Genomic DNA, 60,948 nt, shown 5'->3' with positions numbered 1-60,948 from the left:
ATTACATTTATTGATTTCCTTATGTTGAACAAATCTTGCATCCCTGGGATGAATCCCACTTGATCGTGGTGCACAATCTTTTTGATAGGTTTTTGTATTCGATTTGCCAGAATTTTATTGAGAATTTTTGCATCTATGTTCATTAGAGATATTGGTCTGAAGTTTTCTTTTTTGATCTGTCTTTTCCTGGTTTGGAATCAGGGTGATATTGGCTTCATAGAATGAGTTTGGAAGTGCTGCCTCTTTTTCTATTTCCTGAAATAAATTGAAGAGTATTGATATTAGTTTTTCTTTAAAAGTCTTGTAGAATTCGGCTGTGTATCAATCTGCTCCTGGGCTTTTCTTGGTTGGTAGACTTTTGATGGTCTCTGCTATTTCGTCACTTGAAATTGATCTGTTTAAATTGTGTATATCATCCTGATTCAATTTGGGAAAATTATATGACTCTAGAAATTTGTCCATGCCTTTGATATTTTCTATTTTATTGGAGTATAAGTTTTCAAAATAATTTCTAATTATCTTCTGTATTTCTGTAATGTCTGTTGTGATATTTCCTTTTTCATCATGTATGTTGGTGATTTGAGTTTTCTCTCCCCTTCTTTTCATTAGCATGGCTAAGGGTCTGTCAACTTTATTTATTTTTTCAAAGAACCAACTTTTTGTTCTGTCAGTTTTTTCAGTTTTTTTTTTGTTTTGTTTCAGTTTCATTGATTTCAGCTCTGATTTTAATTATTTCCTGTCTTCTACTGCTTTTGGTGTTGATTTGTTCTTCTTTTTCTAGGGCATTGAGATGTAATGTTAAGTCATTTATTTGTTGACTTTTTCTTCTTTTAAGGAATGAAGTCCATGCAATGAACTTTCCTTTTAGAACACTTCATAGTGTCACAGAGATTTCGATATGTTGTGTCTGTGTTCTCATTAACCTCTAAATTTTTTTTAATCTTCTCCTTGATGTCTTCTGCAACCATTGTTCATTCAGTAGCATATTATTTGGTCTCCAGGTATTGGAGTGGATTTTATTTCTTATTTTATCATTGATTTCTAATTTCATTCCATTATGATCTGATAGAATGCAGGGTTGTATCCCTACTTTTTTATATTTGCTAAGAGTTGCTTTGTGGCAGAGTATATGGTCTATTTTAGAGAAGGATCCATGTGCTGCTGAGAAGAAAGTATATTCTCTCATTGAAGTATGAAATAGTCTATATACGTCAGTTAAGTCTAAATTGCTGATTGTATTATTGAGTTCTATAGTTTTTGTTCAGCTTTTGTTTCGAAGAATCTAATGATGAAAGAGATGTGTTAAAGTCACCCAAAATTATTGTGTTGTGGTCTGTTTGATCTTGAACTTGAGAAGAGTTTGTTTGATGAACGTAGAAGCTCCATTGTTTGGGGCATACATATTTATTATTGTTAAGTCTTGTTGGTGTATGGTTCCCTTGAGCAGTATGTAATGTCCTTCTTTATCCTTTTTGATTGACTTTGGTTTGAAGTCTACTTTATTTGGTAGGAGGATGGAAAACCCTGCTTGCTTCTGCAGTCCTTGTGAGTAGTATGATTTTTCCCAACCCTTCACCTTCAGTCTGTGGATGTCTTTTTCTATGAGATGGAGGCAGCATATTGTTGGGTCTTTTTTTTTTTTTTTTTTTTTAAATCTAATCTGGTGAGTTTAGGCCATTAACATTCAGGGTTATTATTGAGACATGATTTGTATTCCCAGCCATTTTTGTTTATTTTTGGTATTTAATGTGACTTGGTTTCTCCTCTGATTAGATTTTCCTTTAGTGTAATCCCTCCTGCTGATTTTCATCATTGTTTTTCATTTTCTCTTCTTGGAATATTTTGCTGAGGATGTTCTGTAGTGCAGGCTTTCTAGTTGTAAATTTTCTTAACTTTTGTTTATCATGGAAGGTTTTTATTTCATCATCAAATCTAATGCTGAGTTTTGCTGGGAATAAGATTCTTGGTTGGTGTCCATTTTCTTTCGGAGCTTGGTATATGTTGTTCCACGATCTCCTGGCTTTGAGGGTCTGGGTTGAAAAATCTGCTGACATACCAATTGGTCTCCCCCTATATGTGATCTGATTCCTCTCTTGTGGCTTTTAAGATTCTATCCGTATTCTGTATGCTAGGCATTTCAATTATAATGTGCCTTGGTATAGATCTGTTGTGATTTTGTACATTTGATGTCCTGTAAGCCTCTTGTATTTGGTTTTAGAATTCATTCTTCATGTTTGGGAAATTTTCTGATATTATCTCATTGAAGAGATTGTGCATTCCTTTGGTTTGAAATTCTGTGCCTTCCTTTATCCCAATAACTCTTAGATTTGGTCTTTTGATGCTGTCCCATAATTCTTATATGTTATGTTCATGGTTTGTAACTATCTTCACTGTGTTATCAACTTTATTTTCCAGCTTGTATACTTTGTCTTCATTGTCTGACGTTCTTTCTTCCAAATAATATAGTCTGTTTGTTATGCTTTCTATTGAGTTTTTTATTTGATTTATTGTATCCTTCATTTCAAGGATTTCTGATTGTTTTTTTCCAGAGTCTCTCTCTCTCTCTTGAAGTAATCTTTTGCTACCTGTATTTGCTCTCTTATCTCATTGTTGGAGTGATCAATTTTTGCCTGTATTGCTCATTTAGTTCATTCTTTAATTCACAGATCATTTTAATTATGAACCTTCTGAACTCCTCCTCTGACATTTTATCAACTTTGCTGTCCATGGGTTCTGTTATTATAGTGTCCTGGTTTGTTTGGGGCACTTTCCTCCCTTGTTTTTTCATGTTGTCTATGTATCTTCCTTTCTTACAGTGTGGATCTGAGATATTACAGTTTTTCCCCTATATTCTTGAAATATCTGTACAGATTGTCTGTACCTCAGCTTGAGGTTGGGCTTCCAGACCCTGCTGGTGTCCCTCAATGTATGCTACTCCATCCTGGACCTGGGCCCTGTGCAAGTCTGCATGAATGGATCTGGGTCGCTGGGCTTGACCTCTCTTGGTAGTCTGTTGGTCGGAAGGGGTGGTCCTGCACTCGGGGCTAGACTCTGATGGGTGTCTGCCCTGCTGGGGGAGGGGTGGACTGGGCCTTCTATGAGCCTGGGACCTGCACAGGCAGGTGTGGGTGGATCTGGGCCGCAGGGCTTGACCTCCCTTGGTAGTCTCAAAATTAATTTTAATATACCCAAAATATAATTTCTGCATGGGATTGATATTAAAAATTAATGAGTTTGTTTACTTTTTTATAAAGTAATTACATTCCTTTTTGGTACTTTGAGATCCAACCTATATTTTATATTTAGCATATTTTAATTCAGACTATTCATATTTCAAATCTCAGTGACTATGTATGGTTAGTAGGTATTGCATTGGATAATATGGGTATATATAGAAGTTGAGTGGCTATTGGAGTGATCAGTGATAATAATCAACTCTCTCCTAGCTCCTCTTTTTTTTTTTTTTGCCCTGCTTTGTGCTACTGGAGCAGGACTCTATGAACTCCTCCTTCACTAGCTGGCAGAAGGTTGGACTTCATCAAGAGGCCACTGGAGAGCCACTGCAGAGCAATCGCAGCAAACTGAGCCTTTATTTCTGGGTTCTGTGTCTCCATTATTATTCACTGTAGGAGCCCCCTAGCCCAAGCAGAGGAGCTCCAGCTACATCTCAAGTTATATCCTCCCTTCCTGCCACAGAGGCACAGCTCCAGTGGGTTGTTTTGCTGGCAACTTTGCCACTCTGGAAGACTGCATGTTCCTGTGGAAACCACACCTTCATAAGAATGTGACTTTCACTATGGGAGTGGAGTAGGGAAGGAAGAGAGCCTCTGTTGAGTTTCTAGTTCGTTTCTTTTTTTTTTACCTTTCCTTAGCCTAGAGGTAGTAGCTGCCTTTTTTTTTTTTTTTTTTTAAGCACCTGCTACTTCTGTACTCACTTCAAGTCCTCTTTTATCCCTTAAAATAGTTAACCAGCTTCTACTGGTTAGCAAGTACTATATTTTCTGTTCAAGTAGCTGTTATGGTTTGTCTCCTCATTGCACCCTCACTAATAAGACTCTGAATTTAATACTAAGCCATTTTTAGATGGAGTGGCTTTATACACGCGCGCACACACACACACACACACGCGCGTGTGTGTGTGTGTGTGTGTATATATATATATATATATATATATATATATATATATATATATATATATATGTACACACACATGCTGCTAGGAGAAGTATTTTGGAGTATAGATTTTCAAAGTAGCTTCTGATTTTTATCTATTTCAGTCGTGTCCATGATGATATTTCCTTTTTCATCTCAAATTTCAGTAATTGTGTTTTCTCTCTCTTTTTCTTCATTAGCTTGGCTAAGGGTTCATCAATTTTGTTTATTTTTTCAAAGAATGAACTTTTTGTTTTGTCGATTTTTTTTTTGAAAATTTTTTGTTTCAATTTCATTATTTCCAACTCTGATTTTAATTATTTCCTGTCTTCTACTGCTTCAGATAACTTTTTTAAAAAATATTTTTTAGTTGTTGATGGACCTTTATTTTTTATTTATTTGTATGTGGTGCTGAGAATCAAACCCAGTGCCTCACGCATGCTAGGAAAGTGCGCTACCACTGAGCCATGACCCCAGCCCCTTCAGATAACTTTTGATGATCAAGAATACTGGAAATAATAATGTTATCTACTTAAAATTTTTCTGTTAGAACCAAGGATGACAGGAAGGCAAGGAGCAAAATAAGTGAGCTATAATATTGTTCACTAATTATTTATAGTTTATTGAATATTTAAGAACTTCAAGAATCCATGCTTAGGGGCTCAATAAATTTATACTTTATTTCAGAACTTTAAGAAAACATGCTTATGGGCTCAATAAAGGATAGAATAAATCTATCCTTTTAGAATAGTGGCTGGTTTCTGTGGGGGAAAATGTTTGGCTTAAATATATTTATTCTATAAACTACCAGAAGATGTCACTGTTTCCCAAGTAATAGTTGTAGTCATTTTTTATAGGTGTGTTTTTTGAAAAGAAAATATTGATAAGGATATCTGACTTGTGGTATTGAATCAGTAAAAGGTTAGGATTGCAAGAGAAATACTTCTGGAAGGTTTTTTGTTTTGTCTTGATTTTTGACACCCTAAATATTTTGTGTGCTGTGCATGTTGAAATGATCAGGATACTCAGGGTTCCTTTTAGGTGTACTTTCAAGAAGAGTGAAAGTGGTAGAAAATCTTCCAAAATATCCTCTGATTTTGATTTTTCCCAATATTTCAGTTTTCATTGATTTAGAACAGTTGTAGTACACAGTATGATACGACTGCATTTACTAAATTACCAAATTTTCTAATATATTTTTATCTTAGATAATATGTAAGTATCCTTGGATTTTCTTTTCTGTTTTCCAATTCATGGTATATAAAGCAAACCTAAAGTGTTCTGTGCTATAAAAATACTGGATGAAGGGAGCAAATATTTCTCCATTGTCCTCACAAGGGGAGAATTCAGACTGCATTGGAACCAATATATACTCAGAGTGCACAGGTTACACATGTTGATGAAAAACAATTCCATCATCTTTACAGCTAGAAAAATGTTCTTAAAAATTGACAGTTGATTTTTTTCTTGCATCTCTGCCTGACAACTCAAAACATCAGTGGTCATCTTCATACATTTAACTTCCAATAGTGAAGTCCTCCCAATCCAGTTCCATATGGAGTTAAAAGACTTAAAGAACAGTGAAGAATGAAGCTAAAAGTGCTTTGTAAGTATAAGGGAGTCATGTTCTAAGTAAATTCTTGCCTTCTATGATATGTATGAATGGTTCCATCCTGGGTATTTTGGTTATTTGATCTTTTTTCTCCCCCACCCCCTTCTTTCTTGCAAGGAGTCTTGCTGTGTGGCTCAGGCTGGCTTGAATTTCTGGGCTCCAGCAATCCTCTTCAGCATCCTGTGTTTAAAAATAAGTAAATAAATAAATAAATAAGTTGGATGGAATGGCATAAAGGTTTCTAGTATTCTCCCTTTAGAAGGGGTTTCTTACCCAGTCTGGGGTTAAAAGTGGCAATCTTGTAAGATCTAGTACATCAGTATTTTATGTTACTTTCTTTCTCTTCACTCTATTGCCAGTTTGCCTTAAAATACAGTGGAACATTTTAATGAAAGCAAACATATTAGTATGTAATCTCGAAAACCAGCACGCTATTTTATTTTAAAAATTTCCAAAGTAGCTAGAACAAATTTACCTATAGTTAGGTGCTCAGTAAAGTTTTTAGAGATATTAGGATTGTGAGTATAGCTTTCCTGAGTTATGTTAAAGTCACTCAATACTACCCCAGTAGGTTCACAGGATCTCAATGTACTATTATCATGGTGGAACAAACCAAGGTATGGGCTTTAGGACATCCCAATTCTCCAAATTCTCCTGGCCTTGTGACCTTGGGCAAAATTTGAATTGTGGTTTCTTTATCTGCTTATTTGTTTCACAAGGTTGTTAGACTCTGTATATGTTTAACTATTAATAAAAGACTGTCAAAATTGGGAGTTCATGAAAAAGTCAAGCTCTATATACAATTTGGCTTGTAGTAATAATAGTTATCAACAATATACAAATTTTAAAGAATTGGGAAAAGTCCTAGATAAGAGAGAAAACATCCCAGGGTGTTATGGAAGAATGAGTAGGAGGGGTATGGAGTTGGGGAAGGGAATGGAGTTGGCTGGAAAAACTTGCCACAGAATTCAGGAGAGAAGGAACCCTAAGATGATTAGTCCTGTTATTTTTTTTTAATAAAGTTTCTTATCCAAACATGAATAATTTGGTTCAACTTAGCTCTGATGCTGTTTAAGATTCTCCATCTAACATTTTTGTTGGATTTGATGAGATTATTTTATCAAATAAATATCTTCAGGTTGATATTTGTTGGTTTGCTTCTTTAAGCTAGGTTGGAACAACTTGGCTTGTGGCCAGCTTTTGTTTTCTACTTGTTTTACTCTTGAAGACTAGCATTCTACCTATCATTGAGCTGAACAGCCAGGCTCACCTTTGTAGTGTTAGGGAGAGGATTCACGTTTTTAAAAAATTGCAATAGCCATGATTCAATATTTGTGAGGAGCAAACACTGTCTTAGGGGGATTTCTTTAAAATTTTTTTTCTTTTAGTTGTCAATGGACTTTTATTTATTTATATGCAGTGCTGAGAATTGAACCCAGTACCCAGGCAAGCACTCTACCACTGAGCCACAACCCCAGCCCCTTAGGGCAGTTTTTTATAAGGGCAGAAGTTAAGCTGAGTCTAGACAGATTGAAGGCCATTAGAAACACCTGCCACACCTTGTTTAACTTTGGTTGTTTCATTCTTACTCTGACAGACCCAAGACTTCTGCATCTCTAATCCATAAAGTGAGTGTAGCCATCTCACCATTATACTTCCAGGGTCCTTTAAGATTAACTAGCAGTCTTTCAATTCCAAAATTAAATGACTTGATCAGTGTAGTGCAAGTGCCTACCCCTGGTTCATTCAACAGTGGTAAGCGGGATGGTAAACATAATATATGCAGAATTTTGGGAGGTCTGTCATCGTAAAAGGGAAGGGAATGGAGACACTGAAAATCCCCTGACATCAGAAGATGTCTTAGTATATGTTCCTTTTTAATTTTTTTGGTACTGGGGATTTAACCCAGGGGCGCTTAATCACTGAACCACATCCCCAGCCCTTTTTAACTTTTTATTTTGAGACAGGGTCTCGCTAAATTGCTTAGGGTTTCGCTAAATTGCTCAGGCTGGCCTCAAACTCAGGATTCTCTTGCCTCAGCCTTCCAAGTCACTGGGATTATAGTCAAGTGTCCCTATGCCTGGCTTAGTATATGTTCTTTAAGGGAAATATATCGCTTTCTTTCTTCCTTCCTTCCTTTCTTTTGGTATAGAATGTAGGGAAGCCATGAAATATATAGCAGTGGCTGGACTTTTTTCTAATGTATATGAAGTCTTCACATTCTTAGTGGGAACCAAGTTTTTTGTTTCAGAGTCCTCAGTAAATTCTTCACTACACATAACTTCCTCCATCTTGCTACATTTGATATTTGAGATGAAGCACACATGTTTCTGCAACAACTGGATTATACATTCGAGGTCATCACTTCAGCCTTGTTCTCTGGAGTGTTTTCAACCTACCAAGCAAGGTTCCCAGATGCCATGCTGTCTTATGCATGTCTGTTTCTCATGTTTTTCTTTTGTTTGTTTCACTCTTTCTTATCCCAAAAGCTTACACTCCTACCTCCTCATCTTGGAAGAACCTCTTCCACTCCCTTCTGCATGCTAAGTTGGCATCCTTGCTTATACTCCCATAGCCACCTATATCATAATATCACCACAGGGGTACCCACTGCACTCCCATCGATTCATTTATTTTCTGTTTTACTTTTTTATTGCAATTCACCCTGTAACATCATTGCCTAAAAAGGGCATTTAGTAGAACCTCAAGAAAAGAGCCAGGAGTAGTGGTGTATTATACACACCTGTAATCCCTGTGACTAGGGAGGCTGAGGCAGGAGGATTGCAAGTTCCAGGCCAGCCTGGGCAACTTGGACCCTGTCTCAGAATGAAAAAATAAAAAGATCTGAGGATGTAGCTCTGTGGTAAAATGTCCTTTGTATTCAATCCCTAGTACCTAATGGGGGGGGGGAAAGAAATGGATCAATGAATGAAATGAGCCTTGGTTCTGTAAAGTTTGATTGTATTTGTCAACTTTCCATTACTATAACAAATATGTAATATAACCAGCTTTTAAAGAAATAAGGTTTATTTTGCTCATAGTTTTCCAGGTTTTTATCCGTAATCAATTGGCCCAGTAGCTATGGGCCTGTGGGAACATGTAGAGGGGCAGAGCTACTGGCCTCATGGCTGGGAAATGAAAGAAAAGAGGAAATGAACAGGGTTCCACAATCCCCTTCAAGGGCATCCCTCTGGTCACCTGAAGATCTCCCATTTAGCTCCCACATCCTAAAGGCTCCAGCATCTTCTAATAGCACCAGTTGGGAAGCAATCCTTTACCACATGGACCTTTGGGGGAACATTCCAGATCCAAACCATAACACTGACTTTATATTTTCTGGTCTTTCATCAGCAGCTGTAGTGTAAAAGTTGAGTATAGATTCTGATGTCAGACTTCTTAGGTCCATATCCCATCTCTGTTAGGTTTCTTAGCTTATGAGCTTACTTAACCTCTCTAGGTCCCAGTTTTCTTATCTGTAGATGATAAAATGATGGCACTTGTTGTACCTAGAAAGTGCTCCAAAAATCTTAGTGATTATTATCAACCATCTATCACCAAGAAACTGTAGCTCTAGGTATGTTTCATGAGCAATATATTCTGTAGAAATGCTTAGTTCTCTCAGCAACCATTCACCTTTAGAGATGGATGAGGTTGTTGCCTAGCAATGCTTCTATTATGTGTGGTAGGAGATAAGGAACCTAAGTGTATCTGGGAATTGAGGAATGGGTTAGAAGCTCCATCAGTGGATGTTTTCTAAGCAAGAGGGTGTGTTTATTGTATTTTATTGTGATTGTATCTGCTTTTTACAAATGTGTGAGCTTGTTGGAGATAAGTAAAGACTTGGTGGAATGATTGACATGTGGTTTCCTAAGGTCTTAAAGAGTTATGTTGGCAAGATTGGTGACCAAAAAAGCATCATTTTAAGAGCACAAGGCTTGACGGGATATTTTGTGTAGACACTGACAAATTGTTCCTAAAATTTTTATGCAAAATGCAAAAGATCTAGAATAGCCAAAGCAGTTTTTTAAAAAGAGCAAAGTTAGAGGACTTTTCATTTTCTAATTTTAAAAATTACTATGAAGCTATAGTCAAGATGGCATAATACTGTCATAATAATAGACATAGAGATCAATGGAACAGAACTGAAAGTCCAAAAATAAATCTTTATATTTTTGTTCAATTGATTTTTGACAAAGATGCCAAGGCAATTCATTGGAGAAAGAATAGCATTTTTAACAATGATAGGACAATTGGATGTCTTCATGATGAACTTAGACAGTCTTTTATCTTACACCATGCATAAAAATGAACTGAAAATGAATTATAGGCAAATATAGGTTCTAAAACAATAAAAGTTAGGAGAAAACTTTTGAGGCATCAGGTTAGATAAAGAGTTTTTAATTATAACAATAAAAACACAGTTCATCAAGGAAGAAATGAGTAAATTTGACATAAAAGTTTTGCACTTAAAAACAGAAGAAAATGAGAAGACAAACAGCAGACTGAGAGAAAATATTTGCAAAACACAAATCTGATGAATTATATCCAGAATATATAATCACATACCTCAATAATGAGCAGAGAAAAACCCATTTAAAATGTTCAAAATATTTTAATAAAAATTTCATCAACAAATTTGGATGGTTAGTAAGCATATGGAAATACAGTCAAAGTAGTCATCAGGCAAATGCAAATTAAAACCATAGTGAGATGTCATTATCACACCCACTAGGGTATACTAAAAATGACAGAAAACAAATATCAAAGATGTGGAGAAATGGGAACCTTCATACATGCTGGTGGAAATGCAAAATAGTGCAGCCACTTTGGCAAATAATTTGGCAGTTTCTTAAAAAGTTAAATATATATTTACAATATTTTCCAGAAATTCCAATCCTAGCTATTTACTCGAAGAGAAATGAAAGCATATGTCCCCATTAAAAACTTGGATGCAAATGTTCACCACAGCTTTTTTTTTTAATTCATTTAGTTATCAGAGAAGCCAGCTACAAGAGACCATATATTACGTAGTAGTATTTATATGAAATGGCCAGAAAAGGCAAATCTATCGAGACAGAAAGTAGATTAGTGGTTGCCTGGGGCAAGTTAAGGGGTAGTAAATGGAATGGATGGTGAATATACAATATCTTATTAGGGTGATAGAAATGTTCTCAAAGTGCTTCATGGTTATGACTGTACAGCTTGGTAAATTTATGAAGAATTATTTGAATTGTCTGCTCGAAATAATTATATGAAATGCAAAATATACTTCAGTAAAGTGATGGTAGGTAAGAAGGAGGGAGGAGAGAGGGAGGGAGGAAGAGAGAAAGAAAGAAAGAAAAAAAGAAAACAAGGAGTTTTAGATCTGAAACCTGGCTTGCTACTTCCTGGTTGTGTGATCTCCGACAAGTCTGATTTCTCTTTGCCTCAGTTTCTTGTCAATTAATTTGAGGGAAATAAAAAGTTATGGACTACAAATCAACCTTAAGAAGGTTGTGTTAATACTTTAATATTGGACCATGGAAAGAGCTCAGTAGGCACAGCACATGATTCTCATTGGGGCGGGGGTGGAGCATTGGAGCTTCTTAGATAAAAGGCTGTTTCTTCCTGGCAGGATCATTGATGGAGCCTTCACTCTACAGCCCATATATGTGGGAGCAACCTGATATTTCAACTCCAGTCCAGTAGCTATTTATATAGGTTACCAGCCAGGTCTTGCCAGAGCCAAGGACAGGAGATTTGCAGGTGCAGGGGAGGGACACCTCACCTTGTCTATGAGGCTTTGAAGAGGAAGCTATATTTCTGTGAGACTTGAAAATCTCTAGAGGCTACCCAGTCGGAGGGGGAAGAGGGTTCACCAAGGCAGGGGTATAGCTTAAGAAACCTGACGGGCAACAGGGAACTTGCTAAGTTCAATGAAGTTGTGCTACTGAGAGCAGAGGGACAAGAAAAAAGGCTTAGGGTTCCATGGAGGGGCCTTAGGTGCTATGAGAAGGGTTTATTTATAAGGAGGACAATGAGGAGCCAATGCTTAATTCTAAGCAGATCTCAGATCTCTCAATCACATGGTCTAATGGCATCTTTGTGCCACACCTTGAGAGAATCTGCTCTGTTGAGGAGCAAATAAATGTCCCCTAGATGGTTGTGGCTTGGGGTTTGCATTCACCCTACTCAAGTGCCAGTGCTCCTCCAGGGACCACATCCATGCTAGTGCCCGGCTGAGAACAGTTTCATAGCTCCCACAAGGAGAATAAAAGTCATGAAGTGGTGGCTGGGAGCCTGTCTGCAATGCCAGACTTCAGAAAAGCAGAGGACTTTTAAATGTTTCATAAACTTCACTGTGGGTGCCTGCTCTGGCTGAGAGCCCATTAATAAGCCCGGGTGGCGGAGGGGCAGGTGTCGTGCTGGTTACTATAGCATTACCTGGGGAAGGATCACTCGGAGAGAGCCACAGCCAAGCTGGAGAGAAGCAGGAGGGGCCGGAGCCCAACCACAGATGCTGCTGCCCGTCTGGGGACCCCTTGTAGGCTGGAGCCCACGTTAGCTTCTCCAGCTGCAGCCAGGGAGGGAGAGAGGCTGCGCTCAGTTTGAGTGGCTGCCTGAGACAGCGGCCACAGGCTGCTGCTGAGCTTGTAGCTTTTGCAAGGGGCTGAATTCCCAGCTAGAAACCCCTGGGCCTCCTTTTTTTTTTTTTTAAGTTGTGGAGGGAGAGGAGAGGGTTGTCTCTGCTCGGAGAATCTGGGTTGGGTTTCATCTTCTTTTTGATTTTAAGTAGTTCCCTCTATGAGAACTGACTTCCAGGTGTTCATCAAGTGAAACTAGTGCTCCGTACGCTAGAAATGAGAAAGGATGACAATTTCTGAGACTGACTATTAACGGCTCATAGGTGCCCCCCAATTCAAAATGCCTTTTAAAGTATTTGATACCTTCAAAGAAAAAATTTTGAAACCTGGAAAGGAAGGAGTGAAGAATGCTGTGGGAGATTCGCTGGGGATTTTACAAAGGTAAAGTTTGAATGTAAACTTTAGGTTTATTTCTGAGTAGCATCACACTGAGTAAACCACATTTTAATGAGGAGGAGGTGGGTCAGATTTGATGGCTTCTGGACCCCTCTTCTAGAATCAATATTCTGTGGCAGAAAGGGAGTGTGAGAGATGCATGAAAAGTATTGGGTTGAATTAGGAAATATCAAGACAAGAATTGTTTATCCAGCAGGATTAGCACTTACTGGTAATGGTAATGTTACATATGGTATGTTTGGCATTGAATCAGGGAGACAATATTTCATGTTAATTCAGTGGTAATAACAATTGTAAATTATGCTTTGAGCTGAAATACATTGTTTTCCACTATACATGAAAATTAAATATTTGTAATTTTGTTAGCTTGTTATAGAAAATATGTAAAGTGGTTCCTGATTGTATAGTTTTCAAAGAGAAAGACAGTTACACAGTAGTTTGAAGAAGGTCACTTAAAAGATTAATATTCATTAAAGCAGAAGATCTTACATGTAGCAGTGGGAAATGTTCAGTACTATCATATAATTGAACGAGATTTTAGTCCACACCCAAAGTAAATATTTTTAAAGGAAAATATATTATTATTGGCATGAGCATTTTCCATAAGTGGGTGAATTGATATGACATTTTAATTTGTTAAATTTTATAGATGTAGTAAATGTCATCTCAGGTTTTATAGATGAATTAGTCAGTAGTCCTTATGTGTAAAGTAGAATGACTCCTTCATCTCTCTGATATAAGTATATGTGAGAAGTACCCTTTATAAGCTTTTTATGTGTTTGAGTAATTATTTCTAATCCTGGTGAAGGAAAATGTCACTGGGCATTTCCTTTTAACTTTTCTATGTTCTCTCTTAAATTTAAAAACTTTTACATTTAAAAAGGATTATTTCTCAGCAACCTATTTCTGAGATTGTATGTTTTGTGTTTTATAACATACATGCTCCTGTTGGAGTTAAATATTTCACTGTATCACTCTTGATGAGCTTTGGTAAGAAGAGAATGACGTTGGGTTCATTAGACTTTAGTAATTAAAAACAAAAAGACTTTGATCAGCTACGCAGCATTATCACATAGAGGTGAAAACCTCGCTCAGTGACTGTACCACAAACCAATCAAATATAGAAGATGATTATAATAACATTTTTTAAAAGAGTGCTTTATCCTTCTGTTGAACACTCCCCAGGTAACATCTTATTGTGTGGCTTTCACTTGATTAGAAATGCAAAAAGAAGGCACAATGGCTTAATTGGCTTATTCAAACAATGACAAAGGAATCTGGCAGAGTCAGGAATAAAAACCATGATTTGCCAGACAAACCCCTAAAACAAAAAAATTTAGTAATTTTCTTTTGAAACTGCAGTTTAATTGCTTTTTTGAAGTTTAATTACTTTTTAAAATAGAAGATTTACCTAAGCACTGGTTTTACTATGTTTGATTAGATAATTTACACAAAGATGTCTGTTTACCAAATAGATTTGCTTAGGGGATATAACAAAATTAGTAATTTCCAAGTTGTGTGACCTCAGCCCAAAATCGAGCTATGTGTCTAGGTTCTTTGAGCAGTTTCCTCTGAATTGCATCACAGGACAATAAAAGAAGTGACTAGCAAAATGCTGAGGCAGAGAAGGCACTGAACACTAAATGAAGGCTAGATATTGTCGTTGCTGTAGTAATTATGGAATGACTTTAGAGAAAAACAAAGCTGAACCAGAATCTTTTCTTTTAGTAATCTCTAGGTAGAAATTATCAGCTGAGGAAGGAAAAATAGACATTACTTGACCAGCCATCCAAGTTGATCCTCAGTTCTAGTGGTATTTTAGCAGACCACCACCATTCGCTGTACCCTGCATTTGGTGTGAATTTTAAGTCTTTAAGATAATTACATGCAAAGTGCCCTGCCAAGTGGGATTTTCCACTTTACCTCTTTGATTTTCACATAAGACCAGTTGACAGAATCCAATGTTCAAAACAAACAAATCACCACCACCACCAACAACAACAACATCAGCAACAACAAAAAAAAAACCCACAAAGAACTGTTTCCTGATTTGTATGGGGTGATCACAGTCAGGCATTGTTAGCTTTCCTGAAGAAAAGTCATTGATAAGAAGCAATTGAACAAGCAATCAGCTAAAGGCCCAGTAATAGTTCAGAAGTATAGGATAATATTCCAAAGTGTAGTATTAGAATACATAGATGACACAGAAGGCATTGAACCTGGAAATGAATGCCCATAAATGGACTTGCAGATTTGTTCAACTTCAATGACAATATGGATAAATTTTGATTGCTTATGTGTGAAAAATAATAATGGCAAAAACATAGCATGATACAGACACTGTAATCCATTTAATTCTGTTAAAAACCCCACGAAGATAGGACTATTATAATTTTATAGATGAGGAAACCAAGATACAGAGAGGTTAAGTAACTTGTGCAAGGTCACGGGGCTTGTAAACTGCAGAGCTGGGTTTCAAACCAGATGTTCTATGCCCATATTTTTTTTAGTTTATTTTTCACTGACAAATAATAATTGCATATATTTATGGAATAGAGTGATAATTTCATACAATGTTAAATGATGAAATCAGGGCAATTAGCATTTCCATCTCCTTAAACATTTATAATGTCTTTGTATTGGAGTCTTTGAATTCCTCTCTTCTAGCTCTTAAAAACATACATACATACATATATATAAATATATATATATATATATTGTGTGTGTGTGTGTGTGTGGTGTTGTTGTTGTTGTAGATGGACACAATACCTTCATTTTATTTATTTATTTTTGTATGGTGCTGAGGATCAAACCCAGTGCCTCACACGTGCTAGGCAAGCACTGTACCACTGAGCCATAACCCCAGCCCTCTCACCTCTAGTTCTTTATAAATATGTACTAAGTTGTTGTAAACTGTGACCCTCTACTATGCTGTAGAATACTAGAACTAATTCCTCCTATCTAATGTATTTTAGTACTGATTATCCAACTATTTCCCCTTTCCCTTTCCTTCCTAGCTTCTAGTGACTATTGTTCTCCCCTGTACTTCTGTGAAATCAATTTTAAGCTTCTGCATATGAGTGATATCATGTAGCATTTGTCTTTTGGTGCCTGGTTCGTTTATTTATAATGCCTTCCAGTTCCATCCACATTGCTGCAAATATCTATGCCTGTATTCTTCATTTCCATCATACTACCTCTCTAATCAAGTGTCTTTCCTCTTTCCATTTTGAGATTAAGTTACTTGTTTAGGTTCAGGGAGTTACTTGGACTGCATTATAGCAGCCACTGCTAAACCTGGTGGGCTTTTCTTCTAATTGAAGAAATATTACAATTGAAGCCTTTCCTCAAGGAAGGCCAAGATGGAGTCTGATCTCTTTAAAGTATGATCGTCTTCCCTTTAAAGAGATGGAGCTAGTCCCCACATTGTGTTGGCCCTCCGCATTCAGCAGTTGTGTGTTAAAACCTCCCCCATGGTTTCCCACTTCACTCTCAAGCCAGTGTCCTTTTATCTGGTCTGTAGGACTTTGAGAAGTCTCTGACTTCATCTTTGACAGTCTTTTCCTGCTTCACTCCACTTTGTACTCATGTTTCCTCACTCTTATTGAAACTCCCCACACCCATGTCTGATTGGGAAGGTTAAGTAACTGTGTATAGCCTTCATCTCTGACACCATGGTTACTTCATTGCTGAGTCTACTACTGTCGACACTGGGTGGTTAAGGACAGAATTGGCTAACCTCAACTGGCCAAGTCAGCCTGTCCAAGTCACCCTGTATCGTGTAGTACCTCTTTCAAGTGGACACTGTGTGGCCTATGTTGCTGTGCAACCTAAAGATCTCACACTTTATGTCCATTCTTACTGGTTGATCCACATGTTTCTTCCCCAGAACTCCTTCTCAGTCTTCCAATATTGCCCTTTATAGACTCTGTCGTGCCAGCTAAGCCATCACCACTGCCTACGAATCCACACCTATAATTATCTTGTAATGTTTCCCTTTCCATACAAAATAGATGGTCAGGTGACTGCTCAAAACTCTGCCTGTTGGAAAGATGTCTCTTTATGGCTTTCTTTAAAGGCTACCCCTGAGTGGGGTTTTCATGCAGCAGCAGTCCATTTTAACTGGTTCTGACTTAACAAACTGACCATCTGTGAATCACACTCAGTTTTTTTTTCTTTTCACTTCGTCATTTGTTCAAAGGTGTGAACTGATGGAGAGTCATTGGTACAGAGTCATTGGTGCAAGAGTTAAAGGTCACCTGGGAGTCTATACCCTCTGACATAGGCTTTATGATGCTCTATTGCCCTGCTTGTGTTTGACCCCAGATGTAATGTGCATTATGACTTGGTAGGTTTGACGGTACCCAGCTCATATTAGGTAGTTTTGGCAACATGATCTTTTGATAGTCTATGGTCAGATGTTCCATCTTTACCAGGGTTCAGTAACGTGCCAGGAGTTATGTTTTGTATGTTGGGTATTGCTCTACTATAGATGGCATGGCCTTGTTCCAGAATTTATGCTATGTTTCTTCTATTAGGTTTTACCAGAAACCTCAAGTGGTGTTTTTTCCTATACAGATTCCTGTGTACCAGAAGTATGCTAGATAGCATGGCCCTAGTGGCAAGATTGCTCTTACTTCGGCCTGGACATGCTGAGAAACACTTTCTTTTCTTTTCTTTTTTTTTTTTTTTTGGTACCGGGGATTGAACTCAGGGACACTTGACCACTAAGCCACATCCCAACCCTATTTTATATTTTATTTAGAGACAGGGTCTCACTGAGTTGCTTAGTACCTCGCTATTGTTGAGACTGACTTTGAACTTGTGATCCTCCTGCCTCAGCCTCCTGAGCTGCTGGGATTATAGGCTTGTGTCACTGTGCCCAGCCAGGAACACTTTCTTGCTTTTGGATCTCATTAATAAAAACTAGCATCCTTTAATGTCATGGAACAAATGGGTTACAATATTATTTCTAAATGTTGGAAATAATTAGTTATTTCTAAATTTACTGCTTCCCAAACTCAAGTATACCAAGTATCGTGCTTCCATCTTAGTGGTGGAAAGTACAAAGTGCAGTGACTTTTCCTTTACTTTATTTCTTAAAAAATTTTTTATATATATATTTTAGTTATAGATGGACATAATACCTTTATTTATTTTTATGTGGTGCTGAGGATTGAACCCAGTGCCTCACACATGCTAGGCAAGGGTTCTACCTCTGGGCCACAACCCTAGACCCAACTTTTCCTTTACTTTGGAGGAAATGACCCAAACCATTAGGCTTCCCTCTGGAACTTGTTTTTTTACTGAGACATCAAGAGACTTGTTACTTTTTGCTTATGAGGTCTAAACAACATGTTGGTCACAATAGATCAGTGTGATGTTCTGCAAAAGGTCCAGAAGATCTCTCTGACTATAATAGAGAACAAGACCATGAATATATATAAGCAATATTCATAATAATGCTGGTGTAAACTTCTGATTCTCTTTTATAATGAATATGAAAAGAATGCACTACACTAGATCTAGAGAGGCAAGCTATGTACCGAAGTTTGTGGTAGTCCACTATCATCTGCCATGATCAATTTTTTTTTTTTTTTGGTAGGAGACAGACTGGTGAATTAAATGGAAATATAATGAGGACTACCACTTCTTGCAACCTTTAAGCTTCTAAAACTTTCTAGCTAATCTCTGTCATTCTGTATAATGTGACCCTGTTTTTGATTTATCATCTCACACAGGGATGGCAGTTTCAAGGATTTCCCTTTGGCTTTTTGTACTACAACAGCTCTTATTAAGTTAAGGAACCAGTATAAGTTTTTTTCCCCCCAAAATGCTACGTGCCTCCATTCTAATTATGTATGTGTAAATTATACCTGGGGAAATGACCCCTGGGTAGGTCCTTGGACTAAGTGAACACGCTTTGATATAGACTTGGGCCAGGCCCATTTATTGCTTAAATCTTATGAACCCCATTCTAACAAGAGGGACATGATGGTGCTGTGGACCCTGGATTACCAACATCAACTTGCCCCTTTACCCAACAGTCTTAAAAAAAAAATCAAGGTATTCCTTTTTATCCACTATATGTTTTCCAATGGCTATAGATTTCTTTGGGGAAAGGGCTGAGAGAACCCTTCTATATGCCCTTCTGTGGATTACAGTTTCCTTTGTCGTGGAGACCCAGTTTCTTCAATCAATGGATTCTGGTCTAGAACCTCAACAAGAGAGTATGACTTTTCATTGGTATAACCAACCTTAGCCTATATCTCCTACTTCAATTCTTGAAACTTTTCTCATTATATATAAGCAATATCCTTGCTGGCTGCTCATTTATTTTGTCCTAAGAGCATCATGTCATCTGTGAGATTCCACTGGATCAGGATCCCAATTGTCACTGCACATCTGCTGCCCTTGCCTAGGATAGTGAAGTGCCTCTACTGGCCTCTAGTGTTCCAGGATCCTATCAACTCAGTTGCCACTAGTTTTACCATGAAACCCATCTTGCGGAAGACAGCAGCCTCTGATCTTCCCAGTGTGGCTGGTGCCCCATCACCGCAGCATTCCTTATTATCTTAGTAAAGGGAGTATCAAGCTGAGTAGATCATGACCTGATTTCACTGTGTCCCCACTTCAGGTGTTCACTCAGAAGGGGAAGTCACTGACAGTCAAATCTACTTTGAGATGTGGTCATCTCATTTTCACAGGAAACCCTCAAGTTATTTTTTAAATAATGTTATAGCGGCTATAGCCTGTATTTCTAAGCAAAATGCAATAATGACTAGAAATCAGTATGCAATTGAATTTCAAAAAGTAATCAGATTCCTCTTGATGTGTATTTTGTTATGCTTTTAGGAGCCACATTAGCACCTTACTAGATAATTTTTTCTAGCCTTTGCCAGGATGTTAAATATTGTGTCATAGGACAATGCCCCCAGATTAGTTTCCTAGGGATGCTGTAACAAGGTGCCACAAACTGAGTGTCTTAAAACATGAGAAATTTATTTTCTCACAATTCTGGAGGCTCAAGTCCAAAATCAAGGTATTTACAGGGAAATGCTCTCTCTGAAGGAGATATCATCCTTGCCTCTTCCACTTTCTGAGATTGCTGGTAATCCTTGACATTTCTTGACTTGTAGACGTGTCCATCAAATCCCCATCTTTTTTTTTTAACTAAAAAAAAAGAACAAATAAAAAGCTTTTTTATTTGTTCTTTTTTAGTTATACATGACAGTAGGATATAATATGTACTTCTGTGAAGTGTCTGTTCAGTTCCTTTGTCCATTGACTGACTGGGTTATTTTTATGTGTGTGTTTGTGTTTAGTTTTTTGAATTCTTTATATATCCCGGAGATTAATGCACTATCTGAGGTGCAAGTGCAAAGATTTTTCTCCCATTCTGTAGGCTCTCTCTTCACGTTCTTGCAAATCCCTGTTTTTATTGTTACATGGACTTCTCTCCTATATCTCTGTGTCTGTGTTCAAATTCCTCTCTTCTTACAGGGACACCAGTCATTCTAATCTAGTGCGACCTCATTTTAATAAGATTATATCCACAAAGATTACATTTCCAAATAAGGTCCAAGTCACAGGTATTATGGGTCAGGATCTCAACATATCTTTTTGGAGGACATGATTTAATCTGCTTCTCCATATTAACAAACTATCCTGCTATGGTTTTGATACAGTTTGAATGTGTCCCTTAAGGCTTCAGGTGTTAAAATATAATCCTCATTGTGAGGTATTAAGAGGGTATAAATTTAATCTGACTATGGTATTTAGCCTTTCAGAGGTGTTCAGTATAAATAAAGTCCTTAGTGTGGAGCCAGGTAGCTTTATAAGAAGAGGGAGAGAGACCAGAGAGAGAATGATCAGATGGCTTTGTAAGAAGAGGGAGAGAGACCAGACAGAGAGATATACAGACATGAATGCACATTCCCTATGTCTTGAAATGTGATGTCTTGGACTTTGCCAGTAGAAGACCATCATTTGATGTGACCCCTTGACCTTGGACCTCCAGAACCAAAAGCTTAACTAAACCTCTTTCTTTATAGCTCAGACATTTTGTGGTATCATGTTATTGGCAATAGAAAACAGACTAAGACATTTCCCTTATCCAACTGTACTACTTTACCTCTCCCAAATCCAGCACATTCAGAATTCAGTCCCAGGCATATGTTCCAGTTTCTAAAATGTCAGTCAGATCCTCCTCTGATCCATGCAGGGATTCAATTCTGGTAATTGGTCTGATGGCTAGAAGGGAAGGTGGAAAATAGATCCTGAAGAGCTCTAGAAGCTATGAATAGTCCACCTTCTCCTCCAGTGACCTGCTCACAGTCCTCATTGCCAGCCAGTTAGTGAGCATCAAACTGAGATCTCATTTTGGAGTCTGTTTCCAAGGACTCCCCACCTAAGGGGTTAGTGCAAGAATCAAGATCCAGGATCTCTGAGCTTTTAAACCCTCATCCTTTCTTCTAGCCTGGGGGAGGACACACACACACACCTGCACACATGTATGCGTATACACAGATTAAACCCAGGGCCTTGTTCATGCTAAGTACATGCTCTATTACTAAGTTACACCCCAGTCCTAACTTTCTTTTTTTAATTCTTGCTCAAACTCACCATCCTTCTTCTTCAGCTTCCTAAGTAGCTGGGATTATAGACATTCACCAAGTGCTTTTTTTTTTTTTTTTTTTTTTTTGAGATGGTGTCTCCCTGTGTTGCCTAGGCTGATCTCAAACTCCTAGCCTCCAGCAGTGATCCTCCTGCCTCAGCCACCTGAGTAGCTGGAACTATAGATGTGTGTCACCATGACTTTCTCTATTTTCTTGACTAAAGTTTATTTTTGGCTTCTCCCAACTTTTCCCAGATATTTTTATAATAACCAAATTCTGAAGTACTTCTTAAAGCTTAGTGCAATGGCCATAGGTTCAATACAGAAGGAGTGAAGCAGGTCCTATTGTATTTTGACATAGATATATTTTATATATTAACAAACAGAAATAGTCTGCACCTCTACAAAGAAGTATGTTGTATTGAAGTTGTCAATTGTAATCAACACAGCACACTTTAGCTAAAGTGGTATGCAGTTTAGGAGAGCATGTTAGGAAACACTCAAGACTCCCTGGGAGGACCAGTCTGGATGCTGTACTTCCAGGAAAAAAAAAAAAAAGCAGAAAGCATATTATGTATCATCCCACTGGATTGTTCTGGATAAAATTCAGCTGCCTCCACTGGCAGCTCTTAAGTACTGATTATACTTATGATTTATTTCAGAAATTCATCCACAGCAGTCATGGAGTTGCTTCTACTATTGCATTTACCGCCATTTGCATTGCCGTTTCTCCTGCACACTGCATCCTCTTATTCCTTCTTTCCACATCTGAAACTCACTCAAGCATTTCTGATTATATTATAGAGTCCACCTCTTTTTTTTTTTTTTTTTTGCACTGGGGACTGAACCCAGAGGTGCTTAACAACTGAACCACATCTCTATCCCTTTTTAATTTGAGGACTTTCTAAGTTGCTGAAGCTGACTTTGAACTCACAATCCTCCTGCCTTAGTCTCCCAAACTGCTGGGATTACAAGTGTTCACCACCATGCCTGGCCAGAGTTCACCTCTTAATTCTGCACTTCAACTCAAGAAATCTAGGAAAAGTAGTTTTATCTCTGTTGTTCAGGCAAGATTTCATATCTCAAGAGGAAGTTAAAACATTGGAGAGCTACAAATGATGGTTATCTACTACTAGTTTTGCTCTTCGTCTAATTTGGTAGAGATTAGTTTTAAATATAAGTTAAAAAGCTTAGTTGTTTTATTATATAATATTTTATTTTTACAAAATTTATTTTTATAGAATACATTTTCTCATTAGCAATTCCCAAAGTAGAAAAATAATTTATCATTTATAGTTTTATATTTGTAGACAGATTAATTAATTAGGACAAGTAAAACACATCTCTACTCATGAATTAATAGTCTTTTACTTTGTCCATTATTCCTCAAGACAAACACAGAAGCATGATCCTATATTGATTATAATAAAAGTGAATTGTCTTTAAGAGATTCAAAATTAAAAGGGGAAAAGTTCATATGTAAAGTTTGGTTATACTGGGAGTCTTGTAAGCTAGGAGACACCCCTTTGATGCACCAGAATGCAGAATTCAGTCTCATAGTTTCTTGGATATTCATTTCCTCTCAAACCTTCTGCTCAACAATTAGATTCCAGAATAACCATGTGATTAGGAGAAGGTTTGTCCCCCAGTGGACTTATCTCATATTTCCTCCTTATTGTGTGCTGAATGGCATGATGGAGCAGAGGTGAAGAGGCACACAGTCCTGAAGGTTGGCACTTCCACAGCATAGCAGCAGCTTTGAAGATTCCCATATCATGACTGTCGAAAGCCCAGCAAAGGTTAAAGTGCCAAAAGACCTTCCTTGACAGCTTTCTGCAGTGCATCCCCATGAACATAGTAATAACAACTTGTCCAAGGCTCCTGTGACTCTGGAGAGTGAGGGTTGCAGCCAGAGTAGTCCATTGCAGAGCAAGGATTCAAATATGCAGCTGGAAGCTAGCCCAGGAGCAGAACACAGGCAACCTTCTTTCTAGTCCAGTGGAGAGATGCAGCCTTGGAACCAGAATGGTGGCTTGAAGACAGGTGAATGTCCACACTGCCCTAGGGTGTGGGTCGGTCCTGGAGAAACGCTGAAACATGAGTAGGTCTGGCCCCTGGGGTTTGGAGGAATACAGCTGGACCTCTTTGAGCCATTGCAGAGAACACTTGGTCTCAAGAGAACTGCCATCTTGCTCTTGAGCAAAATCTTAGTTTTAACTATAAGAAAAACAACAGTGCAAGTATAATATGAAATGGGGATTCAGTTCAGTGTAGGGGTGACTAGGGGGAGTGGTGAGGACTGTGATAAATGGGAATGCCAATTATAGCCATGAGAGTGTGGATCTCATAATTCCAGGTATTCACATTTTTCAGAAGAAGGTAAAAATTCCAGGTTAAACACCACACATACACACGCACACACACACATACACACACAGAGCCCTCCTGAATTTTCAACTGGCAATTTATCCAAATTAAAAAAAAATCCTTACTCATGCATCATATAATATAAACAAAACATGTCTATGGGCCAGATGTGGCTACAGAGCTGTTGGTTTGTCACCTATGAATTTTGGAAATAAAAAACACAAACCAAGAGACTAAGTCTTTTTCTCTGCTGTCCATCTTATCTTTCCCTGCTGAGGCAAGGAGCACCAACTCTTTTTACATGAAGGGACAGGAAAAATTACCAGGAGGAAAACAAGACCAGCATAGGCTAATGCTTCAAAATCTGCAAAACTGCACTGGGTGTGAGGCTGGACCTTAATGTAATAGGATTGGTGCCCTTATGAGAGGAGGAAATTTGGCTTACAAGAGACACTGAAGATGCATGTGCATAGAAGAAAGGCCATCTGAGGACACAGTGGGAAGGCGGCCATTTGCAAGCCAAGGTTGGGGGCCTGTTTTAGACAGCTTCTGTTTTGCTGTGACCAAAATATCTGACAAGAGCAACTTAGAAGAGGGAAAGTTTATTTGGGGCTAGCAATTTCAGAGGTTTCAGTCCACTGAAGTGAGGAAGAGCATCATGGTGGAAGGGCCCAGTGGAGGAAAACTCCTCACCTTATGGTGGGGTCAGGAAGCAGGGGGTGGGGGAACCTAAACCTAAATATAGTATATAATATACAATAAAATGTAATGATAAGAATAATAAAGTTATATTATAAAATAATAAGATTAATATTATATATGTGAATACACACACACACACACACACACACACACACTCTAGTTTATGATTTCCAATCCATTTTAACTCACCTGAGCCAATTTCATTGAAGTAGTCACAGAATGAAAACTTGGGACTTAATGGGTTAAGCTTCCCAGACTGTAGTATTTTTGTTATCGCAAACAGTATTCCAATTTGCTTTCTGAAAGGGTCACAGTTACCTCAAAGTTGTTTTTCACATGATCACTGAGTTGCTATGTTTTTGGAGAAAGGAAGAAAATTGAAAGATGAAATTGAAGACATTGACTACCTTCTCCATTCTAGGTACTCTGAGGCTTTCTGGTTTTGTTTAGAACTCTCAGTTTTTTTAAAAAAATGTATAGTATCTCCCTTGATCATCAAAACAGTCTTAAGAAGATTTATCTATATCTTATAGCTCGGAATCCCATAACACATATAATACATAAGTAAGTGAAAGAATTTTAAAAACACAGAATTATCTGCAGGTTCTGCTCACTTTGTGCTCCAAATGTGGACCTTATTAATTGCAAAACAAAACCTCCTCCACAATTGGTGGAAATGTTTGGATTATAAGTAAATAGTTCTGTAAATGCCCAAATGTAAATGGTAAATATTGTATTTATCCTATGGATGACAGATTGTGAGATTCAGAAAGGCCAAGTTACTTGACCAAAGTCACACAACTAGTATGTAAGTGGCAGAGCTGACAATCACATCCAGGTTGTCTGATTGCCTAAAGCTAGTTAGCATATGTAAAACAATCAGACTCCTGGTAACAGACGCTTGCTGGACAGGAGCACAGTGGGCATGCACTGCCCTAGTACGTGAAGGACCAGCAACCCACAATCTGCAGTTTTCTATACTTGGAAAAACAATGATGGATGTCACCCTGGAAAGAATAAAGATTCTCAGATCTAAAAGTGTGAGGGCAGGCACAGTCAGAGAAAACCAAATGGGGTAAATAGCTACTAGGGATAATTAAAGTCCTCCACTTTCTTAAGAAAGGAGTTTTTTTCCCCCTCTTTTATTCTTAGGTAACTTTCTTTTCCCTCCCCAATTCTTTCTGTAAAGTTTGTTTCTGGGCAGAGATGAATAGACCCTTACCCCGTCTCTTAAGTGCTCAAGTCAGGAGTGACATCTGGAATCAACCCACATTTCCATTCAGTCAAAGGAAGATTCCTTGTGTCCAGGTACTATGCTGAGCACTGGAAATGAAGATGGGTGGGAGATGGCTCCTGCCCTCAGCAGGCTCATGACCCACTGGGTAGGGGAGCTCTTCATTAAAGTCCATGTATGTGAATCATCAGATCTGCTCCCTACCTACTATGCTGATGAAAACCAAACTCCCTAACTCACATGGTAAGTACTCTAACCAAGGAATGCATAATACCCGGAGGTGGCTGGGGATGCCGGACAATGGTCAAGCCAATGCTTAGTATTTGAGAGTCCCTGGGCTCCATCTCTAGCTCCAAAAAAAAAAAAAAAAAAAAAAGAACGAAACAACCCAAAGGAAACACCAGGGTGGTACAGATTATAATATTTGTTAATGCCCACTCACTTTTCATGATAATATTTTACTCTTTGTAGTACAGTCTCATTCAATCTTAAGAACAGCTCTTAAGATAAATATTGTATTTATTGTATGACAAATTGTGAGATTCAGATTCAAAGTCACATAACTAGTATGTAAGTGGCAGAGCTGACAGTCACATCCAGGTTACTGATTGTCTAAAGCCCTGTTTCATTACACAATGTGAAGTTATTCTCAATCTTCTTCTCTGAGCTTGCCTATAAAAGAAATGTTCCACTGTTCTTCTTCTTATTATTACTATTATTATTATTCTGATGGTTGAACCAAGGGCCTTGCATATGCCAGAAAAGCATTCTACCACTCTGAGCTACACCCCAAACCCTCCTACAATTTTAGAGTTTTAAAAACAAATCCAATCTGACTTGGAGGGCCCCGCCTGGTGGAAATTAAATTTTGGTCAATTTTGGAGCTTCCCTTCCTGCTGAACCCAGGAGGTCCCTCTCGTTGTTGACTCACATTTCTCCTGATCTCATAGTCCTTTGAAGTGTTGGCTTGGCTGCCACTTTGGACAAGGGAAACTAGAACAAATGCCCAGGCCACTCCCCAAAACTTCCTACATCTGATCTCCTCAACTGGGCAGGTGCTGTGCTATAAGGAGGTGCTTCAAGTCAGGCAGCTCTGGGTCCTACCATTCAAGGAGACTATACTTCCTCCTTTGGAGATTCCTGTACTTTTCTCACCATTCTCTCTCCCTCCCCAGCCCCAGTTCCCATACTGTTGTGTTATCCCTCTGAAAAGTCTCAGGACATCTAAGATGGTGCCATGTTGAGAGATGCTTGTGTTAGTTCAAGTCCTCTAGGAAGTGGACAGGAAAACAGATACACAAGGGGTTTATTGAGGGGAAAATGGGGAAGGAGCTGGAGGAGGCTGGGACAGCATCCAGACTGCATGCTATCTGTGCAGGAAACAGGAAAGGAGGAAAGTAGAAACATTTCAAACTAGACAACTAGATGTTTTGGCAAGGTCAATGGAGAATCCTGGAGCCAGTCACCTGTCAGAAGAGTCCTGCCTCTTCCAGGAAAGGACCTGCCTTATGTCCCTGTTGGGCTCAGTCCTTGGCAGAAAGCAGCCTGTGAAAAGTGTGGCCGTGTGCCAAAGCCAAAGCCATAGTGGAATCAGAGCACAGCAGCTGGGGCTGTCTTCAGTTAAACTCCTCAGAGCTCCAGAGTGCCTGAAAATATCAGTCTTCATTCTTCTTCATCTAAAGCATCTGCATGCTTACAGAGATGCTGAGCTTCTGACTGCTAACAATTATATTAAGAGCAATAATCCTAGAATTTACCATTTATGAGTGTAAAGTTCTTTCATGTGATGCATTTACATGCATCAGTCAGTAAATAGCCCTATGAGAGAGCTAGTCTGATTAGCCTGTTTTAGAGATGAGGACTGTTATGGCTGAATGGTCCCCACCCCCTGCTGCCACTTCTCCAACTCATATGTTGAAATTCTAATCCAGTACTTCAGAGTATGATTGTATTTGGAGATAGGACCTTTAAAGAGATCATTCAGTTAAAATGAGGTCATGAAGGGAGGCCATCATCCATGTGACTGGTGTACTTGTAAGAAGAGGAAATTTCAACACCGGGAAGATGTTGTAAATAGGTGTAGGGAGAAATGGCCATCTCCACGCCAAGGAGAATGGCCTCAGGTTTTCCTTTTCTTGTTACAATTTTTTCTTTTTGCTTTAGTACACCCCCCTCACCCCTTCTAATTCTGGATTTTCTTCTCTGTCCATTGTTTTCTATTGTAGAAAAATTGATGGGACCAATGAGGAAGAAGATAACATTGAACTGAATGAAGAAGGCAGGCCCGTGCAGGCATCCAGGCCACGCCCTCCGCTCTGTGACTGCCATTGCTGTGGCATCCCTAAGCGTTACATCATCGCCATCATGAGTGGGCTGGGATTCTGCATCTCTTTTGGGATTCGGTGTAATCTTGGAGTTGCCATTGTGGAAATGGTCAACAACAGCACTGTATATGTGGATGGAAAACCAGAAATTCAGGTCAGTATCTATATCTCAAAGGATATTTTTTTTTTTTTTTTTGCTCATAGCTGTGCAGATGAAAGTAAGCACTGTCACTCATTCATTGATATGGCAAAAGTGCAGCGTGACTACCATGCACTGGACACTGTGTGGTGATGGGGAGAGTCTGGTGAGCCTCAGCTGGGCCCTTATCCTTACAGAGACAGACAGTAAGTGATGATAGTTTGGGATTCTAGGGGCTAAGTTCAGCAAACACAGGATCCTTGAGCTCATCTAGCTCAAACTTTGATATCATGAAAGAATTCCCAGAGAAAAGTGATGGTTGGACCAGACAGAGAGTTTTGGTGGGGCGGAAGAAAAAGGAATATCATAAGGGAGAAAGAAACAGATGGAAACAGAGCAGACAGGCTATGATTTAGGAACTGAGACCTGAGCATTTCAATTTTCTGTGCCATGAATCCCTTTGGCAACCTGGTGATAGCTTACAAACATTTTGTCAAAGATAATGCGTTAAATTCTTAATATCAAATGCAAAGGATGAGCTGGGGATGTGACTCAGTGGTAGAATGCTTGCCTGCCATGCCTGAGCCCTGGGTTCGATCGACAGCATGCTCATGTGCACACACACACACACACACACACACACACACAAAGTGCGAAGGATTAAAAAGGAAGTCAATTATGTTAAAATACACATATCAAAATATTAAAAAATCAAATTGGTGATACAGAGACATGTGGGCTCCTTTATTAACTTATCAGATGAAAAAAATCTAGCAATGGTTCTACAATTGCTGCAATTTTAAGTTTGAAGTATAAACAATAGTTTGGGATACTGGCAACAATTAGTATGATTTGAACATACTAGTTTATGACTTATATAACAGAGTCACTACGGAAAAACTACTATAGATGGTTTTCTGCACTTAATTGCAGAAAAGCCTAAATTTTACTTAGCAGTTAGTGAAAATTAAGATGCCAACTTTTCCCCATCCAAGTTCACAGATCTATAAGATTCCATCCATAGGATGAGACTTCTCAATAAGAAGGTAGAGCACCAAGAGATGGAGATACCAAAGTCAATAGGCATCAGGTCATACAAGGCCTGATAATGCGGCAGAGTGTCATGGATGGGCTTAAGGGGAGAGGCAATCAAACCCATGCTCCAGGATGATCATTGCCCAGTGGGAGGAGGCTGGGTCCAAGCGAGACAAGAGTGGAGGCTGGGGAGCAGTTCAGAGGCTGTTGTAGTCATGAGCAAGCATACTATGGTGTGATTTAATTAAATTGTTTTATGATTCATTGGAAACATAAAATCTGGTTTATTAAGAAGGTTATGGGAGAAAAATACCAAATTAAAATGTATGGCCACCAGCACCCAATAAATATATATTTCACCGAACGGAACACATACCCTGAAATGGAGATGTTTTTGCAGAGAGGCATCTAATAGTTCTCTGGTCCCCACCTGTATTTGGAGAAACGTTTAGATTAGAGTTTCCCAGACTGGGAATTCATTGCTTTGCTGGCTGTGCTTTGAAGAAGGTGTTGCCTGTACTGTTTTGTGTCCTATGCAACTGTGCAGGATGGGGACATGAGATGCAGTCTTTCTTGGACTGACTTGATGGCAGAATACTCTTTCATGTGATATCTATTAGCATCATCTGGAACAGTCTCCTGCCAAGCGCTGGCTTGGGAAAATTTGATGTCAGTCCATTAAAAACAGGTCTTCAGTTGGCTTGCAGGCTTTTTTTTTTTTTTTTTAACTAAGAGATTATTCTGCCAGAGGAAAACAGCACCATGGAGATTCTTGTAGTTTCTTTTTGATGCCACAGCTGAATTTGTCCTAAAAAGATATCCTGCCTTTTGGGGGGGAATGGTGCCAGGGTTGGGATAGAGGTGGAGGAGCATATCATGAATTTTTAAAATAAAGAATGATGTATATTAGTGAGGTTTCAGATGGGTATCACATGCATTCTTTCAGCCTTTTGTGAGCAAGGCCAGCTAATTAAAACTTATCTGCTGAGACCCAGATCAAAATGAGATTGTTTTGCATTTGTTTGTTGCCTGAAAAGACAGGCCGAGGTCAATAGAATCTGCTTTGAGGCATATAGAAAAGACATTTTGATAAACCCAAGGAACAATGCTAGTGTGTGCTCTCTAGTTTCTAAGGTTTTGCCTTCTGGAGTCTTAGAGGAACTGATTAAGATCTAAAATGTGCTTTACATGACTTTCTCTGGCCTTAAGAGTGGGAGTTCAGTAGCATTTTAGAAGCTCTAGCATAACTCCTATTTGTATCAGGCAATTTCTCTCTGGTCCAAATAGAACAAAGCTTAGATATCTGCTGAGTACGTCCAACCGAATGACAAAGTGCTCTGGCTGGTACTTTTGTTTGTCTGTTTGTTTTATTTTATGGGGAGAAAAACTAGATATTTTGCATTAAGAAATGTTGCAATCCTCATTTGAGAGAGAGAGAGAGAGAGAGAGAGAGAGAGAGAAGGTGGGGGAATGGGGGTGGGGAGAGGTAGTATGAATACATTGGTCTTCCAAATAATTATGTGGCATGTGTTCAATAAGTGGCATAAAGGGTGATTTTTTTAGCTCATATGTGGATAATTATTTTTTGGTTTAATAATTATGTGTTAGGATTGGAGGTGCAACTCAGTGGTTAGTGCTTAGTGTGCTCAAGGCCCTAAGTTCAATCCCCAGTAACCCGCCCCCCACCCAAAAAAAAAAAAATGTTAAAACACGTGGAGTACTAAGAATAGTATCTGACATATGGTAAGCAAAAAAATGACTGAAGGTTGAGAAACCTTGTGATTATTTCTCAGTACCTTCAGGAAAGTCCAAAGTCCTTCCCATCGATCACAAGTTTTATAGAGTTAAGAGGATGGGCTTTGGATTTGGCCAGACCTTTTAAAATTGATTGCTATTATTAGCTCTGGAGTCTTGAGCAAGTTGCCCTTGTGTCTTGGTCAGGGATTGCTGGTTGAAAAGAACACAAGTACACGGAGACCAGTTCAAAAGGGGGTTATTGAAGGGCTGAAGGGGAATCTCAGGAAAGTGAAGTGCAGGAAGCAGGTTGGTTATGGCTGTTTTGATGGTCTGTGCCATGGACAGGAGGGACCCAGCCTGAAAAGGGGCTAATATACTCCATCCAGGGGAGGGAAAAGCAGATTAGCTGAGTCTCAGCTATGGTTTAGCTCTCTCTATTCTGACCTCCCCATCAGCCATGCTGGTCAGCAGGGGAGAAGTCCATGGAGGAGAGGCAGAATCCTCTTAGGAGGAGACAGGAACCAGTATTTCTAGCAATTTTTTGCTAACCCTCGTCCACCTTATTGTGAGATGGAAATAAAAGGACTCCTTTGAAGATCAAATGAGATAATTTTAATATTTAACTCATTGGATCTTAAATACCTGTATCAGTTTCCCTAGAACAAATTTCCGTAAACCTGATAGCTTAAAACAGCAGAAATTTATCCTACTATAAGAGTTTGTGGAGACCAGAAGTCTGGAATCAAAGTGTCCACAGGGCCTCACTTCCTCTGACGTCTCTAGTAGGGACTCCTTCCTTGACTCTACCAGCTTCTGGTGGCTCCAGGAGTTCCTTGGTTGTGACTTTCACTCCATTCTCTCCCTCCATCTTCACATGGCCTTTTCCTCTCTGTGTGTCTTCTCTTCTGTCTCAAATCTCCCTGTGCCTTTCTCTTATAAGGACACTTGTCATTGGACTTCGGGCTCAGCTAGATAAATCCAGAATATTTTATTTTAAGGTCTTTGACTTTCCACATCTGTGAAGACGAGTTTTCTGAATAAGGTAGCATTGACATCTACCAGGGCTTTCTTGTGGATATCTTTTGGGGACCATTTTTCAGCCTACCACAGTACTTGACAAAGTGCTTGGATTATTATAGTAATGGTTCATACAATTTATACTTTAAAATATTCCATTGTAATAAGAATGCTTACCGTGAGAGCTACTCTCTTAATAAATTTTAAGTGTCCATTATTGTTGCTTGTAAGTACAGTATTGTACAGCAGCTCTCTAGAGCCTTTTTTATCTTGCTTGACTGAAATTTTCTGCCCACTGGTTAGTAACTCCCCATTTCTCTTCAATTCCTGACAACCACCATCACACTTTGATTCAGTGAATTTGACTCTTTCAGATGCTTCATGTGAGTGGAATAAAACGGTATTCTTCTGTGACTGTCGTATTTCCTGTAGTTCATCCAAGTTGTTGGACATTATTGAATTTCCTTCTCTTTTAAAAGCTGAATTGTATTTTATTAAATGTATACACCACATTTTCTTTATTCATCTCTCATCAGACGTTCATGTCATTTCCAAATCTTGGCTATTGTGAATATTGCTTCAGTGGAGATGAGAGTGCAGATATTTTTTGGGGTCCAGATTTTAATTCTCTTGGATAAATACCTGTGGGAGGCCATCCTCCCACGTGATTTGAGTTACCTCCCTGACTGGGTGAGAGGTGCTTAGACACAGCTGTGTCAGAGCTTTCTCACCCAGCCAGGGAGGTAACTCAAATCATGTGGGAGGATGGCCTCCCACAAATACCCAGAAGCATAATTGCTGTATCATATTTTTAGTTCTATTTTTGATTTTTGAGGAGACTCCATATTGTTTTCCATAGTGGCTGCACCATCCTATATTCCCACAGGCAGCAAGTGTTCCAGTTTCTCCACATCCTTACTAGTGCATGTCATCATCCTTTCTTTAAAATAAATAAATAAATAAAATATATAATATATATATAGTATATATATATTATATATTTACTTGTAGATGGACACAAAACCTTTATTTAATTTATTTATTTTTATGTGGTGCTGAGGATTGAACCCAGTGTCTCACATGTGCCAGGCAAGCGTTCTACTACTGAGCCCCAACCCCAGCCCCCATTTTTCTTTTGATAATGGCCATCAAGACAGGTATGAGCTAATATCTCATTATCGTTTTGACTTGTATTTCCGTGATGATTGGTGACATTGAGCATCTTTTCATATAGATGTATGGCCATCTGCCTGTCTTCCTTGGAGAAATGTCTGTTTAAGCCCTTGGTCCACCATTATGATTTAATGAGACTCAAATAATGATAAAAATTCTTAGTAGGCCCAAGTGCCCATTTTAAGTATCATTGCTTTCAGAGAAGCATTATCCACTTAGAAAGAAAGGCATGAGAAAGGAATGAGGTGATTGACAGCAGCTGGGTGAAGCAGGTAGAATGGATTTTATTACCCTCATTAAGAAATGAGAGACTTAAGACTTTGATTCCCTTTATGCTATCACTGAACTAATATCTGAATAATCTACTATATAACCCAGTAATCCTAGAACTGTTTTTTGTTTTCTTCACAAGATGTTTTATTTTATATTTAGCACTCATCACTATTTGGTATGTGTACGTATATATCTAATTTATATGTGTAATACACATACATACAGATAATACACCTATGTATTTATATATATATATGTGTGTACACACACACACACACACGTATGTACGCAAGTAATTTGCACAGACCTCTCCTTTCTTGCACTAGAAGGCAAGATTCATTAGAGAAAGGACTCTCATTGCTATCACTTCTGTATCCAAAATGGGCAAGAGGCCTTCTAGAAGTCTTTGTGGAATAAAAGAAGGAAAGAAGGACTTCATGGGGTCTTTATGTAGGATCATCAGTGAAAAATGGTGGTCAGTTGTTTTCTTACAAATGCAAACGTATCTGATTTCTCATTTGCAGATGGCACAGTTTAACTGGGATCCAGAGACAGTGGGCCTTATCCATGGATCTTTTTTCTGGGGTTATATTGTGACACAAATTCCTGGCGGTTTCATTTCAAACAAGTTTGCTGCTAACAGGTAAGACCGATTGATATGAGTGCTGCACAGGTTATAACGTGGCTTTCTTTGTACTTTAAAAAAGTTTCATAGTTGGTTCTCTGTTTTGGAGTGCAGAATGAAAAAACAGGAATTATCTAGATAGATGCAGTTCATAGATATTGATCTCAAATGATCCTCTTAATTGTCTCTTTCAATTAACTTTTCAACAAATGTACTTTACCTTGCAACTCATTGATTATGTAGTAAAGAGAACAATTAGCTCTGAGTCTTGAAGAAATGGTTCCTGGCCTTTCATCTGGTTCACCAAGTTATCTCTGTTGAGTTGCTTTCTCTCCCTCTCTGGGCCTCAATTATCCCAAATGAAAACATTGGACTAAACTGTGTTTTATTGCCCTTTGACCAGTGATGTTCTGTGATCCTATGTACTTATGTTAATATTGCCAAGTACCATAAAGTTTCTGTCATGTGAGTGTCAAGGACTTGCCTCTAGACTTCCAGATGTTTTTAAGACTCTATGGGAGTTGTTTGAGCAATTAAGTGTTTTTTTTTTTTTCACTTGTTCATGGACCTTTATTTATTTTTAAAATTTATTTGTGGGGTTGAGAATTAAATCGAGTGCCTCACACATGCTAGGCAAGCAATTTATCACTGAGCCACTACCCCAGCCCCCAATTAAATGTTTAATCACAGAATGAGTTTTCTTAATCAGCAGTGAGTTCTCTGTCACTTAGAGCTACTCAAGCAGAGGAAGACAGCCACTTGGGGGAGATGTTGTGGAGTGTATCATGTCTCAGAAAAGGCAAGTACAAGTATCTCCAGGCCCCTTTTGATGTATTTCTCATATGTCAAACTTTGAAGTACAACTCATTAGATGATTGTGAAATCAACATAGTGATTTACCAATGAGCATTCTTTTAAAAAGAGAGAGAAATAGAAAAGAAGATAATAATAATAAACAGAATAGGATATATTTAAGTGCATTGCACATAAGGATAGGTATTGATGTTTGAGAAACTTGTTGCAGTTACATTTGTGTGTGTGAGTGTAGACTTGGCTGCAATATAAAATATATTTTAAGAGTTAAGATGAAAAATTTGGGCTGGGTTGTGGCTCAGTGGTAGAGCGCTTGCCTAGCATGTGTGATGCACATTGCAAAATAAAGGCATTGTGTCCATCTATAACTAAAACAAAATTCAAAAAAGATCAAAAATTTGAAAGTCATTATCATAAGATTTAAATATGATTGACTTACATGTGCCAGGCAAGCGCTCTTAGCTAATTTGTAGGTTTTATTTATTGTTTATCTATTGTATTTTTTAAAAAGTGTCAAATATTGGCTGCTATGAGCTACCCAGTTACTGCTTGCATCTCTGCCCTAAAAAGAAATTACACATAATTTGATTTTCCAGCTTGTAAAAAGAGTTGAAGCTTCACTAACATGTGGCAGAAGGGAAGAAAACGCTGCCTACTCTTTTTTGCCAGGACACCCTGGGCCAGGCAGGGAGATAACAAGTGGTACTGGCAGGAAATAGGGGCTAAGACAAGCACCTAGCTTGTCTTGTGCTGGGCTGGTCAGGGTAAGATGCTTCTTGGATAGTCAGTGTCCCCTCATGGTATACTGAAAGCAGTGTGGGAAGTATTAGGGAAAAACTCGAAGAGGCAGAAGCCATAGTAATAGGGTCACTAGGGTGGAAACAGGAAGATTGATGGGTCTTTGGCAAGTTCACTTCAACCTAGTCATTTCGCAACTTTCCAGGCAGGACATTTCTATACTGCTGCCATAAATGTATCCATAATTGGTCCACAGGCTGGAGCATAGGAATCAAAGCAACCAAGGAGTCTAGCTTTGTGTACCCAAGACACTAACACACCATATATTTCTTTGTATTTATTTCTCTTAATTTCCATAAGGCTCTTTCATGAGCTTTTGGAGTGGTTGCTGATGTTTAACTGAAGTGCCTCAGCTATTACTAGCTTGTCCAATAACCCGACGCTTTGATCCCCTAGGGTTTTTGGAGCTGCCATCTTCTTAACATCAACTTTGAACATGTTCATTCCTTCTGCGGCCAGAGTGCACTACGGCTGTGTCATGTGTGTCAGAATTTTGCAAGGTCTAGTGGAGGTAGGAGATATACTCTCCTTACTATTTTTTTGGGGGGGAGAGCGGGGGTACTGGGGATTGAACTCAGGGACACTCGGCCACTGAGCCACATCCATAGCCCTATTTTGTATTTTATTTAGAGACAGGGTCTCACTGAGTTGTTTAGTGCCTCGCCATCACTGAGGCTGGCTTTGAACTTGTGATCCTCCTGCCTTAGCCTCCTGAGCCACTGGGATTACAGGGGTGCACCACTGCTCCTGACTTTTTGATATTGCTAGAGACAAAATGGTCTTTAGAAAATTTGGTTTTACTCAGTTTTTCTATCTCCTACTTGTCCTGCTCTCTGGTAATGGTTATAGTTATGAATATTTTAATTAAAATGCTTTGTGCGCCTTCACACTTATACATAATAAATGATTATTCATTCCGTAGTGATCTTAGAGATAACCTAACCTAATCCCCTTCATTTTTTTAAAATATTTTTTTTTAGTTGTCAATGGACCTTTATTTTATTTATTGATATGTGGTGTTGAGAATCCAACCTAGTGCCTCACACATGCTAGGCAAGCTCTCTACCACTGAGCCACAACCCCAGCCCCCTTTCATTCTAATAGATGATGAAACTGAAGCCCCAAACCCACAGTTCACATAGCAAGAGCTCTTTCCTTTAGTGAAAGCATTGTGAATGCATTTATTAATCAATTTGTAAATTTCTGTTGGATGCAGTGGCATGCACCTATAATCCCAGCAACTCCAGAGGAAGATTCCAAGTTTGAGGGCAGCCTCAGCAACTTAAGACTTTCAGCAACTTAGTGAGAGACTGTCTCAAAAAATAAAAAGGGCTGGGGATGTAACTCAGTGTAGAATGCCCCATGCCCCTGGGTTCAATCCCCAGTACTGCCAAATGAAAAAAAGAAAAAAGCCTCTGTAAATTTCTAAGGTGTAGTCTGATGTGAAGATATAATTCAGTGGAGGAAGCAGCATCATTTAGAACTGCAAGGTAAATATTTTGAGATTTGCAGTCCATATGGTGTCTCTTGCAACTACTTGATGCTGCCATTATTGCACAAAAGAGCCCCAGATATTGTAGAAACAAATGGGGAGGATTGTGTTCCAGTAACATTTTGGATCCTGAAATTTGATTTTCACATGATTTGTGTGTGCCATGTATCTTCTTTTAATTTTTTTTCTTAAGGACTTTAAAATGTAAAAATCTTGTACAAAAACAAATGGTGGGTCAAATTGGGTCATATTTACTAACTCCTGATGTATAGCAACATTTCCCAAACTCTGACATTCACCTCTAACCTTTGTCATATCCCATGTATGACTTGTCTTACTGTTTGCCCATTGTTATTGCCTAGATCAACTCTCTTCAAAAATAAAAACAAAAGCCCTTAGTCTACTCAACAGTATCTTTGAAATTATGGGTTTGAGGTTGTTATTTATATTTTTGTCTAAAGCATATTAGAATATATATGTAACAGTTATAACTAAGATGTATATTATTATTGCATCTCAAATCCAGCTCTAGTCCCATTCTAGTCCCACTGGAGGGATATAGGCCATACTTTGGGAAACACTGAAGTGGTAGAAAGAATGCGACATTAGCAGCCATGAAGACAAAGATCTAGAAGACACTTAATGACTCTTAGCTTCAGATTATGGGTCTTAAAATGAGGGAAATTGGGGCTTGGGCTGGGGCTCAGAGGTAGAGCACTTGCCTAGCATGCATGAGGCACTGGGTTCAATCCTCAGCACCATGTAAAAATAAATCAAAGGTATTGTGTCTACTCACACCTAAAAAATAAATGTTTAAAAAAATCCTTGTTAAAAGTTATTAAATGGCATTCCTCATTAAAATAAAATACTTTTTAAACAATGAGGGGACTTGACAGTGGAAGTCACTTCCAACACTAAAATTCTTCAATAATATCAAATATAAAGACTTCCTTCCAATTCTCCACCATGCTTGTATTGAATTGTGTTTGAATTTCAGTATCTGTGTTATAAGTCATTATAAGCCAAAATAACTGGATTATGCTATTTAGTGGCTTTTCAATCTGTTTGAACTTCTATAATAAAATGCCATAAGCAATATAAATTAATTTCTCATGGTTGGGATGACTAAGTATCAGGCAAATTCAGCAGATTCTGTGTCTGATGAGGGCCCATTTCCTGGACCATAGATAGTCATCTTCTCTATGTGTCCTCATGCGACAGAAAGGGCAACGGTGCTCTCTGGAGTCTCATAAAGGGGCATCAATCCTATTCCTGAGGACTGTCCTCATGCCCTAATCACCTCCCTGAGGCCCATTTCCATCATACTGGAGATTAGCTTTCCATATAGGCATTTGATGGGGGATACAAACTTCAATCTATAGCAGTGTGTCTATATTGGGTTTTTATATTACAGCCTGTGTAAAGAGGCAGCATCCATGCTTTAAACACAGAAATTGGAGTCAAACTTAATAATTGATTTTCCATCTTTCTACTAGGGTGTGACCTATCCAGCCTGCCATGGGATGTGGAGCAAGTGGGCACCACCTTTGGAGAGAAGTCGGCTGGCCACTACTTCCTTTTGTGGTAAGGGTATTAGAATCACAGCACGTTTCATTTAGAAATGCTTTTTGACTCCAAGTAACTGAAACCCTGCTAAGACCTTAAGTAGAGTCTATTCTTTTCACCTAAGAGAATTCCAAAGGCGAGTGGTTGCTGGTGTTGATTCTGGGGCTCAAATGATCCATCAAGGCATAGGCAGATTCTGACTTCTGCTCTGCAGTCCTTAGAGTGATCATTTTTTATTCTCAGGCTTGCTCCATTTGTCCCTTTCATTAGGAAGTCAAAACCTTTTGCAAACCCACTACCCGACTTCTGCTCAAGTGTTATGCTTTCCTATGTGCAGAGGTTAGGAAAGCAAGAGCCTAGTTTTCCCACCTTTACAGTAGAGAAGGAGAAGAAAGACGGTGTTGGAAGTGGTTGTTGAATTAGCCAACAAACGACATTTGCCAAGGATGAAAATAGAAGAGATGGGATAATTAAGCCTCCCACTTTTCTTCTTTTTACATTGAAACTAAAGCCCAAGACTTGCTCCCCGTCACACAGATGCTCCATTGAGGAGGTGGAATGAGACCACCTGACTCTAGGTATGGAACTTTCTTACTTCACACTACTACCATGTACACGTTTCACAGAGATATTTAAATTACTTGTTGCCATTATATTCCTGATATAAATGAAGTGGACCTCATTCATCTTACCTCAGCGTAGACTAGTGGCCCCAAGTCGTGATAGGACTTTAAGTCCTGGGGCTCCAAACCTCACCTTGCTAAGTTTGCCTTACTCTAAGCCACCCCTTTGGGATTGACCCTTCTGGTATCACTGGGAGGACTCAGTGTTCTGAGGGGTTTTACCTAGGTATCGATCAACAGGAAATGGACAGCATATGCTGCTGCCATCAACACAGTTGTAAAGTGTATGTTGAAGACCTGGGTTGATTCCCAGCATCTCAAAACAAACAAGCAAACAAACACAAACAAAAGAGCCCAAAGTGGTCTGTCTCAAACAGAACAGCCCAAAGTGGTCAGTTTGTGGAGAGAAATTCCTGGAGGGTCTTTCTCTGTCGTCATCTTGCTCCACCTCTCTTCTCTGATTTTTCAAGCTCAGATGCCTTCCTAAGACAAACTAACCTGCACTTCTTCCTCTTTATTTCTGTGAGTGTTTTCACTTATCACATCCTCACTCTTTATCTCCTTTAAAGAACAATACCAGTAAAGTGTTTGTTGGGAATTTGGTATGAACTATTCAACAATGTCCCTGTGTAGTGCCACATTTGGAATTGCATGGACGGCTCTTACATCTTTAGCCTTTCTTATCTGTAGAAGCCATCTCTGGCCTCTTGTTTGTAGTTCAAGAACATCTCCACCCTACTACTGAACTTATACCACCCCTAGAGGAGTGTAAGTCTCCACCCCTGCTGACCTTGTGGATTATTGGAACCTTGACCTTGCTTTCTTTAAATGATTGGTTTGTTAAGGTCTTTCATTTTGATTTTCCCAGCAAAATGAAAATGACTTGTAGCCACTCCCCATTCTTAGTATGTTTTTATGACCCTAATAGGGCTGATTTAAGAAATGGCCTGAATCTCAAGGAAAGTTATCTGATCAAAGTCACTGGCCTTATTACATTTCTCAGTTAAGGTATGGCACTATTAAAGAATATCCGCAGGAACTGTCAGTAGAAGGAAACCCAGGGTTGGAGTTCATTAGTTTTTCATCAAAAGATTTTGGAGTGAGAAGAGAACTCTAGGAAACATCTAGTCACATTTCATTGTTTGACAGCTGAAAAAAAAAAAAAAACCCGAAAACGAGGCTCAGTGAGGAAAATAAGATTGGAATTCCCACAGTAAATGGGGAGGAACTGGGGACTATCCCCACCCTCAAGTCTGCTACTCCCCTCCCCATGCCACTCAATGGTCATTGGGGACCTCCTCTGTCTGCAGCAGTGAGCACACAAGGAAGCCAAGTGCATTCTGCTGCCAGGGTGGCCTGCAGGCAGCCATATAAAGACTAAGTGCTGTTAGGGAAATGCTCCAGGAGCTGACATTGGAGCCCTATCTGAAAGGAAAGAGAAGAGTTGGATAGACAAGGAAGAAGGTCAAGTTGTAGTTTCCCCAGTGACAGACTCCTCCTTACAATGAGGAATTATTGGGCTTTTTTGGGTAGAGGCAAGACTGAATTATTACAGGTAAAGGTTTCAGAGTCCCACAGAAAAGCACTTACATCTGTGTGACCTCAGGCAATTTACTCCACCTTCCCTAGGCTTGTTTTCTCTTATAAAATGGGAATATTGGCACCCAAGTCATCAAGCTGAAGGGCTGAATAAAATCATGGGGACAGGGTACTCAGAAGAGTACTTAGCACATAGAAATACTCAATGCCTCATAGTTGCTCTTGGTTATTCCTGACCCTCCCTGTCCCAGGCATGCCTTGGTATCATCTACCCCCTCCCAGCATATCGGCCTGGGATAGAAGACCACCTTCTCCACACACACAGTCAGAGCAGCAGCCTTTTTCTGACACACATACTGAAGTGCTTTCCTTATCGGCTTGAAGAATTCTGAGGTTAAAAAAAAAAAAAGTGCAGTTATTCTGTACATGACAAAAGGCATAACAGTTGGCATTTGTGTAAGTATTTATTTATTTATTGCACTGCAGGGGATGGAACCCAGAGCCACTCTACCATTAAGCCACATCTCTAGCCCTTTTTATTATTTATTTATTTTTTAATATTTACTTTTTAGCTTTAGTGGACACAATACCTTTATTTTATTTTTCTGTGGTGCTGAGGATCGAGCCCAGTGCCTTAGGCATGCCAGGCGAGTGCACTACTATTTGAGCATATCCTCAGCCCCTATTTTTTAAATTTTGAAACAGGGTCTTGCTAAAGTTGTTTAGGCTTGTCTTGAACTTATGATTCTTTTGCCTCAACTTTCCCAGTTGCTGGGATTATAGGCATGTGCTACTGCATCTGGTTTATATAACCCTTTATTTTAAAAAAATTTATTTGTTCTTTTTAGTTATACATGACAATAGAATACATTTTGACATATCATACATATATACGTGGAGTATAACTTCCCATTCTTTAAAAAAAATTTATTTCAGTTGTTGATGGACCTTTATTTTATTTATTTATTTATAAGTAGTGCTGAGAATTGAACCCAGTGCTTCACACTTGATAGACAAGCGCTCTACCACTGAGCCACAACCCCAGCCCCTAACTTCCCATTCTTGTGGTTGTACATGATGTGGAGTTACACAAATATGAATACATATATGTTCATACATATATGAACATAGGAATGTTATGTCCAATTTATTGTACTGTCTTTCCCATTCCCATCCCCTCCTCATTTCCCCCCAATTCCCCTCCAAACCAGTGAACTTCCACTCCTCCCTCCTCCTGCCCCCATTGTGAGTCAGCATCTGCATGTCAGAGAGAACATTCAGCCTTTGGTTTTTTAGGATTGGTTTATTTCACTTAACATGATAGTCTTCAGTTCCTTTCATTTAATGCCATCATTTCATTCTTCTTTATGGCTGAGTAATATACAATTGTGTATATGTATCAGGTTTTTTTTTTAAAATCCATTCATTTGTTTAAGGGAACCTAGTTTTGTTCCTTAGTTTAGCTATTGTGAATTGAGCTGCTATAAACATTGATGTGGCTGTGTCACTGTGATATGATGATTTTAGGTCTTTTGGGTATATACCATAGAGTGGGGATAACTGGGTCAAATGGTGGTTCCATTCCAAGTTTTCTGAGGAAAATCTATACTGCTTTCCAGTACGGAGAAATTTGCAGTCCCACCAACAGTGTATGAGTGAATCTTTTCCCCTACATCCTTGCCAACATTTATTGTTACTTATAATCTTGATAATTGCCATTCTGACTGGAGTGAGATGACATCTTAGTGTAGTTTTGATTTGCATTTCTCTAATTGCTAGAGATGTTGAACATTTTTTTTCACATATTAGTTGACCAATTGTATTTCTTTTTCTGTGAAGTGTCTGTTCAGTTCCTTTGCCCATTTATTGATTGGATTATTTATTTTTTTGGTGTTAAGTTTTTTGAGTTCTCTATATATCCTGGAGATTAATGCTATGTCTGAGGTGCAGGTGGTAAAATTTTTCTCCTAGTTTTAGGCTGTTCTTCATGTTCTTGATTGTTTCCTTTGCTGTGAAGAAGCTTTTTAGTTTGATACATCCCATTTATTGATTCTTGATTTCACTTCTTGTACTTTAGGAGTCTTGTTGAGGAATTCAGTTCCTAAGCCAACACGATGGAGATTTGGGCCTACTTTTTCTTCAAGTAGGCACAGGGTCTTTGGTCTAATTCCTAGGTCCTTGATCCACTTTGAGTTTTGTGTAGAATGAGAGATAGGGGTCTAATTTCATCCTAGTACATATGGATTTCCAGTTTTCCATTTGTTGAAGAGGCTATCTTTTCTTCAATCTATGATTATGGTGCCTTTGTTAAGTATGAGATAACTGAATTTATGTGGGTTTGTCTCTGTGTCTTCTATTCTGTTCCATTGGTCTTCATGTCTGCCAATACCATGCCATTTTTGTTACTATAGCTCTGTAGTATAATTTAAGGTCTGGTATTGGGGTGCCTCCTGCTTCACTTTTCTCACTGAGAATTACTTTGGCTATTCTGGTCCTCTTATTTTTCCAAATGAATTTTATGACTGTTTTCTCTATTTCTATGAAGAACATCATAGGATCATCGGAACCTTAATAGGAATTGCATTAAATCTGTATAGCACTTTTGGTAGTATGGCCATTGTGACAATATTACTTTTGCCTATCTAAGAACATGAGAGGTATTTCTATCTTTTAAGGTCTTCTTCAATTTCTTTCTTTAGTATTCTGTAGTTTTTATTGTAAAGGTCTTTCTCCTCTCTTGTTAGATTGATTCCCCAATATTTTATTTTTTTTTCTAGGCTATTGTGAGTGGGATAGTTTTCTTTATTTCTCTTTCAGTTGTTTTATCACTGAGGTATAGGAACATAATTGATTTATGGGTGTTAATTTTATATCGTGCTCCTTTGTTGAATTCATTTATGAGTTCTACAAGTTTTCTGGTAGAGTTTTTGGGGTCTTCTAAATATAGATTCATGTCCTTGTCAAATAGAAATAGTTTGAGTTCTTCTTTTCCTATTTTTATCCCTTTAATATCTTTCTTTTGTCTAAGTGCTCTGGCTAGAGTTTCCAGGACTATGTTGAATAAAAGAGGACATCCCTGTTTTGTTCCAGTTTTTTAGAGGCAATTCTTTCAGTTTTTGTCCATTTAGAATGATGTTGGACTTGAGTTTAGCTTATATAGTGTTTACGTTACCCTTTATAGCTTACAAAGCATCTCATATACATAGTTTAGTTTACCCTCAAATCAACCTCATAAGACAGATATTTCATTCCTATTTTATTTGTGAATGAATCTTTCAGCTTCCTTGGGTATAATATTAATGATTCCAGATTCCATGTTGGGCCTTTCTTAGAGAGTCAGGCCAGTTCAGAAAGATATGGTTTAATCCATTTCTCTGGAAGATCCCCCACTTCCCATTTCCTAAAAATCTTCTTTAGCACTGGATTCTGGAATGTGAATTTCCTTACATGATGCTTATTTTTACGAAGCAAGAATTTCTCATCCAAGGCCCAGGGGGAGTTTCAGATAGTAAATTTTCAATTCAGTTAGTATTTGTTGGGAGTTTGCAGGGGTAGTGTTTTCTTTCCAGATGTCCTGTAGCTATAGAAGACAGGTGCTCCACTTCACTGCCTCTAGCCCTTATTATCTTGTCTAGATATCTTATTATTTTACCTTACATAGGTAACTATTTACAAGGTTAAGTATTTACAAAGTAAGAAATGTAAAAGGACAAAATTACAACAATTTAAAATCTTTTTTTTTTTCTGGTACTGGGGATTGAATCTAGGGGGGCTTTACCTGTGAGCTATATTCCCAGTCCTTTTTATTTAGAGACAAGTCTTGCTAAATTGCCCAGGGTAGCCTCCATCTTGCAATTCTATCTCAGCCTTCCAAGTTGCTGGAATTACAGATGGGCACCTGGCTAGCTTAAGGATCTTAATTGGCTTTGTTTTTTTATTGTAGAATCAGCAGCAGTTCATTTCAGAAAATAAAATGATTATTTCGAATGGCTTGAACAGAAGAGGTTGGTTTTATGGACAGAAAAGGTCTGAAAAAGGCAGAAACAAAGAACAAAAAGCAGACTGATCATTTTCAAGTTACTTTCCTTGAAGGACAGCAGGGACAAATACACAGAGCAATAGAAAAATATCTGGCTAACATCAGGTTATCTTTTTTGTCTAAGTATTAAGACATGGAGAACTCCATTATGCCAATTAAACTGGCCTGTTTGGGATATTGGCTGTTCTCTCATTTCTCCTGGTTTCCTGAAAAGTCAGATAAAAGGGCTGGGACTGTAGCTCGGTGGCAGACTGTTTACCTAGTTCATGTGAGGCATAGGGTTTGATCCTCAGCACCGCATTAAAAACAAACGAATAAATAAATAAAATATAGGTAAACAACAAAAAACAAAAGTTAGATAAATAGCTTAATTTTGGATTGGTGAAACTTTAGCATGAGTAACTTCATTTTGATTTTTAGTCTGGTCTATTGGGGTCCAGTGCAAGAACCTCATTCAAAATAATGGCCTCCTATAATTTTTATTCAACAGAAATAAACTTTCAAAATATATCTACTCGGGAAGTGAATGGAGACAAGAGCCTTCCTGCCATCCTGGAATTCAACTGTTTCTTTTTCTTTTTTTAAATATCAAGTCTATAAAAAAAAAACATAATCCTTTTTAATAGTTCAGTGTCTCTTATTTAAGGACGGAGGTGAGAATCCTCCCAGCTGTGAACTCTACAAGGCAGGTTCCATATGTTCTCTCCCTTACTATCTTCAGCACCCAATATTGTGCCTGTTCACATTTGAAAAATTTCTCATCTTCTGATTTCATTCTCTCATGTCCTTCCACTTTGTGGCACCTGAGAAATCTTGGTCTAATCCCTGGATGGTCCCTGGAGGAAGCTCCAGGGTATCCTGGTAGCCTTCCTTTCCTGGGAGTCCTGTTTTAGGGTACACTGGGAGTTAGCCTGGCTTGTCCCACAGAGGCAGTCAGACCCAGGCTCAGTTTGATTTATCCTCAGCTTTGTCACATGAAAATGGGTTGAAAAGGTTTGCATGGTGACTGGTCAATTTCCCTCCATCTTTTCTGGTTCTAGGCTCCTATGCGGGTGCAGTGGTTGCCATGCCCCTGGCTGGGGTATTGGTGCAGTACATTGGATGGGCCTCTGTCTTTTATATTTATGGTGAGTGGTTTGTCATTATGTGTTCACACCATGTCTCATGAAGATGGCACTTAATTCTAGAAGGGTTTGGCTAAGAGTTTATTATATGAAAATAGAGGTCACTAAGACCAGTTTATTATATAAAAGGAACACTTATTTTTTGAGATTAATTTAATACTTTTATTAAACTTGGTTTTTTTTTAACTAGCAGAACATTATTTTTCTTTAAATACCTGTAAACAACAACAGGAAAATATAACAAAATAATTTCTCTTAGCTGAGAAATTCTTATAGTAATTTTGGAATATTTTAAAAATTAAAAAATTGAGAGAAGAAGGACAATAAGACCATATCATCAAGCCTTCTGTTTTTTTAACTGCAGGTATGCTTGGAATTATCTGGTACATGTTCTGGCTGTTGCAGGCCTATGAGTGCCCTGCAGCTCACCCCACAATATCCAACGAGGAGAAGACATATATAGAGACAAGCATTGGAGAAGGTGCCAACTTGGCCAGTCTAAATGTAAGTATAAATGGAAAGATAAAGTCTTGCCTCTTTCATATGGGTATTTCTCTTAGTGATTGTGTCATACTCTTAAAAAAATAAGATGCCAATATTTTCATGGAAAATCTTATAATATTTTCACTCTTTAGAAATTTAATACACCATGGAAAAGATTTTTCACATCATTGCCGGTTTATGCAATCATTGTGGCAAATTTTTGCAGAAGCTGGACCTTTTATCTACTCTTAATAAGTCAGCCTGCTTATTTTGAAGAGGTCTTTGGATTTGCAATAAGTAAGGTAAACACACATATGCTTCAAATATTCTTGAACTTTAACTCCCTTGTTTCTGAGAATATATTTGTATGATAAAATAATTAAACTGCTGATCAAAACTCATAATTGTTCTGTGACATCTAATATCTTGGAGGTCAGACAAGTTATATATTCAGTGCATGGTTTATTGGATATTTAATTTTTTCTTAGGATCAGAGCTGTATTAAGCTGCTTGTAAAAATTCTATTTGTACCTAATTTCAAGGCGTTTTTGAAGTTAACTCAATGTATATTAAGGATAAAAAGATGTGTTTTCTTTTCTCCCTATAAACTACTCCATAGAAAGAACCTTAAAAATTCATTTTCAGATGCTCTTCTCTCCATAGTGCTGGCAGTAGCAGTAATAACAATTGTTTGGGATGGTTTAGAAAGAATGTCCTTCAGTGTCCCCAGCTACTTTCATTAGGCTGTTTACAGGGAGGGAGGCTTTTGATGGTGAAACAAACTATCATCATAAAAGAAAAAAATCTTCTTCCTACAGGGAAGAAGCAAGAGCCTAGCAGAGGTCTATGTCTGCATAGCTATGGGTACTATGGAAGAACTAGTAGAGTCACCAAATGGTGGCTCTACTAGAGCACTTACTCTGTGCCAAGTGGTCTGCCTTTGAAGTACCGAGCCCTGTGCTGGCTGCTGGGGCCTCTGTGATGAATAAGAGTCATCATCCTGCTCGAAATCATTCACTCGTTCGTTGTGTTTATTCTGACATTCAGACCATCCTGGATCCCACATTAAATGATTAAATTTGGTGGAGGCTGTGGGGCAGTGGAATGAGGGGGAGTAGGAAATGAGAGAGATGCATCTCTTAGAAGAAATGTGCTTTTTCCTTCCAGGTGGGTCTCTTGTCGGCAGTCCCACACATGGTGATGACAATCGTTGTGCCTATCGGAGGGCAATTGGCTGATTATTTAAGAAGCAGGAAAATTTTGACCACAACTGCTGTCAGAAAGATCATGAACTGTGGAGGTACTGTGGATTTCACAGGAAGCTTAAGCAGCTTTTGAAGAATGAGAGTGAATGGGACTTCAGAAACTTTAGAAAACATGTTTAGTTGTTGGGACGGATCTTAGAAACCCTTAGGTCTGTCCCTCCAGCAGACGATTGTGTCCATCACACTACTGCTAAGTGGCCATTTAGCCTGTACTTTGTGCAACCTGAGGTAGGACAACTAGCTGATGCCTGATATATCAGGGCATGCTTAAAACCAAAAAATGTTTCTTTTGTCTACTCTCAAGCCAAAGTCACATGACTTCCAGTTATATATCTGTTTATTATTTATCTTTCCACATGTTCGTCTACATATATTGTTTACATAGTTTATTTCCTTTCTTCCTTCCTCCCTTTTCACATATATGTATATTTTGGTAAAATATATAAGAAAATATTTCTTCTTATTATTTTTTTAGATACTGAAGATTGAACCCAGAGACACTTTACCACTGAGTTACATCCCAAGTCCTTTTCATTTTTTTTTTTTTTTTGTTTTGAGATAGGAACTTACTAAGTTGCCCAGAATGGTCTTAAACTTGTGATTCTCTTGCCTTAGCTTCCCAAGTCACTAGGATGACAGGCATACACTACAGGAAAGGAAAGTATTTTTTCTGAATATACTTCTTTCTTCCCAACATATGCTTGTGCATGGGTACATGCATACACACATAACACACTTTGCACACACAAACACACAGTACACACAACCATTTTCTTTTGGTTTGTTTATGCCTGCTTTATGTTTTCATTTTAGAAAAATAAAGTGAAAGGTGATTTCCCAAAAGACTAGGTGAAATGAGTCATGAACATCTGCAACGTTTGTAATTGTTCACCATTTTTTAACCTCTCCATTTTCGTCTTATTTGTTTTGCTTTTTAAATTAGCATTTATTGAGTAATTTCTATGCCAAACACTAAATTCTTTACATATATTATCTTATTTAATCTTCATAATTCCCATGTAAAGCAAGTGCTATAACTACATGCAATTTACAGAAATAAAACTGAGGCAAAATAAAGTGACTTACTTGAGCAGCCGATTCTGTGTAAGGTATCAGGTCAGACTAAGAAAATTGCCAATTCTCCCAGTCACTCTTTGTTGCTACCTCTCCAGGGGGCTGAGGTCAGGTGGGAGTAAGAGGATATTCTGAAAGAGGTCACAACTGGGATTTAAATTGAAAAGGAGGGATTGAGCATGCTCTGACTCCAGATTAGATGGGTCAGGTCTATTAGGCAGAAATTGGTGGGCTTGACCTTAACTTGAGCTTTTGTGTAGGAGACTGAAGGTTGGTAGGCACAGGCCTACTCTATGATGGGTTGAAGGGGAACCTCTGGGGTTCTGCATTCAAGATCCTTTCCCAGCAGCTATAGTAGGCAGAATAATATCCAGGTTCTAATTCTTAGAATCCTTGAATATATTTGCCCACTTCTCAAAAGGGACTTTGCAGGCATGATTAAATTACGGATCTTGCGATGGGGAGATTATCCTGTATTATTGGGTGGGCCCAATGTAATACAAAGGTTTGTGTAAGAGGACACAGGGGGCTAAGTGCCAGAGAAGGCAATTTGATGGTGGAGACGGGAGTCAGAGTGAGACCGTGGTGGAGATGGTGTTGGGTATTGGTAATGAGAACTCAAAAAAATTTTAAGTGCTAACAAAGTGCCCGTTGAGACAAAAAAATTTTTTTCATGCAGAAAGTAGAATATATATGATATCTCCCAAACATTCCTCCCATCTTTTAAAAATACCTTTTCACTGTTTTTTTTCTTATTGTTTTATATTTTGACATAGTATGATCAGTGAATTTTACGTAGAAACTTAAAAAAAATACAGAAAAAGACCACAGTCATCCTTCTTTGTTTAAATAGAGATGCTAGATGAGTGACAACTACCTAAAAACATAGTATGATCACTGAAAAATCCAGATTTATTTTGATATGACAAGATGCTTGTGAGGATCTTCTAGAGAATTTCAGTTGGTTTCATGTTTCCTAAAAAGAATTACATGGCCATTTCACATCTAAGAAGGATCACATGCATCTTGGAACCTGTTTTGTCCTTCTTTTTTTTCCACAGACAAGAGACATGCGTTGATAAAAACAGTTAAAACAAGAAGATCACCTTAAGACATGATGTTCTGTTCTAGTTCATTCTGACTCAGGGCATATTTCCAAGATCCTTGTATTCCCCACTGTAGTACCTGTAAATATGACTAAAACGAAAAAATTCTAGTCTGGCTGAATCAGTTGCCTGTGTGAACCCCAGGCTATTTTAATATGAAATGAAAATGTTCTTAGGTCTTTAAATCTTTTGTGTGTGTGTGTGTGTGTGTGTGTGTGGTGCTGGGGATTGAACCCAGGGTCTTTAAATCTTAATGTTGTTCATCTTAACTTTACATAGGTTCATTTTTAAGGATCTTTTGGTTATCCCTGAAATTCAAATTTTATCCTTAAGCTCCTGAAACATACAGTCCTATCTCTAGCACTTTAACCATCAAGAGAAACCATTTAGGCTCTTCACTGCTTTTACTTACTTTGGCAATCTGCTAACAATTTGGTCAAGATCACCTTTATTCTTACAGATGAAGCAATACATATCATTTCTAAGTGTTATTCTTCATACAATGTCCTCATTCTAATTCTTTGGGGGAATCAACTTTCTGGCACAATCTTTGTTGAAATGTTAAAGAGAGTCGGTCAAATGCTTTGTTATTTAAGGTAGGTTACTTCTAAAACACATATAGTCAGTATATTGAACACCAGCAATTTTTCTCTGATTAATTTGAAACTATGAAGCAAATTAAGAACAAGTAGCAAATGATATAAAACCAAGTTTTCTTCCCTATCCCCCAAGGTTGGGATCAAACCTAGGACCTTGTGCATGATGAGCAAGCATCCTACCACTGAGCTATATCTCCAGCCCACACCTAGTATTTTTTTTTTTTTTGTACCAGGGATTGAACCCAGTGGCACTTAACCACTAAGCTATATCCCCAGCCCTTTTTAATATTTTTCTTAGGGACAGGGTCTCATTGAGTTGCTTAGGGCCTCACTAAGTTGATGAGTCTGGCTTTGAACTTGTGATCCTCCTGCCTCAGCCTCCTGAACTGCTGGGATTACAGGTATGCACCACTCTACCTGACCCAAACCCATATTTTAAAAGCACAACTGGTTCCGTCTAAAATAGTGATTAATACTTGCCTTTCTCTATGGTAGTTTTGAAGAAATGAGTAACTTAACCAAATTTACAATAAGTGCTATAGCTTTCATTCCAACCTAAATATTTTGATCCCATTTTCTTTCCCTGGCATTAATTCATTAAGTGTTATTTATTGGGTGTGCATTCTGTGCTAAGCTAGATTTTGTGTTAAAATTACAGTTTTGTGGGAGAGGCAGAAACACAAATGAAAAATTACAAAGCAGTGTGAAAAGTTCTATGGCAAGTAAGAAGAAGAAGAAAGAAATGTCAGTTTCACTGACTGAGGGTGGCGTAGAGTTTTCCAGGAAGCTTTGTAGAGGAACAATATTTTTTTTATTATTATTTTTTTATTGGTTATTCAAAACATTACAAAGATTGCAGAATCACATGGGTTACACATCCACATTTTTACATAATGCCATAATAGTAACTGTTGTATTCTGCTACCTTTCCTATCCTCTACTATCTCCCCTCCCCTCCCCTCCCATCTTCTCTCTCTACCCCATCTACTGTAATTCATTTCTCTCATTTTTTTCCCATTCCCCTCACAACCTCTTATATGTAATTTTGTATAACAATGAGGGTCTCCCTCCATTTCCATGCAATTTCCCTTTTCTCTCCCTTTCCCTCCCACCTCATGACTCTATTTAATGTTAATCTTTTAGAGGAACAATATTTGAACTGAACTTTAAAGGAGAATAACTTCTCTAGAAAAAGAGAAGATGGTGGGAAAAGAATGTCCCAGGCAAGGAATAGTACATGAAAATACACATGGGCATGAGACAGGTTGTGTGGATTAGAGAAGTTTTAGAGCTGTTAATGCAACACAGAGGGCTATGTTTGGCACATGGACAGTGAGGTCAGAGGTGAGGGCTGGCAGGAGAGGAAACTGGAACAGCAAGAGGGACTATTATATAATGCTGTACTATCGACATGGAGCCCTTGACAAATGTTTTAAGCAAAGAAGGGACATGTGATTTAGGAAGACAGTGGTGAGTGAATGGACCAGAGGAGGACAAGGAGGGAAGACCACCAAAAAGGCTATTGTAATTGTCTGGGTGAGAGGCAAAGGGGGCCCAGGACTAGGGCAGAGGCAGAGGTAGGGAAAGTGGAAGTTGGTAGATATTTTTGAGGACAAACCTATAGATTTTTATGTGGAAACAGAGGAAAGAAGAGAAATACAAGATGATTCTCAAGTTCCTGCATTGGACTTTTGGTAACCATTTGTTGAACAGTGCCCATCCACCTCACATATGCAATTGCATTTCGTCTCCCAGTATGCTACTAGGTTGTATTATTATCTCCATTGTTTTTTTTTTTTCCAGTGAGGAATTGAAGAGGTGAAGTAACTTGTCCCGGGTTACACAATCAGTGATTCTGAGGTGGAACTGAATGCCAATCTCGTCTGACTTTTATAGTCTGGGTCCTCAACATGAATATTAGGAGATTAATTTAGAGAAGGAAAACAAAGAACTTATTGGTGGTGGTTGCTTCATTTTTCTTAGGAGTAAAAAAGTAGGGGAACGGAGACGTGGTTTGGGTATGTTGCCTTTGATGTAACTGTAGGTCAGTGGCATGGGGATGTCTAGCATCAGCAGTCTCCAGAATGAAGCATCGCTGATTGTCTCCCCGTTCCCAGGGCACTTCACATACTGCAAATGGTATTTAATTGTCTGCTGTGGGCTGACTTTTTTTTTTTTATGAGAAGAAATTCTTCATAATTTTCTCATCCATTTTTATTGTGCTGGACTCACTTATTTTGAATGAAAGGAACAGAAAGTACTTTTGTCCTGCTGTGTTTTTATGCAAATATCTGAGATTTGGTGAAGAATTTTGCTTTCTCTGTTACAAGCAGTCAGGCCCTGATTTTTATTTCAGATATTTATCTACTACAGCTTTCTGGCAATTTCTGGCAATAAATATTAATATTGTTGTGTTATTTTTAATTCTATTTTTTTGTGGTATGGGGGATTGAACTCAGGGCTTCACACTTGCTAGGCAAGCACTCTATCCCTGAGGTACACTCTTCCCCCTATTTAAAAAAAATATTTTGAGACAGGATCTTGCTAAATTGCCTGGGCTGGCCTTGAATTCATAGTCCTCCTACCTTAGCCACCTGAACAACCGTGATCACAAATGTATAGCACTATGTCCATTTTGTCATGTTATTTTTATGTGGGAGGCCGTAACCTATGTAGTCAAACAAGGAATCAGTAAAAAAATGTAGAAGAGTTTTAGTATTTAGAAAGAGTATGTACAACAACTCATGAAGTGACTAATAATAACATTCCTCATCCCAGGAACATCACTGGAACCATTTGGTGTTCAATGTGCACCAAGATAATGTTATCAAGTTCACAGAATCTCCCATCTGGGTAATAGCATTGTGCTAGAATGTATGGAGCAAAACCTAGGCCCATGGAAATATGGATTCATTCTTATTTGATAAATTAATAACCTCTGGCTGACATGAAAATGACACTCCCCCCCATTGTTTCCATTTACAGGTTTTGGCATGGAGGCAACCTTGCTCCTGGTGGTTGGCTTTTCCCACACCAAAGGGGTGGCTATCTCCTTTCTGGTGCTTGCTGTAGGATTTAGTGGCTTTGCCATTTCAGGTAAAGTATCCTTGGTGTGTCTGAATCTTGTCTTAGGAGGAAGGAAAGACAGGGCCTTGTAGCCCCCTCCTTCAGTAGCCAGGCCACTCTGAGGAACAGGACCACTCACTGCCTAGAGAGTCTATCTAATGGGAGACATTGTAAGATGACTGGGATGGACTTAGTCATCCATTTAAGCTGGGGTTGTCCCTACTTACTCTGCCCTGGAAAAAGTCACAGGTGACTTCCTTGAGACACAAGCAGAGACCTACTTTTTTTTTTTTTTAAGGAAATTTCCTTAGATTTTAGAAAATGAAGGCTCCATTTTCTAAATGGAGGTCTGGGGAGGGAAGTGGACTTTCAGGACAGGTGGAGCAGGTAGGAATAGTAATGAAGACGCAAGCTGACCTTGATCAAGCATATTCAAAACTCTTTATGTGTATTAAGCCCTATCATTCCCATAACTACCCTAGGGGTATCAGTGCTGTTAGGATCCCCATTTTACAGGGGCAGAAATCAATCTACTTTGAGAAGCCAGTGTGCAACCATGTCATATCTAATAGACTTCAGAAGCTCCTGTGCAAAACTGGATGGGAAAGCAAAATTTAGTTGTTTGTCTAATTTTTAAATATCTCAATAAAAATTGTACCAAAAATTTCATATAATTGCATCTATCTCACAGCATTGTGAAGCAAGTAGTAGTATCAATATTTTACTGATTTTTCATTATTTTACTGATATTTAACAAAAACTCAGAAAAACTGGGAACTTTTCTAATGCCATATGGTTGGTGACAAAAGGACAGAAGCACAGTTACACCTGTCATCTGTCTATATTTTTCTCATTATCTCAGCCTACCTTTAATATCAAATAGAGTGGTAATGTGCTAGAACAAAAAAAGATGGAACTTTTGGTCTAAACTACCCTAAAATAGGGGCTTGAGATATCTATGAAAAGTAAATAGAGCTAATGAATAAATTGGGAAGAAATGTCTACTTTCAAAGTAGCTTGTATCTAGGAATTTGGGTTTGGACCTGGGTGCAAGACCATCCTTAACTACTTTTCATTTATAAAAGAAAAATTTGCTAAATTATTTAAGTTCTCATCCAGAGATTGGAGAGAGACAACCACAACTTCATGGGGTTGTTGGGAGGATGGATGGAGATCTTTGATGCATTCCCCCACACTTTCTACTAGGTAGGCACTGCTCTCAGCAGTGGGGTGATACAGTGAACAAATCAAACATTCTGCCCTCAGAAAGTTAACATTCAAGTGGAAACAAGGTATTTGAAGCCCTTAGCACAGCGTCAGAGGCAGAACAAAATTTTAAGTATTCACTGTTGCTATTGCTATATTATTATGCACACTAACCCTTGCTTACCAAACTTTAATGCAAGTAGAAACTACCCTAAGATCTTGCAGAATTCAGAGGCTGATTTGGTAGGTCCAGAGTGGGGCCTGAGGTCTGTATTTCTAACAAGCTCCGCAGTGATGCTGATAGCGTCCTCTGAGTAGCCAGGATAGAGCAGTCATGACTTTCTTCCAGTAGGATGTTGGGGGACACCTTCCCTTGATAACTCTGTGATGCAAAAGAGATTCATATCCTGTCTTCAGAGATATTGAAACGTTCAGGTTCATATTGCTTCCTTTCCTTTGGATTGCCAATTAAGTCACAATCAGAAGGAGAGAAACCCAATGCCCCCAATCATAGCTGTTGCCATTTAAAAAAAAAAAAAAAACACTTAATGCTTGCCACTTGCCACTTTTTCTTTCCTCCTTTTTTTTTTTTTTTGTTGTTGTTGTTGGGGGAGGAGGGTGCTAGGGATTGCATCCAGGGATGTTTAACCACAGAGCCACATCCCCAGCCCTTTTTATTTTGAGACAAGTTCTCATTAAGTTGCCTAGGGCCTTGCTAAGTTGCTGAGGCTGGCCTTGAACTTGCAATCCTCTTTCCTCAGTCTCCCTAGTTGCTGGGATTATGGCATGCTTGCCACTTTTAAAGCACGATCTCTCATTTAATCCCCATCACAACCTTATGATAAGGGAATTGCTATGTCCATTTTACTGATGAGGATATTGAAGCTCAGAAAGGTAATTTAATTTACCTAAATATGTTGAGTAGCTTAAATTGAAATAAAAGTCTATCTGACTCAACAATGACACTGTGGGAGTGACTGTATCCATGAGGGTGATAGTTCCTAAGGATCTGCTGTCTGCAAAATTTGCAAGGAATAAATAAGGATTCTGGGGAAGACTGGCACAATTCGGGAGCTGATTATACACAAGACAATCTTGATAGGTGAGGCTAGAAAGATGCTAAGCCCGAGTGACGGCCACTTTGGGAGATGTTCTCTGTAGAAAATACAGACTCTCCCAGTTTCTCATTTGCTACAAAAATCTATCAATATCTCAGTTTCTTGATGATTGCCCCCACACCCAGAACACTAGGATTGTGGAGCAATTATCAAGAAACTGAGATATTGTCACATTATCTTTAGCTGAACACAGATGCCTAGGCTTTGTATCAGAATATAATACTAGACAATCATTAATTGCTTTTTATCTCTGGGTTCTTTTCTAATAAAGTATTTATCACATTCAAATGAACTGTAAGATTAATTAATCTTGCAGCTGTTTTATATTCTGACTTGCTGGCACTTTGATCTGAAAGAGAAGGTATGTTTATTACAGAAATGGTTTTCTCAAAAATGTTCCATGAATGGAGGTAGGAAAAAAGCAGCCAAACAATATGCAAGATTAGGGAAAAAAATGTTTGTTTTAAATCCTATTTCCAGGTTCTTTGTACAGAAAGAGAATTAAAAAACAAACAAACAAGGGAAACAAAGACATGAATAAACAAAATTACAACCCCTTGCTGTAATTTCAGTAACTGAAATTAGTTATTGATTAAACAAATACTTAGGGAGTAGCTACTCTATGCCAGACGCTTTTCTAGTGCAGGGGAGGTAGTGGTAAATAAGACAGATGGCTAACAACCTATCAAGAGTATAGGTGTTGGCTCTCACCTCTGGGTAGCAGGTATTCAACATACATTCAAACACATGAAAGTGTTTTATCAGTTATAGAAGGTTCATGCATTTAATTTAATACTCAAAAATGTATGGGAATAACTACCCTCAATTTATAGATGAGGAAACTTAGGTTTAGGAAGTTTAAATCCTTAGACTCGGGTTGCACCTCAGAGCTGACTCTGAAATGCACCCTTGGGCTGTATTGGCAAAGTTGATTTCCACTGCCTCAAGCCTTGTTCATAGCTCTGCCTTTCCTTCCTTCACTGGTTTCCCCTTCCTTCTACTCATTCTTTTCTCCTGACAAATGAATTCTACAGTGAGGTGTTGGCAACATATTATCTTACCTCCTGTTTTACCACTTTCACCAATTTTGATAGAAGACCCCAGAGACAGGGAAATGCTTAGCAATGACAGTGGAAGCAGCAGTGGTGATGGTGGTTACAATAGCTCAGCTCTTTTCTAAGGGCTCCCAGATACCCGTTTCTCTTGAGCCTCGGGCCACAGTATCCTTAGGAGGTGAATCACAAGACCACCATCTTTACTGATGAGGATCCTCATCTTTAGTGATGAGAGAACTAAGGTAAAAATGCACTTGAGTATGAGATGGAAATAAAATTCAAATCCGAAATGCACAGACTCCAAATCAAGTAGGTGTGTGAAAGTGTTTTTATCAATTATAGAGGGCTCTGCTACTGTTTATGCAAATGTTTATTATTTAAAAAACAAAAACCAAAACCCAGCCTTTCCTGTAAGCTGCATGGACATGAAGGCAGACTTACCTACAGGACCTTTTAGGAGTGAGTCTGGGGGTAGGAGGGGACACATTACAAAGTAAAGTTGGATTCTACCAATTTGATTGTTTACTCTGAAGCGATGTGGTACAGGCTTTGGCTTTTCAGGATTCCCTAAACACTATGTTTTGGAGTTCCAGATCTACAGGACACACATGCTGCAATTCTCCCCATCCAGAACCCAAGCAGACATGGCTAGTAGTAGCATGTTTAACTGTTTTGTGCAGACACAGCCTGGCAGTGCTAAACTGAGGCCTCTTGGTAGAGGGCCCATTAGTTATATACTAGAGGGTATCCAGTAGATTGGTGAGAATCGGGGCACAACAAGTGTTTCTCAAAGGATATCTGAAATCCCATTCTTGACTCTGATTTTGAGGTTTTTGGCTTCACTGTAGGTTTTAACGTCAACCACCTCGACATTGCTCCCCGCTATGCCAGCATTCTCATGGGGATCTCAAATGGAGTGGGAACCCTCTCTGGAATGGTCTGTCCCCTCATTGTTGGTGCAATGACCAAGCACAAGGTAATGAATGGTCTCCTTTGTGGTTATGGGTTATAGTAGAAGTGCTGAAAAACTTGAGATCTCAAGGCCCTACCTGAGCCTGAAAATGTAAATACATGTGTCCTTAACCTTGATGAAGTTGCTGAACCACTTCTTCCTCTTCTTTCCTCCTCCTCCTGTTTCTTATATCATTACTTGTTGATGCCACCAGGACTGATTTTTGTTTGGTTCCATGTTTTCTCAACTAAGAAATAAAGGTGTAGGGGACAAGGATGAAGGTCACAGAGACCATTGAGAGACCCAAAGAAGAAACTGAGGCAATCAACTCAGGATAAATGAGTTACCAAGATTGTTTTATAATTTGAAGTGATTAAACTTTATAGGTTATTTCCATCTATTGCCTAGTGTGTTCTAGCATAAGAATATTAGTGCTGCTCTACTTCCTTGTTCAGAAGCAAAATAAACAAGACATTAATGATCCTTCCTAAGAACCTTCAAGGGTGTGGAACTCAGTCTTTATTGAGCCTTTGTGTATTTACACCAGCATGGGAGGTACAGAGAGATCCTGCAACCCATCCAGAGTTCAACCATAGGCCACTTGATTTCTGTATCTCTATCGGGAAAAAATTTCAGGATCCACTTTTTATAATCAGGAATTATTTGCTGGTATGGGGTTTTGGCCTATTTTCTTAGTCAAATTGCTTATTACAAATATGACTTCAGATATTCTTCCATCTTCTTTGAGAAGAAAGTGTGAGGTAACTTTCCTTGCTCGTTGACAAAAAAGGAAGATGGAATTTGGAGACAGCCAGAGAATCCATGTTTTCCCTTTTTTTTAAAAAGGAAGGAATTTTTTTTAACACCTTTATTCTATTTATTTATTTGTATGTGGTGCTGAGGATCAAACCCAGGCCTCACATATGCTGGGCAAGCACTCAGCCCCATTTTTCCCCTCTTCGTTCATGAGATGATAAGATCAGTAACATGCCTATCAATCTAAGATATTATCTTCTGCTTACTTTAAACACTATCCTCCCCAACTTTTGCAGGACTGGATATGAAATCTAGGGCCTTGTGCATGCGAGGCAAGCACTCTACTGCTGATCTATACCGAAGTCCCTATTTTTTGATTTACTACTTTTTACGTAGAAAATATGATTATAAATAAGCTACTGATCATAAAGGGTGAACACTTCAATGGCTCAGATATTGTTTACCCAACAGTAAGCCAGAAAGAGATTTCTGATATTTAAAATTGTTGGATCCTAAAGCAAGTGTGGCTTAGTCTACTGTGACACAGGAAAGCACATTTGTATGTTTAGGAGAGCTATGCAATGGTGCAGCATGCATTTTTGCATGTCATTTATTTTAAAATGTATTTTTAAAATTCAAAATCACATTCATTCTAGTCTTTTTTTAAAGTTGGTGATGGACCTTTATTTTATGTATTTATATATGCAGTGCTGAGAAGTGAACAGTGCCTCACACATGCTAGGCAAGTGCTCTACCAGTGAGCCACAACCCTAACCCTCATTATAGTCTTAATGCAGCGTCTGACCATGTCCTCCTAAGAAGCACAGTGTTGCCTTGGGTTTGGCAGGTAGTTTTGTCTCAGTGAAGGCCTTCAGAACACACTGCTAGATCTCTGTTTTAGGTGAAAACATTAATTGCATTTTGTTTAGGTGAAAACATTAATTGCATTTTGTTTTCCATTTAGACCCGTGAGGAGTGGCAGAATGTGTTCCTCATTGCTGCACTGGTGCACTACAGTGGTGTGATCTTCTATGGCATCTTTGCTTCTGGGGAGAAACAGGATTGGGCTGACCCAGAGTCTCTCTGTGAGGAGAAATGTGGAATCATTGACCAAGATGAATTAGCTGAGGAGACAGAACTCAACCATGAGACTTTTGTGAGTCCCAGAAAGAAGATGTCTTATGGCGCCACCACTCAAAATTGTGAATTCCAGAAGAAGGAACACAGAGGACAGAGAGAAATGACCCTCGAGGAGGGAGAACTGACGTCCTACCAGAACGAAGAGGGAAACTTCTCAGATATATCCTAATGTCTGAGAGGTGCTTCTGTCTTTTCCTCACATTAGAACCATAAAGTATCCATACTGATTGCCTTCCTCAGAGTCCAGCTTGCCAGGGGGCCACATAATGGGGACACTTGAGGTAGGAGGGGAAAGGAAGAAGATTAAATAGCAATGTAAAAAAGAAAATATTATTCTGCAATGACATGAATCTAGAGTTTGTTCTCAGTTGATAAAATAGTTTAATACGTATATATTTGGATTGGCAGTTGACCCTTTTCTCAAAGAACTAAACTTGTGTGCAAAGGAATGACTAGAAGAATAAGGAAGACAATATCTTTTTGTTCAAAGAAACATGGAAGGAAATGGGGGTGTTTGATCAAGAGGAGAGTAAATGATAGTTGCTACCACACCTCAGATGGCAGCCATGCAGAGGAGGGTTTCTTATTTCTAATACAGGGTACCATTCTTAGAGGCCCTCTGTTGTGCCAGGTGCTTTATAAACATTTTTATTTAATCTCCATGTATTGATAACATACATTTATTATCTCCATTTTACAACTAAGGAAACTAAAGCAACACGACATTAACTTGCCCAAGGTCATCTGGCCAGGGCTAGTGCTGAGATTGGCAAAGCCCAAAATGAGTGGCAGTTGTACGAAAGAAGATTTCAGCTCAGGACAGGGAAGACATTATTAGTAATGAAAATTGGAAATGGAATGAAATGTCTTGTTGGGTAATTCTCTTTGGTATAGGTGTGGGGGATGGGAGTGGCAGAGGGAATTCAAACATTAAATGACTGTCTGGACTCTAAGAAACTTAGGGTCCTATGTTAATTGAAGAACCCAACCATTTTATAAATTCACAGGTTTTTAAAATATTCAGGATCACAAATTATATGAGAGATTCAAATCAGTAAAGCAGAAAAAAAAAAAGAAGCTAAGCAAGAGAACCAAATTTCCAGGAATC

General features: G+C 38.6%; 1 protein-coding gene and 1 pseudogene across 2 annotated transcripts; one reads left to right on the top strand and one right to left on the bottom strand.

Moving 5' to 3' along the window:
• Positions 1-12,667: 12,667 nt before the first annotated feature.
• On the top strand, positions 12,668-60,106 carry Slc17a8 (solute carrier family 17 member 8). 2 transcript variants are annotated; one of them, XM_026398009.1, is made up of 12 exons: positions 12,668-12,768; positions 27,929-28,181; positions 33,926-34,044; positions 36,034-36,148; positions 38,626-38,713; positions 45,937-46,023; positions 46,385-46,524; positions 46,656-46,805; positions 47,671-47,803; positions 53,533-53,643; positions 57,841-57,968; positions 59,665-60,106. In XM_026398009.1, the coding sequence occupies exons 1-12, from the start codon at positions 12,668-12,670 to the stop codon at positions 60,007-60,009; spliced, it is 1,770 nt and encodes a 589-aa protein (XP_026253794.1). In that variant the 3' UTR covers positions 60,010-60,106. The 2 variants fall into 2 exon arrangements, with proteins under 2 accessions (XP_026253794.1, XP_026253803.1); XM_026398018.2 differs by lacking the exon at positions 46,656-46,805.
• Positions 22,996-23,588, bottom strand: LOC113189408 (succinate dehydrogenase [ubiquinone] cytochrome b small subunit, mitochondrial pseudogene; annotated as a pseudogene).
• Positions 60,107-60,948: the final 842 nt, after the last annotated feature.

This window comes from Urocitellus parryii, chromosome 5 (genome assembly GCF_045843805.1).
Source record: "Urocitellus parryii isolate mUroPar1 chromosome 5, mUroPar1.hap1, whole genome shotgun sequence".
Classification (NCBI taxonomy): domain Eukaryota; kingdom Metazoa; phylum Chordata; class Mammalia; order Rodentia; family Sciuridae; genus Urocitellus; species Urocitellus parryii.
Note: the sequence above shows the minus strand (reverse complement) of the source record. Positions and strands in the feature narration are given on the sequence as shown.

Excerpts from the sequence above, each read along its gene's own strand:
- Slc17a8 (XM_026398009.1), top strand. The coding sequence starts at position 12,668 with ATGCCTTTTAAAGTATTTGATACCTTCAAAGAAAAAATTTTGAAACCT. Across the intron at positions 36,149-38,625 it reads TTTTGCAAGGTCTAGTGGAG|GGTGTGACCTATCCAGCCTG; the intron begins GTAGGAGATATA and ends TCTTTCTACTAG. Across the intron at positions 47,804-53,532 it reads AAAGATCATGAACTGTGGAG|GTTTTGGCATGGAGGCAACC; the intron begins GTACTGTGGATT and ends TTCCATTTACAG.